The 63,110-nt window shown below is 52.0% G+C and overlaps 2 protein-coding genes and 2 pseudogenes across 6 annotated transcripts; 2 read left to right on the forward strand and 2 right to left on the reverse strand.

Moving 5' to 3' along the window:
• The first annotated feature begins 3,406 nt into the window (after positions 1-3,406).
• Positions 3,407-28,622, forward strand: Dhx34 (DExH-box helicase 34). Its single transcript, XM_032894401.1, has 17 exons — positions 3,407-3,446; positions 6,773-7,711; positions 9,615-9,926; positions 10,686-10,940; positions 11,759-11,861; positions 13,132-13,349; positions 15,395-15,569; positions 19,441-19,634; positions 20,115-20,216; positions 21,664-21,897; positions 22,102-22,275; positions 22,594-22,711; positions 24,062-24,168; positions 25,959-26,243; positions 26,869-27,045; positions 27,188-27,331; positions 28,381-28,622. Exons 2-17 carry the CDS (start codon positions 7,004-7,006, stop codon positions 28,531-28,533), a joined length of 3,459 nt encoding a protein of 1,152 aa, XP_032750292.1. The 5' UTR covers positions 3,407-3,446; positions 6,773-7,003; the 3' UTR covers positions 28,534-28,622.
• On the forward strand, positions 16,042-16,942 carry LOC116894758 (annotated as a pseudogene).
• Positions 28,623-33,241: 4,619 nt separating the features above from the next.
• Positions 33,242-34,125, reverse strand: LOC116894503 (annotated as a pseudogene).
• A 9,381-nt stretch (positions 34,126-43,506) lies between these two features.
• Positions 43,507-54,866, reverse strand: Meis3 (Meis homeobox 3). 5 transcript variants are annotated; one of them, XM_032894403.1, is made up of 14 exons: positions 54,789-54,863; positions 54,406-54,578; positions 52,661-52,842; positions 52,361-52,520; positions 52,217-52,267; positions 51,367-51,417; positions 51,064-51,213; positions 47,604-47,715; positions 47,321-47,469; positions 45,917-45,993; positions 45,690-45,748; positions 45,036-45,119; positions 44,464-44,533; positions 43,507-43,956 (listed from the first exon to the last, which is right to left on the reverse strand). In XM_032894403.1, exons 2-13 carry the CDS (start codon positions 54,415-54,417, stop codon positions 44,484-44,486), a joined length of 1,137 nt encoding a protein of 378 aa, XP_032750294.1. In that variant the 5' UTR covers positions 54,418-54,578; positions 54,789-54,863; the 3' UTR covers positions 43,507-43,956; positions 44,464-44,483. The 5 variants fall into 5 exon arrangements, with proteins under 5 accessions (XP_032750294.1, XP_032750293.1, XP_032750295.1 ...); XM_032894402.1 differs by having other exon boundaries at positions 51,064-51,417; positions 54,789-54,866; XM_032894404.1 differs by lacking the exon at positions 54,789-54,863 and having other exon boundaries at positions 51,064-51,162; positions 54,406-54,638.
• Between the last annotated feature and the right edge of the window lie 8,244 nt (positions 54,867-63,110).

The raw sequence follows: 63,110 nt of genomic DNA on the forward strand, positions 1-63,110 counted from the left end.
ACGTGGAGGAGTGTTTTCCTGAAGCAGACACAAGAGAAAGGATATTCTGCTAGCCCAAGTTCCTGAAAGGACACACAATGAAGGGTTCTTTGTAACGACAAAGGTGTATTGGTCAGCCTTACAGTGTGTAGTTGAACTGCATTTGTCAGGACTCCACAGAGAGAAATACATCAAAAACCTTCTGGTGATGTGCCACGGTTTCTTGCCAATTCTGTGGTCTTGGGCTGATTGGCAGAGTGATGTTAGCTGAGATAGACACAGGTGCTGAGGCAAGATCTATGGAAGACATAATGTTTGAGGAGGATATAAAAAGGATTAGGACAGTGATGGAGGCTGAGCTACCTAGAGGTAGCTGTGCAATGCCTGTTGGTCTCGCTTCTTCGCTGATCATCACTTCTCTGAGAGAGGCACAGTTGAGAACTTCTGGCATCCTTCCGAGTCCCTCCTGCTGACTCATGTAGAGACTGAGGCCTGGCTGTCTCTGCTGATTTGTATTTGCTATCCAGACTCTCTGGTGCATTCAAGAAGTGTTTGTGAGTGGATCAAGCTGCTGCTGCTAACCTGTGAACTGAACTTCGATGTCCAGGCAACACAGATGGGAGTTAATCCAAAAAACTTTTTAAATAGATCCATTCCCAGTCCCCCCCCCATATCCTTTCTTTTCCACTACCTTACATTAAAAATAGGTTTTGAAAAAATTAAAGTAAAAGGATTGGTGTAATTTCAAATGCTGAACTTGGGGGACTCAGGTGTTGGTGGGTTTTTGTGGGAAGCTTGGGGATTGGTGGTTTTTCCTGTTCAGGGGTTGGGGGATTTTTTTCACCCTTGCATAGGGTCCATGGGTTAGGACAGGAAGTCAGTCCCATCCACACGTGGCGTTGGCTGAGGCTCCATCTTGTGGAGCTGTTCAGGGAGGCTGGAGAGGAGATGCTGCCACTGTGGACAGCTCCTGGGGGCTGAGACCAAGACTGTAGACTGAGGCAGGAAAGGTGGGCCGTTGTGAACAGCTCCTGTGATGGCTGCAGGCTGTGGAGATGTCATGGTGCCACCATTTTTTGGACAGCTCCTGCAAGGGCAGGAGGCTGTAGGCTGGGGTGGGAAGGAGTGTCTAGCTGCCACTTTGACAGATTCTGCAGCACGCCACACTTAGGGACTACACTGGGATTAAAGTCATGGGCCACCACTGCCCAATTTTGATCTGGATCTTGAGGTGGGAAAACACACCTTTGATCTGGGTCCCACCTTCTCCTGGAAGCCTATATAATGACATGGAGGAAGGATGCTTTTGTTCTTTGCCTGCTTGCTCTTGCCTTGCTAGCAAGTCCATTCCTTCTCTGGCATTAGAGCTTACTTCTTTGGGGTTCCAGTGTCGGCATTCCAGCATCTACTGAAGATCAGCTGAGACATCCAGCCTTATGGACTGAGCAAGTTCTGGATTCTTGAACTTTCTGTTCATAGCCAGCCATTGTTGGAGTAGCTGAACCCTAGCCTGTAAGTCATTCTAATAATCCCCTTCTATATAATATAGACAAAGGGATTCATTCTATAACTTCTGCTATTCTAGAGAACCCTGACTAATACAATTCCCCATTGTTTGTTTTTCATATGGGCACCAGATCTACAATCATTTCTCTGCTTCAACTTCTCCCATGGCTCCCTTCCACCTCAGCTCCCAGGCCAGAGTCCTTGCCATGGTGTCTACAATCCACCCTCTTTCTCTGTCTCATTGCCAGGCTGCTTCCTCCCCTCTTTCTTCCATGTTCCTTGTTTGCCTAGTTTACATGAGGCCTTGGTACCAATCCTAGGCACCAAATAGCAGGTGTTGATACAAACGTGTAAGACCAGAACTCAGAAGGAGGAGGCAGGAGGGTCAGGAGTTCAAGGCCAGTTTCAGTTACATAGTGAAGGCTAGACTAGGCTACTCGAGCCCCCCCCAAACAAACAAACAAACAAACAAACAAACAACAGAAGTGCATAAACTTTTTTTTCACTGCTTGCTGTGCATATAAGTCCCTCGGTAAATCGTTGGTTTTGATTATATGTCTCCAGATGTCTTTACCCTTAGGGCTGCACTACCCTGTGTGTGGGGGTGCATTCTTGGGGTTTGGGATTCCTTCTCTGCATAGAGAAGACTTTGGTGAACAAAACAAATGAGTTCGCTGCTTCTAGGGATTGCATATCTCACTGGAGGACACAGGGGTAGTCAGATTATACAGGACATGGTGAAGCACACCCGTTATTCCAGCGCTCAGGAGGCTGCAGTGGGAAGAGGAGGAGTCGGAGCACAGGCAAAACAGAAAGTTCGTGTCTGAAATACGTGAATAAGCAATTAAATAAAACATTGAGCAACAATGCCCGCTCTTTGAAGAAACACAGACAGGAATGGAGGGTGTGGAGGGATGCTGCTTTTAGAAGCAACGTCAGAGACGATAGCTTCGGTGCAATAATATTTGAGTGGGGGAAAACGAATGAGCCGCACCGAGGAGCCTGAAGGGGAAGCATTGCCAGAAGAGGAAGCAGAAAACTCAAAAGCTGGCTGCAACCCATCCTGGTTTATATATTTTTATATATACTTTTCAGTGATTTTTTTTTGCAACAAGTTTTCTTAGGTTATGAATGGGGAAACTGAGGCTCACTTCCCCAGTGATTGGCACATCGAGGAGTACTGAGTAGTTCTCTCTGGAGTATTTTCTCACACATTTAGTCAATAATTCAACACTTGAGGCTCAATAGAGGGCTTTAAAGGGACACAAGACCGACCAGTACAGAGCTGGCCCCAGGCTTAAGGCTGCTGGGGTTAGATCTGATTACTTATTAGTGAGTTATAGTGACAGTGATCACATGACTGTTTTATTAATTTAATTAGGTTTTTGAGACGGTCTCAGTATGCAGTCCAGGATGGCCTTGAACTCACAGAGATCCACTTCCCTTTGCCTTCCAAGTGATGGAATTTAAGGCGCACACTACCTCGTCTAGTCACAGGACTGATTTAACCTCTTTTTTTTTTTTTTTTCCCCTTTGGAGCTGAGGACCGAACCCACGGCCTTGCGCTTGCTAGGCAAGCACTCTATCACTGAGCTAAATCCCCAACACGGGACTGATTTAATAGTGTTCGAGTTCCCTTGCTGACCCGAAACTGACTTTCTAGCAATTCTGGATTGTACAAGGCTGTGAAGAGGTCACAGCTAGTGACTGGCATTTACCTGTACCCCTTCTCTGGCCTCGAGAGGGCGTCGAATCACCCAAAACACTGCCTGAAGCAAGGTGCCCATGAGCGTTTTGGGCGATGGGCTTTGGCCCGCCCGTTACTCCCCAGTAGGCTTAATTGTATTTAGAGGTGGTGGCGCCCTAGCGGTCTGAGCATGCACAGTCTGGAGAGTTGTGGGCGGGTGCGCAGGCGCAGACCATTTAGAACCGGAAGTTGAGGCGTCCGCGCTATTTCGGAGGTAAGGGGCGGGGCGTGTGTGCGGGGTGTCTGCGTGGCTGTGGTGTCCGCTGCAGGCACTATTGAGGCTGGTTTCGAGCGAGCCGGGGAGTTAAGAGAATCCTAATATAATGAAGGAACGTGCCAGAACCCAGGGAGCTCTGAGGGTAGTGCGCGATTCTTAGAAGCGGGAGGACCAAGAGGCCCGGAATGAACCGAGTGGCGGCACAGAGGGACCAAGGGTCTGGGAAAGGGAAAGAAAAGGGGACCAGGGTGATGGGGTGCCCCTAAGAGAGGCTCACGAGGGCTCCAGGAACAGATTAGCGAAAGGCCTGGATGGTGGTGAGACCCACAGTTATGGAAAGATGGAGTTTGAAACAACCTTAAAAGTTGGAGGTGATGGGAGAGTTGTGCTGAAAAAGGAAGAAACCCACCCCAAATTTGCATTCTTCGAACTGCATATTTAGCTTAGCAAAATAGAGTGGAGATAGTGTTTACTTAGTGTCATGAGAACGTGAACAAATATGTATACATACGTGATTGAGACTACACAGACAAAAATACCTTGGTGGTAGCTGTAAAGAAAGAGACCACAGGTAGATAAAAGTATTGACTGGAGAATTGTAAACATAAATAGAGGACCAGGAGCTAGGTGGGAAATCTGAGAACTGGGCTGAAGCAGGAGGATTGTGAGTTAAAGGCCAACTACATCGGATGACTCTTGTCTCCAGAAATAAATAAATCTGAGAAAAATAAAAGTTGAAGCAAAATGGCAAAGGCAGAGAAAGTCAAATGGAGGTGTGAGGAAGAGAGGAGAGAGAGGAGACAGAGAGAGAGAGACAGAGACAGAGAGATAGACAGAGACAGACGTGTTGGGAAGATAGCCCAGTAAACCATAGTTGGACATAATGGTGCTTACCTGCAATCCCAGCACTCGGGTGCTGGAGAGTATATGGTGAGTTCAAGGTCATCCTTACCAGTGTGGAGAGTTCAAGGTCAGGCTGAACTACATGAGACCCCCATCTCAAACCTAAGTCAAGTGAAGGAATGCTTGAGGAACCGACTCTTTGGTAGCTGTGGCTGCTGATGTTGGCCTAGCAGCAGTAGGCATTTTGTTGTCTAAAAGGAGCTCTCTCCTTGCTGCCCCTGTCTGTTCCTGAGGATCACTGGCTCTATTTTCTACCAAGGCGTGGTCCTCATTCCCTTCTAGACTAGAGTTCTCTAAGCTCTGTCATCAGCAAGCTTCAGTCTTTACTCACAAGTGTTGTACTCTGCATGGTGTCTGCGGTGTCTGTAGGAATCGCCCCACCACTTCCCAAGGTCTTCCTCACTGGACACTCAAAGGTAGCTCTAACACCATCAGGAGACGGTTCGTGGCCTTTTGTGTTATTATTTCCGCCCCATGTTGGATGCTCTTGTGCCTTTGCTGTTTTCCATGTGTTGGAATCTCTTCTTGTGGGGGATGAAGCACTGAACCTGAGTAGCAGTGGCTGTCTGGCCTCTTTGCCAGTGTTTTTGATATTTGATAATACTGCCCCCATTTTATAGATGAAGAAAGCCATGTCAGGAGATTTATTTGCTCGGGGTAAATGGTCAGATTCTTACCTGATGGCCGGCTTGTCTCCAGGTTCTTTTCCAAGGAAGTGTGTGAGCCCTCTTAAAATCATAACCCCCACTCATTAAATTTGATTTATTTGTGTGTGTGTAGGGCTGGAAAACTTGAGGGAGTCAGCTTTTTTTTCCCATATGGGTTCCAAGACTCAAACTCTGTTTTCCAGGCTTGATGGCAAATGCCTTTATTCACTGAGCCATTGCACTGCTCTGATAAATCCTTTTAAGAAAGAAGAATGAGGGGCTGGAGAGATGACTCAGCAGTTAAGAGCATGGCTACTCTTCCTGAGGCTGGGGGCGGGGGGGGGTTCAATTCCCAGTACCCACCTGGTGGCTCACAACCACCTGTAAGTCCAGTTGCAGGGGGATCTGACACCCTCTTCTGGACTCTGAGGGCATCGGGCATCAATGTTGTATATATACAAAACACATATACAGAATAAGATACATCTTTAAAAAATAAGGAAAAGTGAGGAACTTCCCTCTAGAAAATTGTGCACATAGCTATCTGTGCTTCCTTATGAGTTTTCTTCAGCTGACAGACAAGATTCTGACTTTAAGCAGAATGGCTCAGTGGTGGAGCACGTGTGTATGATGTGCGAGGGGTAGGGAAGTAGAATTCATCCTCTTACATAGCCAAGAAGTGGAGGGTTGACTGGAACTAAGCCTTGAACACTAATGATATTGTCAGGCATCTCCCGTCCCCCTCACAGTGGCCACCCCTGTGTGTTCCCACTGTGCAGGGCTACAGGTACATATCTAGGAAAGATTCATACCCCAGAGCTACTCTGAATGGGTTCAGGTGTAACCCAGCTTGTCTAGTTAGAACAGATAAAAACAGAGGGCTTCTTTCTTCTGATGAAGGTGTAAACTCCAGAGTAGGGACATACCTGGGTCTTGTGTCCACTCCTCAGACTGAAAAGGATAGCATGGCTGACCAGGCCTTTGTTTGCCTAAACTGTGAGAGCCGTGTATATGTGATGAGCTATTCTCTGAAGGAAGATGGAAACTTACCAGGCAAAAGATGGCATATGCCAGGCAGGCACAACCAATTCCTAGCACCATAGATATATTCCATTCAAGTTCCAGGGACTCCAGTGTTGTGAAACCCGATGGACCCCGGATGAAAAGTCTGTACCCTATTTTCGTTGTTTCTACCTTCTTTTTTTTTTTTTTTTTTTAATTTTCTTTTTTTTTTTTCGGAGCTGGGGACCGAACCCAGGGCCTTGCGCTTGCTAGGCAAATGCTCTCTACCACTGAGCTAAATCCCCAACCCTTTTTTTAATTTTTTTTAAGATTTATTTTATTTTATGTATTTAAGTACAGTGTTACTGTCTTCAGACACACGAGAAGAAGACATCTGATCCCATTATAGATGGTTGTGAGCCACCATGTGGTTGCTGGGATTTGAACTCAGGACCTCTGAAAGACCAGTCAGTGCTCTTAACCACTGAGCCATCTCTCCAGCCCTCTGTCTTCCTTCTTCCACGATTCCCCTGTTGATTGTCCATGTGACCGGCATGTAATAGCGTTTGTGGCCTCCTCGTCCTGTGCTTGAAGAATAGCAGACTTTAACTGAGGTTCTAAAAGTGAGTGGATATGGTTGGGGATTTGGCTCAGTGGTAGAGCGCTTGCCTAGCAAGCTCAAGGCCCTGGGTTCGATCCCCAGCTCCGAAAAAAAAAAAAAGAATAGAAAAAAAAAAAAAGTGAGTGGATATCTTCTCTTTTCTTCTCCAGACATTCAGGACCTGGAAGTCCAGAATGAACCCTTGTCCCTTCCAGAGATCGCTGCAGGAGTCATGAAGTGCTTTGGGCGTCCCCACCTACCCACCAGACCCCTGGCTACCCTCCCTGCCATCCACAGTGCCCCTGTACAAGGAAAGGAGAGTTCACTCTTTGAAGAGAAAGCAGTTCTTGGGGGTGGGAGCTAGGTGAGACTACTTTAGTGACGGCACTTTGATAGGAACCATGCCTCCTCCCAGGACAAGGGAGGGGAGGGACCACCGAGACCGAGACCACCATCGAGCTCCCAGGAAGGAAGAGGTCCCGGAGAAATGGGACTGGAATTGTCCAGAGACTCGTTGCCTCTTGGAAGATGTATTCTTCCGCGATGAGGATTATATCCGCCGTGGTTCAGAGGAGTGTCAGAAGTTCTGGGCTTTCTTTGAACGCCTGCAGAAATACCAGCACCTCAAGACCTCCCAGAAGGAGAAGGACCCTGGTCAGCCCAAACATGGCATCGCTGCTTTAGCTGACCTACCTTGCACTTATGACCCACGCTACCGCATCAACCTCTCCATCCTCGGCCCGGACACTCGGGGTCGTCATGGACCCGGCAAGGGGCTGCCCCCCGAAAGAGTGTCTGAATTTCGCCGTGCACTGCTTCACTACCTAGACTTCCAGCAGAAGCAAGCTTTTGGGCGGCTCGCCAAACTTCAGCGTGAACGTGCCGCGCTTCCCATCGCCCAGTACGGGAACCGCATCCTACAGACGCTGAAGGAACACCAGGTGGTGGTGGTGGCCGGGGACACAGGCTGTGGCAAGTCCACTCAGGTGCCCCAGTACTTACTGGCTGCCGGCTTCAGTCACGTGGCATGCACCCAGCCCCGGAGAATCGCCTGCATCTCACTGGCCAAGCGAGTTGGCTTCGAGAGCCTCAGTCAGTATGGCTCCCAGGTGGGCAGCACACCAGGTTCCCAGGTTTTCCACTGTGGAATGATTTGTGGCAGTATGCATAAAAGTTAACACGTAGGCGCTGAACCAGAGATGACTTTTACAGATAAGTTTGTACAGGGTCCAGATGAGAAGAGGCAACTAGCATCAACCAGTATAGCTAACAGCTAGACAGATGAAACATCCGTAATGCTCAGCCATCTCACTTCCTAGCAGCCATTAGAATGTTCTGATTGAAGACAGGTTTTTGTTTGTGTGTGTGTGTGAGTGTGCGTGAGTGCTGGGATTGAACTAGGGTCTCATTCACAATAGACAGTTGCTCTGTCATGGGGCTGCATTCCAAGCCTGTTGCTGTCCTCTAAGCTCTAGAACGCTTGGATCTCATTTTGAGACAGAGTCTCACTGTGTAGACCAGGCTGGCCTTGAACTCACAGATCTGCCTGCCTCTGCCTCCCAAGTGCGGGGATTAAAGACACCTGCAGCCTCTTGATTCTCATCCTGTCTCTACCACTTAAATTTCCTGCCGGTGTTGTGTTTTAATGCAGCTCCCTCAGCCTTTCCTCCCATCCGCCTTCTCCTTGTTCTTCCTGTGGTGAGTGCACTCTGAGTCCTGTTTTGAGAATTTTTGCCTACTTTTGGGCTATTCTTGTTGGGCAGTGGTGGTGGTGCACGCCTTTAATCCTAGCACTAGGGAGGCAGAGGCAGGCGGATATGAGTTTGAGGCCAACCTGGTCTACAGAGCTAGTTCTAGGACAGCCAAGGCTACACAGAGAAACCCTGTCTCAAAAAACAAAAACAACAACAACAAAAAAACAAAACAAAAAAGAGAACTTCTGCTCTGCATTTAAAGCCAGAGTTCATCAAGAAGGTGTGTATGTGGGGCTATGAGTGTATGGTGTGTGTGTGTGTGTATGTGGGGATATGTATGTATGGGGTGTGTGTGTGTGTGTGTGTGTGTGTGTGTGTGTGTGTGTGTGGCTATGAGTGTGTGTGTGTGTGTGTGTGTGTGTGTGTGGATGTGTGTGTGTGTGTGTGTGTGGGGATATGTATGTATGGTGTGTGTGTGTGTGTGTGTGTGTGTGTGGGGCTATGAGTGTATGGTGTGTGTGTGTGTATGTGGGGCTATGAGTGTATGGTGTGTGTGTGTGTATGTGGGGATATGTGTGTGTGGTGTGTGTGTATGTGGGGCTATGAGTGTATTGTTTGTGTGTATGTGTATGGTGTGTGTGTTTGTATGTGGGGATATGTATGTATGGTGTGTGTGTATGTGGGGCTATGAGTGTATGGTGTGTGTGTATGTGGGGGTATGCGTGTATGGGAATATGAGTGTGTGTGGTACAGATGTGTGTGTATGAGGAATGGGTCTGTGTGAGGTGTGGTTATATGCATGTATATGTGGGGGACATGGGCGTGTGTATGGGGAAGATGTGGTAGAAGCGTGAGGTCAGGGTGAAGAAATATTTCTCAGTATTGTTTCATCTGTTACCTGTTAAGTGGTTGTGTTTCCTCATGTGGGGTCAAGATAGGGCAGTGGGGTGAGGGGTGAGGGTATGAGCTGTGCACTATAGCATCCGGGTAGTGTTTCTGGCGCATAATAAAGACTCAAAGGAGAGGGAAATCATAACCGTTAGGATTCCCGTCCATTGCTCTGATATCAGGAACTGCACCAGACATGGCGAGAGCATAACCACAAGTGATCTCATGCATCCAGGGGAGGAAATCCAGTTCCTAGGGGGCCTTGTGTGCCTAGCAGAACCGTGATTCCACACCAATCATGCAGGATTCCAGTCTGACCAGCAGCCATGGCTCTGCCTCAGACCTGCATGTAGGACAGGGAGAAGCTCTGGTGCCTGCGCTGTTTGTCGTGGTCTCTCCTGACCTGACGCTTTCCTTCCTCCCACCCCAGGTTGGCTACCAGATCCGCTTTGAAAGCACTCGGTCAGCAGCCACCAAGATCGTGTTCCTGACGGTGGGGCTGCTCCTTCGCCAGATCCAGTGTGAGCCCAGGCTGCCCCAGTACCAGGTCCTGATTGTGGATGAGGTGCACGAGCGACACCTGCACAATGACTTCCTGTTGGGCGTCCTGCAGCGCCTGCTGCCCCAGCGGCCTGACCTCAAGGTCATCCTCATGTCGGCCACCATCAACATCTCTCTCTTCTCCAGCTACTTCAGCCATTCTCCTGTGGTGCAGGTGCCTGGGAGGCTCTTCCCCATCACGGTGAGCACTGCTGTGGCCTCCTGAGACTCCGTCTCCTACTGTCTCTGTGGCCGACAGCCCCTCTTGTTAAAGCATCTGGTCCTTCGTCATTCCAGCCCATTAGGGTCTGCCAAGGGAGAGGCATATTTTTCTTTTAGCAAGTGTAGCTCTTCAGAGAGAAAGACCGCTCTGTTCTACGCAGTCTCCAGGGCTTCAGGCTTCTCCTCCTCACAGCTCTACCATCTTGTGGGGGAGGGCTCTCACAGGGATCCGGCTTGAGGTTTTGGGCTGGATGATTTGCCGTCATAGAACCTTTAATTGCATCTCTCATTCTTCATGTCAGATGTGTCCTCCTCCCCCGTCCCCACGTTGCCGTTGTGTAATGACGCTCTGTCCTTGTTGCTATAGTCAAGCGCCCAGGCAGGACTTCAGTGTTCTGGTGGTCTGCGGGTTTGCATGCCCATGTGGATGCTTCCTAAGAAGTACTGGGCGGGGCCCTCTCTGGCTCAGCTCTTCTTGCCCGGGGTACCGTTCCCTGAGAGCATATGTACTGTTAGTTAACACATCTTTGTAGTCAGATCCTGGATTTAAAAACCTCTAGCACTGCCAGCACCCAGAAGCCTTTGCATCACCTCACTGCTTTTTGTTTCCACTATCTCCTCTAAAAGTTACCCACCTTGAGTGTGCCGCCTACCAACCAGCCCCCCCCCGTACCCCCACGAGCCCGTAGCCCCTGCTGCTCCAGTGACGGCGTGCTGCTGCTACACTCTGCTCTCTCAGGTGGTGTACCAGCCGCAGGAGGCAGAGCAGTCAGCATCCAAGTCAGAGAAGCTGGACCCACGGCCTTTCCTGAGGGTGCTGGAGGCCATCGACAATAAGTATCCCCCCGAGGAGCGGGGGGACCTCCTCGTCTTCCTCAGTGGCATGGCAGAGATCAGCACGGTGCTGGACGCTGCCCAGGCTTATGCCACCCTCACCCAGCGCTGGGTGGTGCTGCCGCTGCACAGCGCCCTCTCTGTGGCCGACCAGGACAAGGTACTGAGTGCAGCCTGCAAAGCAGGGTGGGCCCGAGTCTCTAGGCCAAAGCAAGTGTAGCTACATTGGTTGTATCCCGCAGTCCCAGGTCGTGGGCTTCTATGGGGTTAAGGTGGCCATCAAATGGCTAAGTAGCCTGTAAACCCAGGGTACATGGTCCTGGGATCTCAGCCAGAAGTCGGCAGGTTTTCTCTGAAAGGCCAGAGGGAGATGCTTTCAGGTTTGTAGGCCATAGGCACTCTCACTGAATTCCAGTGAAATTTCATTTGCAGGGACATGTGGCAGGCTGTATGTCATCACAGCTGTTGCTCTGGGCTATTATGCTTAGCCGTTTCCAAGCACCAAGTCGGGCGCCTTGGTGACAATGTGAAGGAGTCAGGAGACAGTCAGGGGGACTGACAAGTGGGTGGGGCTTTGTCCTGAGCACACAGTGGGGCCACAGGAAAGCTCTGAGCAGGGAGGGGAGCATGTGGGGATGGGTTGGAGTGCGTTCATGTTCCACTGGAACCAGGAGGCCATAGGACAGCTCTGCAGGTGGAGGGTAGAGACAGAGAGAGGGCCTGGACTAGGGAAGGAGCCAGGGCTTAGGGGCGGTGAACATCAAGGGATGCTTTAAGAAACGTTCAGGGGCGAGGAGCTGAGGGAGGAGGCCTGGGTTGGCTCAGGCCATGTGTAGACGGTGAGGCAGGTACCCAGGAGGGTGCGGAGGCTGCATTAGGCCATGGGCGAAGCATGCCTGGAACACCCAGGAGGCTATGAAACAAACAGGTCAGTGAGGGCTGAGTTAGCTCCTGACGTGACCTCCTCCCTTGCCCCAGGTGTTCGATGTGGCTCCAGCTGGCGTACGGAAGTGCATCCTGTCCACCAACATTGCAGAGACCTCAGTCACCATCGATGGCATCCGCTTTGTGGTGGATTCTGGTAAGGATGGCACTCAGTGCCCACACCTCCCACCATGAGGATCCAGGAGAAACATAGGCGTAGATAGCCATGTGGCCATGGAGTCCTAGACCCCTGCAGGGAGGATCTAGGTACTGAGCTGTGGAACCCAAGCAGCACCTCAGCATCCCCCAGACATTCCAAGGGCTTACATCTGCCCCAGGGCCTTCGCACTTACTGTTCTCCTGCTGAGCTCTGTTCTTTTATAGACAGCCTTTCTCAGGGCCCACACAAGTGTTCACATCTGATAATCACCCCTGCTTCCACAGTCTGGCAGGGGCAGCATTGTACTTTAAAACCGTGGCTCTGTTTATTTTCTGTGTTCCCAACTGTAAGATTCACCGGTATGTTAGCCTAGCATAGTGCCGGAGCTGCCCAGAGCGGGTCTGGTCATAGACACTTTTGTAGGATGGAAATGGTGACAACACCGTCCTCGGGTTGCAAGGAGGAGTGGACTGGTTCTTGCGGGCGTGTGGGCACCTGGTACAGTGCGAATGCCCAAGAGCCTTAGGTCTTGGTGGCATGGCAGGTAAAACATCCCATAATATCATGTATCACAGAGACATTGTTTGGGTGCTGTTAGAGTACGGCATGCTCTTCACGTTGAGGCAGTAGAGCGTGGCAAAATAGTGGATGCTGTGCGGCTGTGTACTTGGTCCTGGGAGACCCGCACCTTTGCTTGTGGCTGTCTTCCCAGCACCAGTGACCATGCCTGTGCTGTGCATAGTGGCTGCTTACTTAATCAGGGCGTGTGGGTTGACTGCTCCATCCGAAGGAGCAAAGATCAGAAAGGAAAAAAAAAAAGGAAAAAAGGCCTCCCACTTAACAGACCTGGCCCTATCACTTCTGCAGAGATGTGCCTGGGTCATGGCTTCTGTCCCTGGGGACCTGGGACTTTGGGCCTGTGGTACGAAGTGTGGGTGTGTGATGGCAAGACAGTTCACTCAGGGCCAGGAAGCAAAAGGGGGTGGAGCCAGAGCAGGGTGAAGCCCTACTGTCCCCTTCATATCACAGTGACGGGAACCCCTCCCACTGGTCCCACCTCTGAAAGGTTGGGGTGCAGCATATGCTGGACACACTTTATCCGTTCTCTGGAAGTCAGCAGAACGTTGGGGGAGGCCTAGAATATTCTCTCAGGAGTTGTGGTGCAGAGTGGCACGTGTGGGGTTGAGCGGGTGTCCAGCAGGTCTTTGTGCTGCTGCGCATGCTCGGTGCCTTCCTCAGCACCCGCTCCCACCCTCTCTCCACCCAGGGAAGGTGAAGGAGATGAGTTACGACCCGCAGGCCAAACTGCAGCGGCTGCAGGAATTCTGGATCAGCCAGGCCAGCGCTGAGCAGCGCAAGGGCCGAGCGGGCCGCACGGGCCCCGGTGTCTGCTACCGCCTCTATGCCGAATCCGACTATGATGCCTTTGCTCCGTACCCAGTCCCGGAAATTCGTAGGGTGGCCCTGGATGCATTGGTGCTTCAGGTGAGGCCCGCCTTGCTGCGGGAGAGCAGTGCAGAGGGGTTTTGACCCAGCCAGGGCTGTCCACACTCGGGTTGGAGAACTGTCCCTCAGATCCAAAGGCACAGTCAGGGACTTGGCTTCTGGAAGCAGAGCTTTTGACACGGGATTTCTTAAGATATTTAAACCATGACCTTTGTCTCACAGTGCAGCATTTGGTTTAAATTCCGTGACAGAGATCCTCATGGGATGGCCAACAGAGCTCTCGCTCTCACTCTGAGTAGATCTCTGTGTATACCTGTCCGGTCTAGAATTTGCTCTATAGCCCAGGCTTGCCTTTTTCTGGGTGAGGGTGGTTTGAGGCAAGGTTTCTGTATTCTGCAGCCCCGGCTGTTCTAGAACTCACAGAGATCTGCCTCCCTCTGCCTCCTGAATGCTGGGATTCAAGGAGTGTGGGACCACACCCAGGCTCCTCTAGGCTGGCCTCTGACGCAAAGCTGTCCTCCTGCCTTTGTCTCCCGATTGCTGGGATGAGGCATGCATTGCTTCTCCTCTCAAGACCTTTCATGGGAGAAGAATCCGGAGTGAGAAGAGCCAGGCGTGGAACCCTGACACAAGTCCCAGCAGTTCTCAGTTGGCTGCCCCATCACCTTTCGGAAGGCCAGGACTGCGTGAGCCTCTGCCATCCAAGCACAGATGAGACTGGGTGGCGAGGATGTAGAGTTAGTGTCAGGACTGAGGCTGAAGCTTAGCTGGAGAGCCTTGCGTGAGTACAGCGCTTAGCTCCCTCCTCAACACTGCAAACTCACTGCAAGCTCCAGAGTGAGCTGAGGTCAGGCTGAGCCGTCTGATAGTGGAAGAGTGGAGAGTTGGCAGTGTGGCTCAGGCATAGGACCCTGGGCTCACTGATCAAAGACTGGAAGAAAAAGAAGAGGACACAAGGGAGGCACTCACCCGTGTGTGCCAGTCCAGGAGTGTCTGGGACAGATCCTCTGACCTGCTGGTTAACTCTCCATCTGCCAGTTAAAATGACAGCAGCCTACCAGGCGTCATGGTCCATGCCTGGGATCCCAGCACCCAGGAGGCTGAGTCAGGAGGATGTGGAGTTTGAGGCCAGTCTGAGCTATACAGAGAGCCTGTCACTAGATCTCAAAATCCAAGTGCAGAAACAGTGGCTTGAGCAGTGTAAAAAATCTAAAGCAGTACACACACTTCGCTTTTGCTTTCTTTTTTAATCTTTTTCCCAACTTTTCAGTGTGCGTGTGCGTGTGTGGTGTGTGTAGTGTGTGTGTGTGTGTGTGTGTGTGTGTGTGTGTGTGTGTGTGTGTGTGCTGAGGCAGGATCTCACCTATAGCACAGGCTGGCCTTGAACTCAGAATTCTCCTGCCTTGGCCTCTTGAGTATTGGGATAAGATGCTTTACCCATGGGATGTCCTTTTCAGCAGCATCAGGGAACACAGGGAACAGGGAGGAAGGTGAGATGGCAGGTGCGAGGTGGACGGCCAGACCTCCAAGCCCCACCCAGGTGGTCCAGGCAGACTGTCTGGACTCTCTTGTCACCGGAGAGGTATTTGTTCCGGATGCTGAGATGAGCCTGGTGATAGGGGTGTCTCGGTACAGTCTCCTAGGACTGGCTCAGCTCTTGGGCCCCTAGATGGATGGGGAGTCTTTAGTCTACAAGTAAGAAAGGCACAGACGTGTGTCACAGGCTTGCTGCTGTCCCCCCAGAGGTGGCATGCCTGACTGAGGAGCAATGTAAGGACTTTTGTGCTGTGGTGGACTGGTCCAGGTAATACAGCCTTGGTAGCCTGGCTTCCCCCACCCAGAGAGGGTGTCAAGGGCATTCCAGCTCCGGTGTGCCTCGGATTAGCCCAGTGCACTCACCCTGGAAGCTCACCCGTAGCCAGTTGCTCTAATGGGTTGAGGAATTGCAGTTCACCCAAGTAGACTTTTGAGGGAGACAGACCTCAACATCGCAGGCATTTTGGAGTCTGGTGATTCTGACGCCCTGTAGTCTGTGAACCACAGTGGCCCACGTGCTCCCTGAGGATATTTGCCTGTCGTTTCAGATGAAGAGTATGAGTGTGGGGGACCCACGCACCTTCCCCTTCATCGAGCCCCCTCCAGCTGCCAGCGTGGAGACTGCTATCCTCTATCTTCAAGACCAGGGGGCCCTGGACAGCTCAGAGGCCCTCACCCCCATCGGGTCCCTGCTGGCTCAGCTGCCTGTAGACGTTGTGATTGGTAAGGATCCCGTCCAGCAGAGCTCACAGATCTGCATGTTCTTAGTGACCCGTAGGCCAGTCTGGACTTTCCCAGGACATTCCCAGACCAGGACAGTGAGCGGTGTGCACAGGGGTATGATGGCTTCGGTGTGACGGGGTCGCAGGGAGATGGATAGGACAGGTATAGGGAAGGCCAGGCCCCATCATCACCTCTTGGGAAGCTGACAGCTGTGGGGAGACTGGAGATGTGAAGATGAGGTGAGAGCAGTGTGGGCAGAACGGGCAGTGCATTCCCACGTTAAGCCAGATGTATCGTGCGTCACTTTAGACTCAGCAAAGGGACAGGAGAGTCCAAAGGGAGCTGGGAGAGCCTGTTTTTGACAATTCATTTTGCCTAAACAAACACACCCAAAACATTTTCAAACGTGCAGTTGGTGTAAAACTGCCACGGTATTTGTGTTGTTTCTTCACGTAAGTCTCGGAAGTCCAGTATGCGTTTTGTATTCCAGCACACGTTTGGATCAGCCTCATCCAAGTGCTCAGTGGCTGCCATATTGGACCGGTGTGTCAGAAAGGCATGCCAGGCTGAGGGACTAGCCAGTGCAGAGGCCTGTGGTGGGGCCCTCCAGTGTGATTGCGGAAGTCTGTATGGCTGGCAGAGGAAGAGGGCAGATGAGGTCAGGGGAGGAGGGCACCTTAGAAGGGTAAGTAAGGAAAGATAAGCTGACTTCTGTTTCCAGGTCTTGCTTCTGGAGGTCACTTTCTGAGGCGGCCTTCATGCTTGTGTGGTCTGTGTGACTTCCACCAGCGCGTATCTCGGCCAGGGTCAGAAGGTGCAGGAAGCGATGGTGCAGCCCATCCACCTCCTGTTCAGATACTTGTCTGAGCAGGTGACCGTGCGGACAGAGGGTTGTGTCACTGGCTTTGATGAGTACACGAACCTCGTATTAGGTGATGCAGAAGAAATTCATTCTAGAACAGTCAAGGAAACAACTGGGTCGGATCACGCTAAAAGGAGATAATACTACTCCGCTCCAAAGTGTTTCCAGCTAATGCTGGTCAGGCGCGGGAGAAGCCGAGAAGGCAGTTACACGTTTTTAAAGGTCTTATCTGCTGGGAGCTTCATCTGTTCATCTTGTTTTAGTGGCCCATTATCACTAGGTGACAATAAATGCTGTGAGACTGAAAAAATAGAAAAGAGAGAAGAGAAACAGGAAACAGACGCTCAGGCAGGTCAGCGTGCAGAGCCGGCGTGTGCCCGTGCTGGCCCGTCCTCGTGTGTGCTCGAGAACGGAGTACGTCCGCTCTGCAGCTCCCTTCTCTCCATTCCCCTCCCAGCCATCCCTGCCTAGTAGTCTAAAGCACCCATTGATGTATGCAGCCAAGAAGCCAGAAACACAGAAAGCCCCGACATTGCGGTAGCGGGGTCCCCTAGCCTTTGCACGTATCATTCCACCAGACCAAAGCGTCTCAGCCTTCCTAGCGCTGCAGCCCTTTAATGCAGCTCCTCAGGCTGGCGTGGATACAGTCCCCAGAATGACATCATGTTCACCATGTTCACTGCTGCTTCAGGGCTGTAATTCTGCTACTGTTACGAATCATAATGGAAATATTTTACATGTAGGATATCTGATTCACAACCCCTGCGAAAGGGTTGTTCAGCCCCCAGTGGGGTCGTGTCTCACAGGTTGAGAGCTGCTGAACTAGAGGCCCCTGGCGGGTGTGACACAGTAAGCTGCTCCTTCTAATGGTGTTAGCCCCTAGCCTCATCATTAGTGGCCATGAGCCAGGAGTGTGAGAAGCCAGTGGGACAGAGAAGAGCCAACCCCACTCTCAAGGAGCTCGCACATGCACGGGGGGAGGGCAGGTCTACTCCTGGGGGACACAGCACACCGCCCGTGAGGGCACCAGGCAGCAATGGGGCTAAACTGGCACTCGAGCAGAGGCCTGATGGCAGGCAGGGACAGTGCTGCCGCTGGCTTGGGGTCAGTGAGAGCTTTGGGTGAAAGACTGGAGTGTTTAAGGAGAACTCTGCTCTGTGTGTGTGTGTGTGTGTGTGTGTGTGTGTGTCTGGTGAGTCAGGAGATGGACCAGGTCTGGGGCCCAGTAAAGCCTATGTCACCTCTAACTCTGCACCGTTGAAGTTCAGTGTCCTGGAGCGGATGGGGTGAGCCTGTCTACCCATTACCAAGAAGGGGCATTTGCCCCGAGGGAGTGGCCTACCAACTCCGTCCTGCCCGTGACACTCTCGTAGGCGGGTTATCAACTCCATTGCAGGTGCTAACACTGGGAGCGGGCACGCCTGAGGGAAAGATGAGGGTGCCTGATTGAACAAGATCTGATAGGCCTTTGACCAGCCCGACCCCAGAGGAAGGTCAGCAGGTGACCTTTCCACAGCTCAGACACACCCACTTCTCTGTACATCCTTGTCCCTGCCTGCTCTGCCTGCTGGCCCTGGGTTGTCATCGGATGTGTCAAGCAGGCTGTGTCTTCCTCTTGCTCATTCTGAGTCATTCCTGTACCTCAGTTCTCCTGACTCACAGCGTTCTGCTTCCACCACTGCCCACATTTTATGCTCCTCAGCAGGGCCACCCACGCACCGCTGCCCAACTCTGTGGCCGAGGTGACCTCTCATGTCCCCAGCAGAGCAGCCCGAAGAGGCTGGGTGCCGTGGCCTCTGGGACCCTCAGTGGCTAAGCAGATGGCTGGTTTTGCCTGTTTAGAGGGAGCTCAGGCTAAAGTGAAGGAACCAGAGCTGAGGGATGAAGAGCATTCCTGGGGGCTCTTGCTGTGCTGTGCCAGGGGAGCGTCAGGCTCTCACCCATTTCCTCTGCTCCTGGTGAGGACACGGCCTCTGATCCTCAGGATAGACGAGGAAGCAAGCTCAGCTAGGGAACTGCACGTGCTCCAGGGCGTGGAGCAGGCACCGTCAGGGGAGCCGTAGAGCTTGTTGGCATCACGCTCCACGTCATCTGGGGTGGGCACGAGTCTGTGACCCACTTGTCTCCCGGGGAAGCGAGCACGTGCAGTGGCAGAGCAGAGGGCACTCGGCACAGAGGACCCCCGATAGACTGGCTCTGAGTGTCTCGCAGTGAGACACAGATGGTCTCGGGACAGTCCTGGGAAGCCCACTGCTGTGTCTCAGAGACACAGAATAGGAGAGTGATAGGGACAGGCGGATCTTGGCGTGCTGGGGCCTCACGCAGCCTCACTGCAGCCTGGCTTCAGTGCCTCTCACACTGGGGGGCAGGGCAGTGAGGATGCATAGGCATGTGACAGGAGCAGGCAGACAGGGCCTGAGCTCCCGGAAAGTCCACGCGGGGTCTCTAGAGCAGGGGATTCCCAGCTCCTCACTGATGGACATGGGTTTCTACAGTGCGGTTTCTAAACAGTCTATCCATGACCCGAGACCTTCCCTGTCCTGCTTCACCTTCCTTTCAGCTACCCCCCACCCCCATTTTTCTACTCTTGCCTCCTTCTTCCTCCTCCTCTTCTTTTTCCTCCTCCTCAGCACAGTCAGCACGGGGACAGACCAGGGCAGGCTGTGTGCAGGTCTCACTAGGGGAGGAGAGCTGTGGCCACGGTGAGCCAAGGAAATCAAGCCAGGAAGAGCTGGTGGAAGTCAGGGGTAGCTCAAAGCACTAAAAAGGCCCCTGTGAGCTGAAGGATGTAGGGACTTCGGCGGTGCCCTCTAGTGGACAGATGGGGAAACGGAGGCTCTTTCCCAAGGTTCTGTGACCACAAATCTCAGCTCTTGGGTTTGCACTGGCCCATTTGGTTCCCAAGGCTCTCTGTGAGCAATGGAGAAGGAGGTGAGATCAGGGCCTTTGAATCCCCCAGAGCAGAGAGCTGAGTTTCCCGAGGCTTAGCTCTGCCCCTGCTGCCCACAGGGAAGATGCTGATCCTGGGCTCCATGTTCAGCCTGGCAGAGCCTGTGCTCACCATTGCTGCTGCCCTCAGCGTCCAGTCACCATTCACCCGCAGTGCCCAGAGCAACCTGGACTGTGCCACTGCCCGGAGGCCGCTGGAAAGCGACCAGGGTGACCCCTTCACGCTCTTCAATGTCTTCAATGCCTGGGTGCAGGTGAGGCCGGGCTGGGTGCCTCTTTCGTTCAACCTGACTGGGGGACCTTACAGCTGCCCCGCTTCATGTTTCTGACTCTGAATCGATCCAAAGAATCCCTGTCCCTGCCATTCATGCTCTGGGGCCAGGGGTGGGGGTGAGGGTGTGGCAGCCAGCATCCAGCTCAGGATCCACAGGGAGCCCAACAGAACCCAGTGCTGTCTAGAGAAAAGCCAACCTTCTTGGGGGACACTGTGTACCCAGTCCACCACTCCTGAGCCCTCATCAGTGGCAGTTCAGGGTGAGGACCCAAGACACCCAACCCAGCGTGCTATCAAGATGCTCCTGTCGGGGTACAGAACTGGGGCGGAGTCCTGGAAAGAGGCTAGGAGGGTCCCTTGGGGCGGCCCCCAGCCCGCCCCTGCTTCAGAGCATCCCGCACTGGGGCTTGCTCTCACAGCGAGCCAGGTTCAATCACTCAGGTGTCTGCCCCTCAACCAGGTGAAGTCTGAGCGGAGTGGAAACTCTCGCAAGTGGTGCCGCCGCCGGGGTGTGGAGGAGCACCGGCTGTATGAGATGGCCAACCTATGGCGACAGTTCAAGGTGGGGACCAGACCCTTCCGGGTGACCAGGGCCTCACCACATCACCGTCCCACAAGGGGAGCAGGACTGGGGCAGCGCGTGGACCTTGAGGAGGGTTCCTGGGAAAGGCACATGGGTCATTGGCTGTATGGTGTCCTGAGGGAGAAGCCCACCTTGGCCCCAGGGTGTTGACCTGCCACTCAGGCTGAGTGCTGGGGTGGGGGTGGGGGAGCATTCAGGGTGACAGGACAGCCACTGTGTCTGCAGCCCAACATCGAGTGGCATTTCCTGGCTCTGCCATGTTCTCTGTGGTTCCCCCGAGGCCCTACCCTCCACCGTAACCCTTGGGCCTTAACTTCCCCTGGAAGATGAGTCATGTCACTCTTCAGTCTCAATGACAAGTACACATAGCTCCAGATGCCACCTTATGTTCATGTGGCAGGCTGTGTGGGCAGTGTGTCACTGTGGTCACCGGAGGTGAGTGAGGACAGATGGGCTCTCCATTGTTGTGTGGCTTCTGTTCTGTGCATCGCTCCCTCACTACCAGAAGCTCAGGGACATCGAGTTTGCAGTGGTCTGTAGCATGGAGGCAGTAGGAGTCCCTGGGGTAGCAGTCCATGGCCTCCACAGCAGGTGGGCCACTTGGGGCTTAGAAACCTTTCTGGTGTCTCAGTGTTGGGCTCAGTCATTCCCCGTCCTTGTCTGCAGCTTCTAGAGCTTTGGTTCTACCCTTGTTGGTCTTAAACCCAGGGCCTCGTTGATGCTAGGTAAGTGCTTTATCACTGAGTAGAAACTCCCAGACCCTCTTTTCTTTGTAGGGTCTTATTATTTATTTTATTTATATGGGCACACCGTCGCTGTCTTCAGACACAGAATAGGGCATCGGATCCCTTTACAGATGGTTGTGAGCCACCATGTGGTTGCTGGGATTTGAACTCAGGACCTCTGGAAGAGCAGTCAGTGTTCTTAACCACTGAGCCATCTCTCCAGCTATAGGGTCTTACTATGTAGGCCAGCCTAGCCCCAAACCCATGATTTTCCTGCCTCAGCCTCTTCAGTGCTGGAGTAACAGGTATGCATGGCCAGACCTGGTTTGAGATTTGGCATTCCTGACAGGTTCCCAGGCACAGCCCAGCTTTGAGAGGAATCTTCTCAGGCCAGAGGACCTGTGCCCCATGCTAGTCCTCCAGTGAGCCTGCAGGCAGCTCTGGGAACCGCTGCCATGACCTCTGTGAGCCATCTGTGCCTGACCAGCTATTCCAGGGCTAAGGTGTAAGAGCTGTTCCCAGGGCACAGAACTCAAGGCTGGGGCAGAGGACTGGATGGAGCCCCGGCCTTGGGAGGTGTGGGGATTCCCTCACTGCACACTGAGGAGAACATACCAGGCAGCCATCACACACCAGCCTCTAGCCTGTGTCAGCCCAGAGCCCACTAACTGCCCGCTCACCTGTGCCCTTCTTGTTCACAGGAGCTGTTGGAGGATCACGGGCTGCTGAGGGGGGCCCAGGTAGTGGCCCCAAGGGACAGCTACAGTCGGCTGCAGCAGCGGCGAGAGCGCCAGACCCTGCACCAGCTGAAGAGGCAGCATGAGGAGGGTGGGGGACGCAGGCGCAAGGTACTGAGGCTGCAGGAAGACGGCTGCTCCAGCGACGAGGACCATGAGGGCTCTGCCTCCCAGCGGGCTGACAGCGTTGACATCCAGGTGGGACAGCCAGGTCCTGGTCGGGGGCATGAAGGGGCATGGAACACAGGAGACACAGACACCCAAGGGATTGAAGAGCTTCATTTGCCTCGCCCTCTGTCTGAATGATGTCCGCAGCCCCTCCCTACCTGCGCATCTTAACATAGCACCTTAAGAGCAGGGGTGGGCCTCACTCAGAGCCACCACCTATTCTTGCCTTTACAGGATGTGAAATTCAAGCTTCGCCACAACCTGGAGCAGCTCCAGGCAGCTGCCAGCTCAGCCCAGGACCTGACCCGAGACCAGCTGGCCCTGCTCAAGCTGGTGCTTGGGCGGGGCCTGTACCCACAGCTGGCTGTGCCCGATGCATTCAACAGTGGCCGCAAGGACTCGGACCAGGTAGGGTTCCTTCTCTCTTACGTGTTTCCTGAGTACCCACTGTGTTCCGGGAATTTAGTGTGACAGAGAGACCCTTGGCTTTGTCCTTTGGCCACTCTGTACACTAGTCAGAGGGGACAGGGCTGGAGGAGGACAAGGCAGAGGGTCAGACCCGGCTTGGGCAGGAGTCCAGAGGACTTACTTTGTGGATGAGGAGGCACCTGAGTGCAGTCATGGAGAAGGAACTTGTCCCAGGGGAGGAGAAAGGGGAACTGGGTATTTATTTCTGTGGGGCAGGTTGGAGGCCTCTGTTCCAGCACTTGCCTTTGGCCTCTACAGATTTTCCACACGCAGGCCAAGCAGGGCACCGTGCTGCACCCCACCTGTGTCTTTGCCAACAGCCCTGAGGTACTGCACACACAGGGGCCGGAGGCCTCAGGCCGAGAAGGGAGCCAAGGTACAGTGAGCCTGGCGGCACGTGAGGGATGGCGGCACCTCCAGCTCAGGCCCCTCACTCGGGCACTCCCTGGGCTGGGTGCCTTCCCATCTCCTGTTTATGCTGTGTTGTGGGAGGGAAGCTCCAGGGGAAGCCAGCGGGCTGAGGACAGTACCCTGTGCTGAACGTCCCCAGCCACTGCGGCCCTGCAGCTTGCACTATGCTGGTCAGGCTGTGAGAGCTGAGGCCCTGCAGCTTGCACTATGCTGGTCAGGCTGTGAGAGCTGAGGCCCTGCAGCTTGCACTATGCTGGTCAGGCTGTGAGAGCTGAGGCCCTGCAGCTTGCACTATGCTGGTCAGGCTGTGAGAGCGAGCCTCAGCTTGGTCCTGAGGAGGGAGGTGCCGTGTGTCCCCCGACCCTAGGCTTTCATGCAGACATACAGCAACAGGCAGGGCCTCGGGCCCCTGCAGACCAACAGTGAGAGCCAGCTCAGCCTCCTTGGCTGTGGAGAAGGGGAGATGGTCACAGAAAAAGACATCAAGGCTTCAGATTGGCAGGGTGGAGGGAAGAATGAACATCGTTAGCCACTGTCACCGTGACCCTAGCGTTTCCTTCCACCCTACCTCCTCCCTCTTCGTGGTCATTCTTTGTGGTGCTGTGTTAAATCCACAAACTCAAGTGAGCAAGACAAGTGCCCTACCCGGCTACATCCTCAGCCTCTCCTTTTCTCCACTCTGAGAATCCCCAACCATGCGAGGTAGCGATGAGCCGTGAGTGCCCTCGAGCAGCCTCGACAGCGGTCACTGTCCCCAGCCTTGTTGTGTCTGTCCCCTTACTCGCTACCTGGAAGGTCGGGGTCATTTTTCCCTTCTCGGTGTTTGCTGGAGCATTGTGTTTTCAGAAGTAACACTTCTACATGTATGTACTCTGTGCGTGTTGGAGGGTGCACATGTCACCGCGCATGCGTTGCAGGCAGAGGTCAGCCTGAGGGAGTCAGCGCTCCTTCTACCATGTGGGTCCCGGGGAATTGAACTCAAGCTGTCAGACTTGGCAGCAAGCGCCTTTACCAGCTGAGCCATGTCACCAGCCCTTGCCGGAGCATTTTAAAGCACACGCCAGACTTCACGTCATTTAATAATAACAAGGGCTGTATGGGTCAGGATAGCGCCCATGACCCACCCCATCAAGGTGGACAGCCGTCCCTTAGTGTCAGCCACTACAGGCTGCGACAGTGTTTGTAATAACCCAAAGCTGTCTATCGCCAAGGGCGTGTGGTCTGCGTGCTGTGTGACCACGGGCCCTGAGTGCTGGACGGTGGCCATGGGTGAGGGGGAGTCAGGGGAGCCTGAGATGCCTCTTTTGCTTTTCAGACGGCAAGGACCAAATGAGCTGCAAGCACCAGCTGCTGGCCTTCGTCTCCCTGCTGGAGACCAACAAGCCATACCTGGTGAACTGCGTCCGCATCCCCGCCCTCCAGGTAGGCCTCTGCCTTGACTGGGATTGGACAGTTGCCTGGAGGAGCCGCCCTCTGCCCCCACTGGCTTCTGGCATGGTCTGCAGCAGCTGTGGGTGGCTCTCCTTTGTGGCTATGCTCAGTTACTTGCTGAGTGTCTGCTGTCACCAAGCACTGTCCCCAGCACCCAGAGGCATACTGAGGAGTCACATCCTCTCCTGCCCCTCTGAACTCACAGTTGGGGGAAAGCCTATGTCATGTCTTCCAGGGAAACCGGAAGCACATGTGAACATCTGTCATCCCAGTAGGTGGTTCATGAGTTCGAAGCCAGCCTGGGCTATTTGAAATTGTGTTAAAAAAAATGACCAGGAAAATTAGGGCAAGTGGGGGCACTGAGTGGTACGACACCGCTGATGGGATGTGCTGACTGGCTGCAGTCCTGAAGGTATCAGGAATATCCTTAGCTGAGGGCCAGCATGTGCCAAGGCCCCAAGGCAGGGGTGCGCTGCTGCGTATGGCTGGAGGCTGGGACCAGCTTTGATGTGGTGGTTGTGGGAAGCCGAGCCTTGGCCAGGAAGAGGCTAAGGAAAGTGCCAGGCCTACCCACAGTTACCTCCATGGGCTAGGTGTTCTGCTCTACCCACAGGAAGCTGAGGTCGCGTCACCTCCTGGGCCACACAGGGAGAGGTAGACCACAGCTCTAGAGTCCCGTGCTGCCCCAACGGATCCTCCCATCAGTCAGATGTCTGTGCTACTCAGACCCCTCTGGCTTTGTTCCCGGGGACGGGCAAGCGCCTGTGTAGGGGCCTCAGACCTCCACTGAGGCCTTCCCCCTGTGCCAGCCACCATGTCTGTGAGGCTGGGGATCTGTGTCAGCCTGATGGGGCTCACGCGCAATGGGAAGCAATACATACACGGCTCCCGCTTACTACAGAGGAAGGGACGGTGTGGGACACCGGGGAGGTGATGGGAAGGAGACATGCGCCATTTGGGGTGATGCTGGATCCCCCCCCCCCACTTCTCGCTCCTCCTTGCTAGTGATGAGGAATCTCAAATGGACACCACCAGTCTCCAGCCGTCACCCATAGCCAGCCCTACTCTTCTTGTGGGATTGGCTCTGCCATGGTGTCCGGACCCCATGTGCCTCTCTACCTGGAGGTCTTTCCCGCCTCTGTCTTCCTGCCTCAGCCTCCAAGGCCTGGGATTAAAACATGTATCACCAGTTAACTACTTCCTTTGGTCATGCTCCCTTTTTGTGACCCCCTAAGGTGCCTTGACTCTCAGGTTTGTAGGGCATTCCACTCTTTAATTTTGTCCTCGTCTCTCTAATGTTGGCTGGTGGCAGGACTGGCTTTGTGCTGACCACTGTGTCTCCAGCATGTCCCTGGAGCATGGCGGAGGAGGCCTGCAGCATTGTGGGGCGGGTATATTGAGTAGACAGATGGAGGATGTGTGGACAGGGAACAGGGAGGTGGGAGGATAGGCAGGCAGGGGGACAGGTGGGGGTTGGGCATGAAGCTGGATGGACGGGGAAGGGAAGGACAGATGAGGGTAGATGGGTGGACAGCTGGGTGGATGGGAAGGTGAAAGACAGATGGAGGCAGACAGTAGGTTGCGTGGATGGACGGGTGGATGGGTAGATAGATGGGATAGATTAGTGGGAGAGGGACATGGGTATAGTAATGACAATAGTAGGTGGGCGGATGAGATGAACAGGTGAACGCGTAGATGGATGGGTGGATGAGGGGTAGGTAGGGACACAGCCAGGTGGCTTCCGAGGTGGCATCCTGAGCTGCACAGCTCTTCTTTTGCAGTCCCTCCTGCTGTTCAGCCGCTCCATCGACACCAACGGCGACTGCTCCCGCCTGGTGGCTGACGGTTGGCTGGAGCTGCAGCTCGCAGATAGTGAGAGTGCTGTCCGGCTCCTGGCAACCTCCCTACGGCTCCGTGCCCACTGGGAAAGTGCCCTGGACCGGCAGCTGGCCCAGCAGGCCCAGCGACGGAAGCTGGAGCAGGAGGAGGACCCGGAGTCTCCAGCAGTCAGCCCCCAGGAGGTGGCTGCTCTCAGCAGGGAGCTGCTGCAGTTCATGGCGGCCAAGGTACCGTGTGGCCAGAAGGGGGCGTCACTTAGTGGGGGCTCGTTTAAGGGCTTTTTGATTCAGAGAGGTTCAGTGGTACCTGGGGTCACATGGCTGACAAGGGGAAGCACTGGTGTTTGCCCCAGAGGCCATGCTGCTAGACACCACTGTGTGCCACTCACTGAGCAGATGATAGGTGCCTTCTGCATGCATGGTGTGAGCTAAGGATGTGTGGAGTGAGGGCCCAAGGGTCTCCTGTGAGGACGGCGAGGAAGATGTGGGCAGAGTGGGCTGAAACCACTCTCATGGGTGGGAACAGCTTCTGATTCTGAGCCATGGGAGTCCAGGGAGAGTGAGTGCAGGTTGACTTCAGTGAGGAGGCGAGGACAGACCTAAGTAGGTGGAGAAAGGGGATCAGGCCTGAGGCATCTTGCAGGAAGGGCAAGGCGGCTAAGGGCTGGCTGTGGTCTCATCAGCTGGAGGCAGAGAGGGTGAGACTGGGGAGGGTGGCTGGAGGAGCCACCGGGCCCACAAAGGTCTGAGAGCAAGTGGGGAGTGGCTTAGGCAGAGTCCAAGGGAGGGCTTTAGGCAGCGCTGGCTCCTGGGGGTGCCCACTGCAGCTCTGTTTCACTTTCCCTTTCTGCAGGTCCCCTACCGCCTCCGAAGGCTCACTGGTCTGGAAGCCCAGAACCTCTATGTGGGACCTCAGACCATCACGACCGCCCCTAGTCTCCCCGGTCTCTTTGGAAATTCTACCTTGTCCCCACACCCCACCAAGGGGGGCTACGCTGTCTCTGATTATCTCACCTACAACTGCCTCACGGTGAGCGAGGTCACTTGCTGCTCTGGCGTGGGTAGTTGGAAGCTCCAGGCCCAGCTGGCAGCCACGGCCACACTTAATGCCCCAAGGGCTGGGAGGGTCCAGCCACTGAGGCAGGGGTCCCGACAGCTTTCCTCTGTTGTAGAGTGACACTGACCTGTACAGTGACTGTCTGCGCTCCTTCTGGACTTGCCCACACTGTGGCCTGCACATGCCCTTTACTCCCCTGGAGCGCATTGCTCATGAGAACACCTGCCCTGAGGCGCCGAGCGATGGTCCAGGCAAGTCTGTGTGTGTGTGTGTGTGTGTGTGTGTGTGTGTGTATGAGTGTGTGTGTGTGTGTGTGTCTCTGTGTGTGTGTGTATGTGTGTGTGAGTCTTATGTGCGTGTGTGTCTCTGTGTATGTGTGAGTCTGTGAGCGTGTGTCTCTGTGTGTGTGTGTGTGTGCGAGACTTATGTATGTGTGTGTGTCTGTGTGTGTGTGTGAGTCTTATGTACATGTGTGTCTCTGTATATGTGTGAGTCTGTGAGCGTGTGTCTGTATGTGTGCGTGTGTGTGTGTGAGTGTGTGTGTGTGTGAGTCTTATGTACATGTGTGTCTCTGTGTATGTGTGAGTCTGTGAGCGTGTGTGTGCGTGTGTGTGTGTGTGTTTGTGTGAGTCTGGTGTATGTGTGTCTTTTTATGTATGTGTGTGTCTGTATATGTGTGTGTGTCAGTCTGTATATGTGTCTGTGTGTTTCTGTGTGTGTGTATGTGAGTCTGTGTATGTGTATGTCTCTGTGTATGTGTGTCTTTGTGTGTCTGTATATGTGTGTCTGTATATGTGTCTGTGTGTGTGTGTGCGTTTGTATATGTGTGTGTTTGTGTCTCTGTGTTTGTGTCTTTGTGTTTTTATGTGTAGGTGTCTGTGTGTGTGTCTGTGTATGTTTTGTGTGTCTGCATATGTATGTGTCTGTGCTTCTGTATGTGTTTGTGTGTGTCTATATGTGTGTGTTGTATGCCAAGAGTGATATCTTTAACCACTGTCCATCACACACTGCTTCCTGGGTCTGACTTGCTGGATTCTGGGGACCAGCAGCCACCCGGGCCCTGGCTGGGACCACACCCAATCCTTGAAGCCCAGTCGGTCAGGGAAGGAGGACCTCGCAGGCCAGTTCTTGTCCTGTTTTCTCTTCAGTGGAGATCGCATTTTCCTTGCCCACAGCCACTTCTGTCTTAGTGCTCTGTCTCATCTGCTATCGTGCCACAGTGCCACTCCACAGCGGAGACTGTGTCTGTGGGCCCCCAGTGCTGGGGCCAGCCCGGCTTACGGGCACAGGGCCGGATGGGAACCAGAGCCATCCCTTTCCTCTCCAGGGTCTGAGGAGGCTGCTCCTGTAGCAGCGCAGAAGACATCGGCCCTGCAGAGGCCCTACCACTGTCAGGTGTGCGGGCAGCACTTCCTCTTCACTCCCACGGAGGTGCTAAGACACCGAAGGCAGCATGTGTGAGCCGGCACCTCATGGCCAGGGCCCCCCTGAGCACCCCAAGTGGGGTCAGTCGTGTGTCCAGGCAAATAAAGTCAGACTTTGCTTCAGAACCTGTGCCTCCCTCAGTGGGAAGAAACACAGCCTGTCTTCATCAGGGCAAGCTTTTCTTTAAATTATTTTATGTATTTACATTTCAAATGTTATCCCCCTTCACAAGCCTCCCACCCGATACCCCTCCCTTTCGCCTCTAAGGGGGTGCTCCCCACCCGCCCACCCACTCCCACTCACCCTCTCCCTCTAGCATCCCCCTGCTCTGGGCCGTCAAGCCTCCACAGGGCAAGCTTTTGTCTCTTTCATGTGTTTGCAGCCCTGAGGGACCCTGGTAGGGGTCACGTTGAGGCTGCTGGTGAGTCTGTGGGATCCCAGAGCCTAGCCACTCTCCCGAGGCCCCGCAGTCTGTTGCCCCAGGTTTGCCCTTCCACTTGGATCTCTGAGAGTTGGAAGTATAGATGGGGTGAGGTAATGTTCTTGTGGGACCATGGCTACCCTTGGACATCCGCCCAGCCATGCCTGCTGCTGGACTCCTAGTCACACCCACTCCTTGGTGTCTTTCGGCTCCTCCCCCTCACCAGCACAGGTGGTGCACACCACCCTGTCCTGCCCTGCATCCCTCTTCATCCCCTAGGCAGCTCCTCCAGGCCCTGCTTCAGCCACACCAGTTCCACTTGGCCCAGCCTCTCCTGACACCTGCAGCCTCCGGAGTCTGAGGTGGAACCCAGCTGCAGTGTTACTAATGCATTGCTGTGACCTCAGTCCCCAACAGAGCAGCGTAAAGCATGGCGATTTCTATCCCTGGTCTTCACTGCAGACTAGGAAGCAAGAGAGTGGACAGAGGTGAGGGACTAACTTTCAAAGGGCTACACCCAGGAACTTCCATCAGCCGGGTCCTACCTCTTAAAGCTTCCATAGCCTCCCACGACAACACCATCAGGGGCTGGGGGAGGCCTCAAGTGGCAAAGTGCCTGCTGCTCGGGCCAGGAGGACCTGAATCTGGATCTCGGAATCCACATTTAAAAAAAAAATTTAAAAAAAAAGCTGAGCATAACAGCATGAGTCTAAATCCAATGCTGGTGCTAGGGCTGGAGGCCCAGCCGGCCTAGCCAAAGACCTTGTCACAGAAAAGATGGAGACTGATCAAGGAAGATACCTGGTCAGCCTCTGAGCTAAGACACTCAAATACGCATGCACACATGCACAAGCACACACATGTGCACCACACACATGCACGCACATGTGCACAACACACATGCACACACATGCGCACCACACACATGCACACACATGTACACCACACACAAGCACACACATGTGCACCACACAATGCACACACATGTACACCACACACATGCACACACATGTACACCACACACATGCACACACATGTACACCACACACAAGCACACACATGTGCACCACACACATGCACACACATGTACACCACACACATGCACACACATGTACACCACACGCGTGAACACGCACACACATGCATACATGCATATATATGCACATACATGCACGTACACAAATAGTATAGTCAGCTGTGAAGAAGTGGATGATGTAAGTGGAATGCTGAATCTGAAAGAGCAGTAAAGGCGGGAGGCCCAAGGACGGAAGCAGCCATCATTTCCGGCCCCGCAGTGTCAAGTTCAGGGGCTGCGTCCTATTACAGACACAGTCAACTCAGTTCAGTGGGGCAGTTTCTTGAGAGAAACTCTCTGCATTGGTTGCTTGTCTCATCTGTCTGAAAGAAACATGGCAGGGTGGGTTCACCGTCTTAGGGTTCAGAGGGTGTAGCCCATGGTGGGGAGCGTGGTAGCAGGAGCCACTGGACGCACTGGGAGTGTGGAGGCAACTGGTTACCCATCAGGGGACTCAGGAAGCAAAGCTTGGGCTGGCAATGGAGCAGGCCTGAGGCCTTTACAGCCCGGTGCCCAAGAGGGTCCATGGCCTCTCAAACCAGTATCACCACCAGGGCCAGTTGGAGACACACGTTCAACAGGAAGTAGACTGAAGAGCTCTGTGCATGAACTTTTGTTTTAGAGACTGGATATTTGTAGATACACAAGAAACATTCTTGTGAGAGGCTCCTCATAAAAATACAGAGAACCATTTATCAGTTATAACTATGTAAATAGAAAGGTTTCAGGACAGGCCTATATGAAACATTTCCTTAGAGATTCCTGAACATATTAACAGTCAAAAGTTTCTGCCTATATCTGAAAAATAAAACCATTGGTTTTACTATCCCCTTTTGTCAGGAAATTATTTATATTGCTAAAAAGGGCTCTGATAGTGTTGTGTAAACGTTATGGACAGACATTTAATTTTCTATCATATACCTGCTGATTTCCTAGGTAAAGGGCTCTCTATCATTCTCTATTCCATGGGCCACCCAAAATACAAAGTCTCGCACATGGAAGACTGGGAGCTAGGGAAGAAAGCATCGTTAAGATGGGACTGCAGAAGAAAGGGCTGAAAGGAAGGACATCTAGGTGTGTACATAGGCTCCCTCCCGTTATTCCTGAGTCTTACCTAAAACCTCATTCACTTTCCAGCCCTGCCTCATCTGTGGATGGGAGGCAAGGCACAGGTTATGCCAGGAGTAGTTTAGCTTAAAGAGGGACAGCCTGAGTAAACTCGGGAGGCGGATAAAGCTGCTGTGGAAACTACTTGGGTGGAGCATATAGGGTGGACTCGGGCCTAGAATTCCTGCATTTACACTAAACACCTCTGTGTCACTCGAGATTCCAAGTGCAGTTGGCACCCATCTCAGTGACACACAATGCTTGTGACAGGGGCAGGAATAGACTTTGTTTTAACAGACTCTCTCACTCTGTAGCTCAAGCTGGTCTTGACCTCATGGTAATCCTCCTGCCTCATGAACTCCCATGTTTGGCCAGTTATTGGACTCCCAAATGACCCTTTGTCAAACTGTCTTTCCTAATCATATAGCTACATGTGTCCTTTTATATTCCCACAAATGAAAACTGCTGTCTTCATAAGAGACCATAAGCTATGTGATAATGCAGAAACAGTTGAGAATCCTTGTCTTCATGAAGTCAGACATTACATTTTTGGGGAAAAGGAAATACAATGCTACATTTCTAGATAAATCTTTCCATCCTTTGGAAAATTAGCATTTAGTTTAATTTTTAAAAATATAATATGCATGATGCTTTGTCTGCATGTACGCCTATGTATAACTTGAGTGCAGTGCCCACAGAGGTCAGAAGAGGGAGTTGAATATTTTGGAGCAGGAGTTTCAGATGGCTGTGCACGGCCGTGTGTGTGCTGGAAATTGAATCTAGATTTACAGAAAGGACAGCCAGTGCTCTTAAATGCTGAGCCAGCTCTCAGGGTGTGAAAGCTGTTACTATCACGACACAGGATTTTGCTATGCTGCTCAGGCTGACAGGAACGCCTGTGCCCCTTCCCTCTCTGGTGTGAGGTAGAGCAATAGGGCACGCACCGCTGCAGGCAGTTTCAGAGTTGTTTTTAAGTGAGTAAAGATCTGAAAACTTTGATTTCTTTTTTTCTAGACAGGGTTTCTCTGTGTAACCCTGGAAGTTAGCTCTGTAAGACAGGCTGTCCTTGAACTCAGAGATCCTCCTGCCTCTGCCTCCAAAGTGCTGGAATTAAAGGCATGCTCTGCCACTACCACCCAGCTTTGGTCAATTTTTTTGTGTGTGTGCTTTTACATTACAAATTTAAAGGATATTTTTGTACTGCTAGGGATTGACAGAACCTAGAGTCTCATGTATTCGTGGCATATGCTCTCTACTACTGAACTACGTTCCCAGCCCATAAAATTACTTATAGAAGGTATAGAAAACTGTGTAGACAGATTAATATTAATATTATATTAAGCTACACAATTTTATTCCTAGAAGAGTATACATCTTGGATACTGTTGCCAAATGAATATTTGAGTATCTCTTGCCGTCACAGAATAAAAACTGGAAAGCTCTGAGGATGAAGCACAGGCAATATAATAATTACATTGATGCTTTAATATGTCATGTAGAGTATTTTAAGTATTGCTATTTAAAACTGAGTTATCTAACATTTATATAAATATCTGCTGTTTCAAAATATTTGAGTGCTGATGTTGAGTTAGGTAACTGACTACTCTGCTAATTTAGACCACATTAAGATTAGTGATACAGGGGCCGGAGAGATGGCTCAGAGGTTAAGAGCACTGAGTGCTCTTCCACAAGTCCTGAGTTCAATTCCCAGCAACCACATGGTGGCTCACAACCATCTGTAATGGGATCCAATGCCCTCTTCTGGTGTCTGAAGACAGTGACCGTGTACCCACATACATGAAATAAATAAATCTTAAAAAACAAAAACAAAAACAAAAAAACTGCCTAGAAGACTTTGCAGACACTCAAAAAAAAAAAAAAAAGATTAGTGATACAGCTATTTAATATATATGGGTTAACTTGTATTTGAAAGTAGGTATTTTTCTGAATAACCTGTTGAGAAAAGTGTACTGACTCTGGGTTACAGCCATGTCACTCTCTTAGCTTGTGATGTTTGAACCCCCTCATAAGGGATTAAAAAGCCCTCAAACCACAACTTTGGTCATACTGACATCTGTCTCCCACTTGAGCATGTCTACTTCCAACCATCATTTCTCTCAGTCTCTCAAAAATAAAAACTATCAGAGTTTTCTAAAAGGTTTGGCAGTTTTTTGGAGTCTCTGAATGATTACAGCATTCTGCAAATCTGCTTCTTGCAATGTGAGCGTCTCATCCAGAAATCTGAGGAAAGGAAGAGCTGTTGCCAGGGCAAAGAGAGGGCTTCTCTGAGTTCCTTGGTATTTTTCAGTGGAGTCTTTGTAAGTACACTGTAGCTGTCTTCAGACACACCAGAAGAGGGCATCAGATCTCTTTACAGATGGTTATGAGCCACCATGTGCTTGCTGGGAATTGAACTCAGGACCTCTGGAAGAGCAGTCAGTGCTCTTAACCTTTGAGCCATCTCTAAATCTTTGCACAGTCCTTTCCCCGTTGGCTAACCGGATCTGGATCCTGGCGATGGCTCCAAGTCATTCAGTGAAACAGCAGACAAAGCGCTTTTATTGTCAACTTCGATGCTCTTTGCTTTAGAAACAATTCTTGGTGTAGCACTTCCTAGTCTGTGGCCCTGTCCTGAGAAGGGCTGGAACACAGGCTTTGTAGACATACATACTTCATTTTTTCTTTTATCCTAACTTTAACATCCACCTCATCTTTATCAAAAAACTCCCTGTAATTCTGAAGGTAATTCCTCCTTTTTGATGGAGTTCAGAAACTGCTGACTTGCACCATCAGAGTAACTTCTAAAATCATCATTTTTCCACAACGTTATATTTACGTCTACCTGTTTCTTCTGTTCAGTGGGGGACAAGCATTTGGCACCAGCCTTCTCTGCTTCCTCAAAAAGGCTGTCAACAAAATATTCACAGTCCTTTTGTGGATTTTCGTTGAGGGGTTGATTGTCAGGAGGTCCTGTTTCACAAACCCATTCTTCTTTTGTACTGTCAAGATCATCTACTTCTTTCATTCTCTTTGTGCTACTCAGGGCACGGCCCCGCGGCCTAGTCCTCAGTCCCGTGGCGCAAGCGCTGTCGCTGGCTTAAGCCCCTCAGCCCAGGAGCGCCAGGAAACCCTCTCCGGACCAGCTGACCCGCCTCCCTCAGGCCGCCTGGTGCGCGCCGGGAAGGCTCCTCACTATGCATGAACTTAAGTGTACTGTTGGAGATAGAACGGTGCTGACTGTGTGTCACCCTCAAGCCCAGCACGCAGGAGGCACAAGGAGGAGGGCGAGGAGTTCAACGTTTTCTTCAAGGCCAGTCTGGGCTACATGACACTGACTCAAAATACACTTCTCCTGGCCAAAATGGCCTACCGTTTGAAAGCCTTAGCCTCAGACGATGAGCACGGAGAAGCTGCCCCCTCTCTGTTTTGTGTCTTCCCACCTCCATGCTGGGATCAAACTTGGCTTTGTGCATGACAGGTTAGTGGGCGCACCTAGCTCTCAGCAAACAGCAGCTTCAGTGATCGCCAGAGAAAAATGAACAGCTACAAAGATGCCAGCCACATCCTGAGATGTCAGGGAGAAATGCCATAAGGTCCCAAGTCTGATCTTGGTCGAGCTCCAGATATATAATCCCTAAGGTTTCCCAGTTGCTAAACCCTATTGAGTATGACGGCCACCCCTCTAACGGAGGCACTCCGAGCAGAGGCAGAAGAACCCCAAGTTCAAGGCCAGCCTCAGGTGCAAACTAAGTTCTTGTCTCAAAAAGCCAAGAGCTGGGAGCATGGCTCAGTAGTAGACAGGAGGTTTAGAATCCCCCAGTGAGGGTTTGGGGGCGTGGCTCAGTGGTAGAGCCCCTGCCTAGAATGCCCCAGTGAGGGGCTGGGGGCGTAGCTCAGTGGTAGAGCCCCTGCCTAGCCCCAGTGAGGGGCTGGGGGGTGTGGCTCAGTGGTAGAGCCCCTGCCTAGAATCCCCCAGTGAGGGACTGGGGGCGTGGCTCAGTTGTGCAGTATTTCTTAGAATGTACAAAGCCCTGGAGTTCATCCTCAGCACCACAAGAAAAAAAATAAAATGGATTCATTGTCCTCTCATGGATGAGGTCTACAGTTAAGAACCGTGATCATGAATGAGTATGCAGGGTTCAGAGCAGGCGAGGCAGCCCATTTTGTGTAGTGGTTTCTTTCTATTCTGCTCCTTTTCGCTAAGAGGAAACAGCGAAGGCTTCTGGGAGTCACTCAGATCAGCCAAGCCTCCTGGTATTGGTTCAGACCAACTGGAAAGGACACTCTCCTACCCATTGAGATGCCTGCAAGCTATGTAGTGTGTTTCGGGTTCCCAGAGCTATCGCCCATGCCTGGTGAGTTTGGTGATACTGCTGTCTTTGAGTCATTTCTGCTCCTGTCAGTTACCCCTCACCTATACTCCTGTAAGTAACCACAATAAAACTCATTGATTCACTGAAGTGGACTTTGAGGATATCCGCCCTTGGGTCTGTTGTGGGCTCCCAGCTGGAGTGAGTAATGGTATGTTGTATCTCCCCAGGAAAAGTCTGTCACACAATGTCCACAGAGAGAGGAAGTGGGTTCTTAGCTGCCAGGCTAAGAGGGGAGGAGTAACTTATGTAAGGAGGCCCCCCATGTTTAGAATATTCTAAAAGCTGCTGCCTCAAGATGGGCTTGTAAAGTCTGTAACGCCAGCACTTGGGAGATGGAGAAGGGAGAATGTGAAGTTCAAGATCAGCATGGTGGGGGACAGGAGGGGAGCAGGAGAAGTGGTTCAGCAGTTAAGAGCACTGTCTGCTCTTCCAGAGGTCCTGAGTTCAAATCCCAGCATCCACATGGTGGCCCACAACCATCTGTAATGGGATCTGATGCCCTCTTCTGGTGTGTCTGAAGACAGCGACACTGTACTCATATACATAAATAAATAATTCTTAGAAGAAAAAAAGACCAGCCTGGGCAATTTACTGAGACCGTGTTTCAAAGCAAAAGCAAGCAAGGAAGCAAGCAAACAAAACCCCAGAAAATAGTATAATACCAAAACCTGATTGTGCGAGCCACACCCATGCTCACGCAAGCAACACTAATTATGCCCAGTGGCTCACCAGACAAACAAGCAAATGATATCAAAACGGAAAAATCTGCAAGTGACTTAGGAACAAGAAGGGGTCCAGCCAGGAGTGAGAGAGGGAGGAGAGAGGACAAAAAACATCCAGGTGCATTATATACATGCATAAAATTGTCAGTAAAAACAAACACTAAAACTTGTTAGTGATGGCGGCTGGAGAGATGGCTCCGTAGCTAAGAGCACTGGCTGCTCTTCCAGAGAGCTGGGTTCAAATCCCAGCAACCACATGGCCGCTCACAGCTCTCTGTAACTGCAGTGCTAGGGGCTTTGATGCTCATATACGGACAGACAGGCAAAACAACGCACGGAGATAACATGAATACACTGAAAAATGATCAATCAATGATGTGCAGCTGAAAGGATATGCGATTGTGTCCCAGAAGCTGACATTCGACAATGTCTGTGAGGGCTCTGTTTGTAAAAGGTGCTTGCTGTCAAGCCTGACGGCTTGAGTTTGGTCTCCAGGACTCTTTTAGGAGAAGGAGAGAACCCACACCCTCCTAGGGCTTGTCCTCTGTCACAGGAACGTGCCACACAGGCTCCTTCTCTCAACAACTAAAGAAATAAATATAAAATAAAAGCTGGGTGTGGTGGCATATGGCTTTAATCCCAGCACTAGGGATGCAGAGACAGGTGGACCTCTGTGAGTTTGAGGCTAGGCTGCTCTACATAGTTTCAGGGCAGTCAGAGCGATATAGTTAGACTCAAAAAAAAAAAAAAAAAAAAAAAGTGGGAGCGGAGGGTGGGGGTATTAAAACTTCATGGCTCTCTAGCGCCCCATAGTGGTATTCAGACGCACTGCTGCTCAATGGTCCCTGTGATGATGGCCTTCAACTCCAGCCACACTTCCCCCTCCTCTGGCAAATTGAACCTGACTCCGAGCCTGCCATTGGCCATTGCTCTGGCTGTGAAGGATGAGTTCTGGGATATACGAGACACTCTGGACTTCAGTGATTAGAGACTACTAGTGCCGCACATCCCAGGCTCACAGACACAGGCTTATGAAGGGTCGGAAGGCGTCACCTGAGCCTTTGCAACCGTACCCTGCCAGGGAGCTCGGTGTGGATGAGACCCAGAGATAGTCATGGATGGGTCTGGAGGCCTACAGAGCTCCTGTCAAGTACTGCAAAGTAAGCTCTGAGGATGACCTGATTCTCCCAACCCCCTGCTTTGCTCCCAGTGACACTTCTGGTCTCCTTGGGCTGGGATTATCGGTCCCCCAAACTTGATTATTTTCTTTTACCCAGTGCATAGTAGTCAAGAGATGAAGTCCCTTTGGGGGATATGAGAGAAAAATCAACAATATCTATTGCTAGCATTTATTGTTATTTCAATGAGTCTAAGGCCTCACTTAATGCTAAGCAGGGAAATGTACCATGAGCCACGCCCCCAGCCCCTCACTGGGGGATTCTAGGCAGGGGCTCTACCACTGAGTCACGCCCCCAAACCCTCACTGGGGGATTCTAGGCAGGGGCTCTACCACTGAGTCACGCCCCCAAACCCTCACTGGGGGATTCTAGGCAGGGGCTCTACCACTGAGCCACGCCCCCAAACCCTCACTGGGGGATTCTAGGCAGGAGCTCTACCACTGAGCCACGCCCCCAGCCCCTCACTGGGGGATTCTAGGCAGGGGCTCTACCACTGAGCCACGCCCCCAGCCCCTCACTGGGGGATTCTAGGCAGGGGCTCTACCACTGAGCCACGTCCCCAGCCCCTCACTGGGGGATTCTAGGCGGGGGCTCTATTAAAGAGCCATCATGCCCTAGCCTCTTTTTATTTTGTTTGGGTTTTTTTGATTCATTTTATTATATATATATGTTTTGCCTGCATGCATGTGCATCATGTACATGTCTTTGGATCCGCTGGTGCTAGAGTTAAGGATGATTGTCAGTTACATGTGGGTGCTAGGAATCAAAGCCAGTTCCTCTGCAAGAGAGGAAACAAGTGCTCATAACTGCTGATCCAGCCCTCCAGCCCTGTTTTTTTTTTTAAATGTATTTATCATGTGTGTAAGGCACATGCATGCCGTGGTATACATCTGGAGAGTTCCGAGGACAACTTGTGGGTCCAGAGATCGAACTCAAGCCTTCAGGCTTGAAAACGCACCCTTCAGTAGCTAATCTATCTCATAGCTGCTCTCATTTTGAAATGGGCCTTCCTAATTTGCACAGGATGATCACGGTTTCGAGATTCTCCTGCCTCAGCCTTCCTACTACTCAGGCTTGCAGGTAGCCCTCCATGCCTGGCACCTTCTCTTCCTCCATACCCTGCTTCCTGCAAAGGCCTCTGGGACTTGGCAGTGGCTCTATCTTGTGATTGGCTGAGGGGCTTATGTCTCTGCCTAGGAATCAAGTTAGAATTTCCTTTGCTTGACCTGAAATTCTTTCTGTACACCCTCTGGCCTCACTTACTGATAGCGATGTACTGAGGAGAGTGTTTGTAGATGTCATAAAGTATCCTACACAGATTCAGATGGACTCAGGTTCTTTGGGTAACATTATGGTCATGTGACCTGTTGTTGCCTAATCTGTTAAGCCGCAGTCCAGGGCTACGAGACCGAGTGTTCCTGTTTGTCTGTTTGGCTTCTAGAAACCATGAATAACCAGCCAACGTCATCATCCTGCTCTTCGGACTCTCCACTGGCTGCTTTGCCTAATGAGTCCCTGTTAGTGAGAGCACCTGGCTTGCCTTTGACCCTGAAGTGTTTGAACCCTAGCCCCTGGGGCTCACAAGGGGAGCCCCGCTAGATTAGGGTTTTTAAGGGGCAGCAGTTCCCCTTAAATCTTGACTTCTGAAGAAAGTGCTCATTGGGCACAGTGGCACATGCATACCTGTACTCTCATCGCTCAGGAGGTGGTGGTGTTCGAGGCCAATATGGACTGTATGAAATCCTCCCACAAAATAAATGAATAAATGACCAGAAAGCTGAATGGAAGCCAAGGGTGGAAGCACTAAGGACCTGGAGGTGGAGCATGAGATGTTCGTGATTATTCTACCTGGGGTTTGAGGCTAACTTGGGTTACACGATACCCTGAGTTAAAGAAAAGAGAGGGAGGGGGTTGGAGATACAACTCAGTGTTTCAGGAGGACTTACTCCCCTCGCAGGGGACACAGGTTGGGCTCCTAGGATCTACATGGTGTTTACATCCTCCTGTAACTCCAGTTCCAGGGGATCCAGTGCCCTCTTCTGCTGACAACGGGCTTCTTCATGCAAGTGGTGCACATACGTATATTCAGGCACACACATAAAACAATCTCCCCTGCAAAAAAGAAGAAGGAGGAGGAGAGGAGGAGGAGGAGGAGGGGAAGGAAGAGGAAGATGGAGAGGAAGAAGAAGAAAAGGGGGAACATTCAGTGACAGATTGTACACATGGTCCCAGTGGGTTACAGCTCTACTTCTACAGCAGACCCAGAATCAGTTCCCAGCACCCACATGGTGCCTCACAGCTGCATGTAACTTCAGATCCAGGGAACGTACAACCCCCTTTATCCTCAGTAGTCACTGGACACACGTGGTGTGCAGACATACAAGCAGGCAAAGCAATCAGTTACGTTAAATGAACAACTGGTGAGCACAGGCTGGAAGTGGGTGCGAGCCGTAAGCTCAGGCCCGCCCTTGGTGACCAGTGAGGCTTTGCATGCCACAGGTGTCAACGTCCCACTAAAATCTGTATCTGTGGAGGACTCACCACATCCAACCCACACCAAGCCAGCAGGGCAATGCCACACAGCCACATGCAGCAAGACTCACTTGGTAGACACAGAAGGCGGCTGTTCATCCCACCCCAGCTCCACTCACAGGGATGCAGTTCCTGACACCCAGGACGTGGCCCTCAAGGACATGGACCCCTCTTTCCAACCATTGCAGTATGTCATTGGGATGTACAGAGTCTCCTGTGTCCACACAGTAACTCACACCGAGGCAGCAGGATCCACAACCTGGGACACAGGTATTGTGTCTGACATCCTGGTTTGGGTGACAGCTGACTCCCACGGCTGAGAACCAGGTCTGACCTCACCACCCTCACTTTGGTTCCACTACCTCCCCCTTTCTGGGCACAGCCACTCATACCCTAGGGTGTGCTGCCTTCTTCCCCTAGGAAGAGGTATTTTAGTTGCAATTAACCTTCCATCCAGTCTCCCTCCTCTTGGGTGGCCCATCAGACTCTACTGATTAGGGAGAATTAAGTGGGAGTCATTTCTGGTCTCTGAGAACATGGGGTAGCCAGAGTCTACCCAGAATTCCACAGTCCCCTGGCCTGCTGCTGAGACCCTTGCCCTGTGCCATGCCGGGGCAGTGAATCTGCAGCCACCTTTCCTGTGGCAGGACTCAGACTTCTTAGTATCCTCCCATCCCCTGGACTCAATGGTGAATGGTATGGAGGGTCGGTTCGGTGGTCCTTACAGCTCCTGGTCCTTCCTCTATCCCACTGCAGACTCCTGGGGATTCCTGAGAGAAATAAACTCAGCTCATCCTAGTCACAAAACCCATATCACACCTGGGAAATACATCACGTTAGCTAATTGCAAAACGTTTATTTTTGTTAATTTTTCTTATGTGCATATGTGCATACCTGTGAGTGAACGCCATGTGTGTGCAGTGCCTGTGGGGCTGGAGACACTGTGGAGTCTCCTGGAGCTGGAGTTACTGGCGGCTGTGAGGCACCTGTGTCCAGCACTGCCTTAGAGATTCCTGTTTTGGTCTTGCTTTGTAACCCCGGCTGACTCAGCTCACAATCCTCCTTCCCCTGCTCCAGAGTGGTGATGTTGCAGGCAGATCTTGATCTGTAGCCCGGACTAGCTCAGAGCTCATAATCCTCCTTTCTACGCCCTCAGAGAGATGGTGTTGCAGGCATGTCCCACCACACCTGGCTTCTATGTTAGCTTTTTAAAATATTAAGGATTTTGGTGGGGGTTGGGGATTTAGCTTAGTGGTAGAGCGCTTGCCTAGCAATCGGTCCTCAGCTCCGGGGGAAAAAATTTAGTGGTATTTTTTTTTTAAAATTTTTATTTGGTTATTTTGGATGCATGGGTGCTTTTCTGCGTGTGTGTATGGACACCACACATATGCAGTACCCATGTATGCACACATGTGCAGCACCCTCAGAAAAGGGTGCTTGATCTCCTGGAGCTGGAGTTACAGATTGTGGTGAGCCACGATGTAGGTCCTGAGGATGAACTTGGTGCTCTGCAAGGACAGCCAGGGCTCTAAGCTGCTGAGCCATCAGTCAAACTCCTGTTTTATTTTAAAAACGGTGGTGTGTGTGTGTGTGTGTGTGTGTGTGTGTGTGTGTGTGTGTGTGTGTGTTCTCACAGACTCAAGTTCCACACTACAAGTGTAGAGGTCTGAAGATAGCTTGTGGGAGTAGATTCTCTTTTTCCATCACACAGGTTTCAGGGAACAAACTCAGGTTGTCAAATTGGGTGGCAAGTGCCTTCACCCGCTGAGCTATCTCAATGGCTCCTTAATCTCTCTCTTCTCTATCTCTGTCTGTCTCTCTGTCTCTGTCTGTCTCTGTCTCTGTCTGTCTCTGTCTGTCTCTGTCTCTGTGTGTGTGTGTGTGTGTGTGTGTGTGTGTGTGCGTACACGCATGTGTGCCACACTGAGTTGTGGGGGTCAAAGGACAGCCTCTCATTGGGAAATTGTAGGCAGAAGCTTTACCACTGAGCCACGCCCCCAGCCCCTCACTGGGGATTCTAGGCAGGGCTCTACCACTGAGCCACGCCCCCAGCCCCTCACTGGGGGATTCTAGGCAGGGCTCTACCACTGAGCCACGCCCCCAGCCCCTCACTGGAGGATTCTAGGCAGGGCTCTACCACTGAGCCACGCCCCCAGCCCCTCACTGGAGGATTCTAGGCAGGGCTCTACCACTGAGCCACGCCCCCAGCCCCTCACTGGGGGATTCTGGGCACCAGCTCTTCTGTCGATCCATGTCTCTGCATCAACACTTCCTGATCATTTAGTAGCTCGGGGTAGCTGCTGTGGACAGGATGCTGTCATTCCATGACACACTGGGAGTCATCTGCAGTTACTGATATCATACGGAGCATTCACAAGCTCTGTGCACCCACTGTGCCATTATCTGTTAGCAGCTCGATCGTGTAGAGGTTGGTGTCCACAGGACATCTGGAACAGACCATCCACAAAGCTGGATGGAACTGGTTGGTCTCTGTAAGCGGGTACTCAGATCCGAGCTCCCTGAAAGCAAGCAGCTTTGCGGTGTCTTGGGGCAAGTATCAGACTGGCCCTTGAGTTTGTTGGCCTCAGTGCTGGCTTTCTATCTGCCATGTCAATTACGGCTACAGCTACCCTGGGTATGAGCAGCCACTGGAACTGGCTACCCACACAGAAACTCAACCTCTTTTTAAGGTTTTTATGCTGTGTTTTTGAGAACATCTTTTGGTATTTACTTCACAGGGAGAGCTCATACCGTGCCATGGTATGTATGTGGAAGTTAGGGAACAGCTTATGAAAGTCGACTTTCTCCTTCCCCCATGTGGGTCCTGAGTATTGAACTTGTGTTCTTTAGGCTTGGTGGGGGTGGCTTTAACCTGCTGAGTTATCTCAACAGCTCTGGTTTTTTATTCTGTGTTCTTTGTAGGAATTCATTGTGTGTGTGGGTGTGCGCATGTGTGCATGCGTACGTGTCTGTGTGTGCATGCGTACGTGTGTGTGTGTGTATGTGTGTGTGTGTGTGTCTGTAGGTCAGAAGGCAACTTGGAAGAGTCTGTCCCTTCCTCCCTCTAGGTGATTCTTGGGGGTCAAACTCAAGTTATCAGTTTTGGCTGCAACTACCTTACTCACTGAACTATTTTCCTAATCCCCATAACCACTTTTTTTTTTTTCTATTCTTTTTTTCGGAGCTGGAGACTGAACCCAGGGCCTTGTGCTTGCTAGGCAAGCGCTCTACCACTGAGCCAAATCCCCAACCCCCACTTTTAAAGTCCTGTGCCTAGTATAGGATGCCAAGTACAAGCATGATGACCTCAGTGATAGTACCCATTCTGAGCCACAGAATTGGGGGGCAGCTTGTTACACAGCAACAGCTAACAGGTACACATGGTATTTCAGAGCAGGAATCAGGAGAAAGATGGCCAGTGACTGTTAGCATTTGTGGTTCTTCAGTTTCAAATTACCAAAGACTTAAAATCTCAGAAGACAAATGAGAATCTTTTTTTTTTTTTTTTTTTTCGGAGCTGGGGACGGAACCCAGGGCCTTGCACTTCCTAGGTAAGCGCTCTACCACTGAGCTAAATCCCCAGCCCCGACAAATGAGAATCTTGATTTGCACTTTTAAGACTTTATCATTAAAAAAAAGGAAAGGTAGAAGAATGTCAGAGAAGGGAGGTGGGAGAGGCAGAGAGCAGGAAGATGGAGGATTCTCCCAAACATTGGATCCAGCTGACCCTCCTTCCTTGACCATCCTTGCCCAACCCCAGTCTCTTCTCTGTCCTGGATTGGGGCCCCAGCCACCATCTTCTTCAGACCTTGGCCCAGTTCTCAGCTCAGGTCCTGGGCAAAGGGGAGGGCAGAAGAAGGGTGCAGGACCTTGAGGCTTTGTCTTTGCCCTTGAGAGACCCTCAAGTGGGCTCTTGGTCCTCAAGCCTCTGGGGGCCCCAGGGAGGTAGGCGTTGAATGGGGTGGGAGCTTTGGAGGTGAAGTCCTGAAGCCCAGGGACCATCAGGGACCAATTAGGTGCAAGGCTGGTGGTCACAGTCAGAGGCTGGGGCCTGTGGGAAGGAAGGTAGAAGTCAGAAGGTACTGCATTGGTCCCTACAATGGATGAGTGAATAGATGGGTTAGACAGATGTTGAGTCAGCAGATAGATGAATGGATGGAATGATGGATGGGTGGATGGACAAGTGGGTGAATGGTCAGATAATGGATGAGTGGGTGCAGGACTGTCTGGCTGTGTAGACAGGTAAGATGGGTGAGTGATGGATGAGTGGGTGGATGGATGGATGGATGGATGATGGATGGATGGAGAGGTGGGTGAATGGGTGAATGATCAATGAGTGGATAGATGGATGAATGAGTAGACAGGTGAATGGGTGGATGGATGGGTAAATGTGTAGATATGTTGGTGGGTGGGTAGATAAAGGGATGGGTGAAGTGTCTTTCCATCACACTTGGAAAATCCTTATTTCAGGAACCCATATTAGCATTGCTCTAGTTGGGTTCACTGCTGGAGTTTAATGAAGTTTGAGCCTGCGGATCTCTAGACTTCAAACACTCACCCTCCTTTTGACCCCAACCTCTATAGGTAATGCCATTCTCCTTCTAAGTTCAGATTCATCCCCATTGATCCTGGAAGCAAGAGAAGGTCAGTGAGCCTTCCTACCCACAGATACCCTAGTACCCCCTCACCCCTTCTGTTACCCAGGGTCCTACACCAGAATCAAATGAGTCAAGTGTTTTAGGTAGGTTCTAAGACAAGCTGTGGTGGCACATGCCTTTAATACCTATACTTGGGAGACAGAGACAGGCAGATTCCTATAGTTCTAGGACAGCCTGGTCTACAGAGTGAGTTCTAGGACAGCCAGGGCTACACAGAGAAACCCTGTCTTTAAAAAGAAGGAGGAGGAGTTTGAGGTGGAGTATGAGAAGGAGGAAGAGGAAGAAAATCTGGCCTTTTAAGAAACATTGGTCTCTAATTTGGCTGAGCCTGGAAGAACTAGAGCAAGCCAGTGGTATCATCCTCTGCTGTGTGGAGGTCAGTCATGTCTCATTTGTGAACTGAGAGTAGAAGGTATGTGGTTAGAGGTGGAGCTTGGTATAGGAAGTGCCTCAGCAGAGACAGGGAACTTACCTGGCGTCCTGACTGTCACATGTGGTTGAGTCTCTGTGTAGCCTGCCATGGACTGGCCCTCAGGGTTGAAAGATGCACCCTGCCCTAGGAAAGGGGATGGGTGTATGGTGAGCCCCAGGAGGCCTACAAGGGTGTCGGTGTGCAGACAGAATGTCAGACACCTGTGGAGGGAGCTGAGACTGAGGCTTAGGTCTGGAAGCACCTCAGAATGGGTTGGGATACAGGCAGAGGCCCAGAAGTCCCTTAGGGAGAGTTGGAGTAAGATAGACTCCCTAGGAATCACAAGAATAGGGTTGGAGCCAGACGAGACGACACACACCTTTAACCCCAGCACTTGAGAGGCAGAGGCAGACAAGGGAAGCCTGGTCTACAGAGGGAGTTCCAGGCTAGCTAGCGCTACGTCATGAGACTCAGTGTTAAGAATAAAATTAAAATTTGTCAATACTTAATTTAGAAATGATGATATTTGGGGTGTGGACAGAGCCCTGGGAACCCATGGAAGGGATTTGGGGTTCAGGTAGGGCCACAGAAGCTTCAAGAAGGGATCAGGGGCACAAGATGAGCCTCAGGAAGCCTCAAAAGATGTGGTGTAGACTCAGTCACAGGAGGCCTGGTCCTACCTGAGACTGGAGGAACTTTCTGTCCCTTTTGTACCTGTACGATTAGACTGGTCAATCATGGGCTGCACTATCCGTCTCCGGGCATTAATAAACCTGGGAAGTGATGGGGAAAATTAAAAAAAAGACAGCGTGAGGAAGTATTCAAGGGGTCAGAGAACCGCAAGAAGGAGGGTCGGCAGAAGGAATCCAGATCTGGGCTGCCAAGACCAAGGAGTGGGAGATGTTTCAGCACCGTGGACAGCACCCAGCCCAGTCACTCACCAGTTGTTCACCTGCAGAATGGTGAGCCCGGTGTCCTGGGCCAGCTGTTTCTTTTGCTCTTCTGAGGGGTACGGGTGCTGCAGCCACCAACAAGAGTCATTCTGCCTGCCCCGCTGGTGACTGCTCCCTAAGGTCTAGCCTGGTATAACTGGTCCCTAAGGCAGGAGGAAGGAGGGAGAGCCACTCTCCCTCCCTGACCAAAGAGGCCGAGCCCAACAAAGCCTTAGGAACTTACTTCCCACCCCGACCTCTCACAGCAACCAGAGGCAAATCAGGCAAGAGGGGACTCACATGAAGGGGCAAGCCCCACCCACCTCGTTCTACTTAATCCTTTTACACCTACTTCTACTTCCACTCTATACTGCTCAGCTGTACCTCCTACCCTTAGGTTTCTTCCTGTAGCAATGACTGGCCTCAAACTTGCTATTTAGCTGAGGGCAGCATTGCCTCCCATGTGCTGGGGTTACAGGTGTGCCCCACAAACCACACCCTGTTTATGCAGCACTGGGTGGAATCCAAGACGTCCTTACCCTAGGACAGCAATGCATCAAACGTAACTACAGATCAAGCCTCCTCTTTGAAGTAATATTTATATTCTCATTCTCCTCCCCACCATGTGTGCACGCGTGCACATGCACAAGCCTGCAGTGGAGGCCAGAGGACAACTTGTGGAAGTCAGTCCTCTCCTTCCACCAAATGGGTACAAGGACCAAACTTAGGCTTTGCAGTAAACAATCTTGACCTGCAGAGCCATCTCAGTAGCCCTAGTCTTGCATGTGCATACATGCGTGTGTGTGTGCATGTCTGTGTGTGTGTGTGTGTGTGTGTGCCTGTGTGTGTGTGTGTATGTGTGTGTGTGTGTGCAATAGAGAGGCTTCCCATGTAGCCCAGGTTGTCTTCAAACTGAGAATTCTCCTGCCTCAGCCTCCTGAGTGCTGGGATTGCAAGCATGGGCTGTCATTTCCAGCTCTAAGTTTCCATTTTTCTCTGTCCTTTTTCCTCTGTTCTTAGTTTATCCCCATCTCTACCTTCCTCCTACAAGGCCCTCCTCAACTCTGCTTTTAGCCTCTCCATGTCTCCTTATTAGTCTCCCTCCACAAGGCAGTGTGGTACAGGCGTTAAGGCTAGATTGCCTGCGTTTGAACCTGTGTCTGACTGGGTGACCTGTAGTAAATCCTTAGCCTCTCTGGGCCTTGTTTTCATAATGCATTTAGTAATAGAACACCCTCTACATGGTATTCTGGGATGGGTGGTGGTGGATGATTGATGGGTAGGTGAGTAGATGGCTGGAGCAGGGGCTGCTGGGAGGACCCATCTCTGGGTAGCTCTTGGTTGGAGCTTGGCCTCTGGAGCAGTGACCTCCCTCTCTCCGTGTCCATTTCCACCCAGTCTGAAGACTCTCACCGAGAGATGCTGGAACAACCAGGCCCTCATGATGTTGGTGGCCACTTTGGGGAAGATCCCCCTCTTCTTGTTCCGTCTGCGCTCCAGGTCCAGGTCCTCATCCTCTCCTGCGGAGCTGGGAGAGGCCACGCTTGTGTCCAGCCCATCTCCTGGGGAAGGAGACATGCCCGATTGGACTGCAAGACACCAGACTGCGGCTGTGTCCCTGGGAGTCCCACCGGAAGACTAGCCTTAACCCTCAGAGCAACACCCATGTTTCCTCTGTCCCTCCTAAGTTTCTCACCTTGGTCACTTGAGTTGTCCCCACTCTGGGAGGCCAGGCCTCCACTGGATGGACCTGGGGTCCCCAAATGTACAGACCCACTGTCCTCATGGTCTCTGATCCATGTAGTATTCTAGGAAACAAGAATGGGACATCAGGGGGAAAGCTTAGGGAACCCAAGCTCTGTAGGTAAAACCTGTTTCTGCTCTTCTGGCTGTGTGATCTTAGGTGAGTGACTTTGCCTCTTTGTGCCATTTTCAGCTGGTAAGTGGAAGGCAATGGCAGCTCCCCCTTGGTGTGAGAGAATGCAATGAGCTCACCTATGTGCAGGAGTATAGTGATTGGCAGGTAAGCGGGATCTAGTAGTCTATAGGACACCCTTGTCTGACACCCTCAGGACCAGAGATAACCTCAGACTTCACACCTCACTCTGAAAACCAGGGTTGGTGGTGATCAATAATCCCAGCGTTCAGAAGGCTGAGGTAGCATTGCCATGAGTTCCAAGGAACTCTGGATCACAGAGTAGGACCGATCTTTGAAAGCAATGAACTACACAAAAAAGCAAACAAAACCAATCTCGTTTTAAGCTGGGATACTGGGGCAATGGGTTTCCTCTCACCCCCAGCAGGAGCCTGGGCTCATCTCAGCACCAAACCCATTAACGTGCCCTGGCAAACCACATGAATATTAACTAAGTGGGAAAAATACAGGCTATAAATAGCCTCTCATTAGTTCAGGTTGGATTTTTTTTTCCAATGAATTTACACCGAACTTATGGAAAAAAATTGTCTCCATATGTGTTGTCTTTTATTCAGTACTGGGAACAGAACCTAAGGTATCCTTCATGCTAGGCAAGGGCTCAACCAGGGAACCACGCCCCCAGCCCTCACTGGGGGATTCTAGGCAGGGCTCTACCACTGAGCCACGCCCCCAGCCCCTCACTGGGGATTCTAGGCAAGGGCTCTACCACTGAGCCATGCCCCCAGCCACTTACTGGGGGATTTTAGGCAGGGGCTCTACCACTGAGCCACGCCCCCAGCCCCTCCCTGGGAGATTCTAGGCAGGGGCTCTACCACTGAGCTACGCCCCCAGCCCCTCACTGAGGGATTCTAGGCAGGGGCTCTACCACTGAGCCACGCCCCCAGCCCCTCACTGGGGATTCTAGGCAGGGGCTCTACCACTGAGCCACGCCCCAGCCCCTCACTGGGGATTCTAGGCAGGGGCTCTGCCACTGAGCCACGCCCCCAGCCCCTCACTGGGGGATTCTAGGCAGGGGCTCTACCACTGAGCCACGCCCCCAGCCCCTCACTGGGGGATTCTAGGCAAGGGCTCTACCACTGAGCCATGCCCCCAGCCCCTTACTGGGGGATTTTAGGCAGGGGCTCTACCACTGAGCCACGCCCCCAGCCCCTCCCTGGGAGATTCTAGGCAGGGGCTCACCACTGAGCCCCCAGCCCCTCACTGGGGATTCTGGGCAGGGGCTCTACCACTGAGCCACGCCCCAGCCTAGGCCTCACCACTGACCCACGCCCCCAGCCCCTCACTGAGGGATTCTAGGCAGGGGCTCTACCACTGAGCCACGCCCCCAGCCCCTCACTGGGGGATTCTAGGCAGGGGCTCTACCACTAAGCCACGCCCCCAGCTCCTCACTGGGGGATTCTAGGCAGGGCTCTACCACTGAGCCATGCCCCCAGCCCCTCCCTGGGGGATTCTAGGCAGGGGCTCTACCACTGAGTCACATCTTCAGTTTTCAGAATTTCATATAAGGGGGTTCAGATGCTATTTTTGTTTGTAGGCTTTTTTTTTTCTGAGATGTGGGTCAGTCTGTAGCCCAGTCTGGTTTGAAAACATACTGTGTAATTCAAGATGGCCTCAAGCTCACAGTGACCCTCCTGCCTTTGCCTTCAGAATTCTGAAATTCCAGGCCTACCTATACTACCATGCCAGACTGTTCCCTGACTTTTATGTATTGTATAACTGAATATGACCTTTCTGAGTGTGAGTACTGCTCCCCTAGACTGCCTAGATGGCAGCATTGTCCACAGAGAGGGTATGTGTGACTCTATGGGGACGTGTGTGTGTGTGTGTGTGTGTGTGTGTGTGTGTGTGTCCTCCAGGTAACTGTCCTTTGAGGATAGCAGAGAGTGTGTGAAGTCTGAACAGGGACCTTCCTGGGAATGATACCCAATCTTTTCATGTAAAGTTCTCCTGAGACTCTGATGAGTTTGGAGACAAAGGGTGTGTGTGTGCGCATGCGTGTGTGTGTGTCTGTGCCAGAGTCATATCTGGTGCCTTGCTCAAATTTTCTCCACCATATGTACTGAGGCAGGGTCTCTCGCTAAATCCAGAGCTCACTAATACAGATAGTTTAGCTAGCTGACTTGTCCCATGTACCCGTCGCTGCCTTGTAAGTGCTGGGATTAGAGTTAGGCTATCAGACTCACCCAGCATCTACATGGCTGCTCTGGATCCAAATTCCAGTTCCTAGGCTGGCACAGTGAGTACTTTTCTCACTAAACTATCTCTCCAACCCCAACCGAGGGTTTGTGAGGCCCTCCTGTGTGATAGTGTGTGGATGTACCTCAGGAGTCTTGCAGTGTGCCTGTCTCTGACTCTGGGCTGTGTCATTGCTGGATCTGTTGACAGCATCTAGGTGTGGCCCTCAGATGGCCTTTTCCAATTGAGGTGACTTGGGATCAACACAGCTGCTATGCATGTAACTGTTGCCTATTGTTCTGAGCTGATTCCAGTTTATTTATCTTTGTTTATAAATTTACATAGATGAATATGAGGCTACATGGCTGCTGGGAAACAAGGGCTTTTGGGTCAGTCTCTGTGCAAGTGTGACCATATCTGAGTTTGTTCAGCAGTATCTAGAGCTCTTTGATTCCATCAGAGAGAGCTGTGAGGCAATGTGTATATGCTATGATTATACTTGGCAGTATAACCAGTGCAGTGCAGGAGTGACTGTATGGTCTGTGCTATTATATTGTGATCTTGGTTTGTTTGAGGATGTGCAACAGCTCTATGGTCTGTGCTATTGTCTCATGACTGTGGTTTGCTTCAGGACTTTGGGTGGCTGTAGGGTCTGTGCTACTGTCTCATGGTTGTGGCTTGTTTGAGGTTGTGCAACAGCTCTATAGTCTGTGCTATTGTCTCATGACTGTGGGTTATTTCAGGACCTTGGGTGGCTGTAGGGTCTATGCTACTGTCTTATGGTTGAGGTTTGTTTCAGGAGGTGGTACTCATTATGGTCTGTTGAGTAGGACTATCTATACCTGAAGTATGACTTAAGCTGGTTGTTTGTGTATATGTGTCTATGCCAGCTGTATCTGTGGGTTGTTGTGACAGAGGAATGTAAGTGTAAGGTCCACTTCATGGTTGACATTTCTGAGGTGTTCAGATGTGAAACATAGCTTCCTGCTGTGTTCATGCCTAGCTGTCATTGCCAGGAAGTGCCTAGTGGCCTGTTGATGCCCACCTGGTCTGGGAGGCTGGGGCAGGAGGCTGCGTAGTCCTCAAGGTCCTCCCTGCAACCACCATCCCGATCCTCGATCACCAGGTCTATGGGCATCTTCCCCTTGAGGCAGGTGATGTAGCGGTGACAGAAGTTGTCGCACAGGTCGTGGACCTGGGAGGGCAGCGGGGTACTGGGGGGGCCACCCGGGGGAGCCAGGGCTGGGGTGGACAGGGTGAGGGAGTATTCTGCTTCCACTCCAATGGGGAGTAGGGAGAGAGGAGTTAGAGGGAGGGGGTGGGGCAGGTGCAAGTGAGACACCCTCACCTTCTCCAGCTCCAGCAGGTGGAACCGGAGTACCTGGATGGCCTGGACCATCTGCAAACAGAGAGGAGGAAGAAAGGAGAGCAGCTAGGTGTGGAGGTGCACACATGGAATCCCAGCCACTTGGAGGGGGCTAAGGCAGGAGGATTGCCCACAAGGACCAGTCTGGGCTACATAATGGGTTCCTGGACAATAGGGTGAGACACTGTTGTTGTTGTTGTTGTTGTTGTTGTTGTTATTGTTAATAATAATAATAATAATAATAATAATAATAAAAGATAGAGAAATATCCTTGAGACGTACAGCAAAAAAAATTACAGGGACAGAACAGAGAAACCAACTGGGCCAAAGGAGAAACAGAGTCAGGCTTAGTAAGTCAGCATTAGGAAGAATTTGATGGATGACTGAGGTAGAAAGAGAAGCGACAGGGAAAGAGTCCATCACAAGGGGAAGCTGAGAGGTGCTAAGGCAGGGCACAGCCTGCCTTCTGCTTTTGTTCCCACCTCCACCTTGTGAACTACATTTCCCAGAGAGCTTTGCCAAAGGATGAGGTCCAAAGGAAGTGCTGGTGTGCACAGAAAGGATATTTCTCACTAGTTTTCTTTTTCCCTTTCGCCCCTGCACTATTTAGGGCAGTGACGTCACTTGGCTACCTGGTTCATGATGTTAGAAAGGCAGAGCTGGGATTCAGTCTCTGACCACCTGGAGTTCTCAAATGCTCAACACTCTTGTGGTTTGTAAATGTGGACTAGTGGTTTCCTGTCTTCACCCCTCAGCCAACCCCAGGAACACAGGTGAAGGGGAAGGACAAGGGCTGGCTGCGGAGGGAACACGGGGAGGGCCTGGGCCTCACCAGGTTGTCCAGCTCCGGGTTGGAAGAGAACAGCGGCCTCTCGGAGCGGATCTGGGAGGGAGAAGAGAGGCCAGGCAAGGTGGTCCCGCCTCCCGCCCACCCTGCCTGCTGCCTCCCTTGGTACTTCGTTCTGGGGCTGCCCACCTGCTTAGCAAAGGCAGCAATATCCTCATTGAAGGAGTCAGAGGAGCAGACGTCACCACCTGGGGGTGAACCCAGCCCAGCCGAGGCCCCATCACGGGGCGAGCATGTAGCCAGCTCACACTTCTCAAAGACCAGGGCCAAGAGCGGGAAGAGGGGGTGTCTGTGGGGACAGGAAAGTGGGTATTCATCCATGAGGGGAAATATGGAGTGCTCAGAGACAGACACAAGGAGAGAAACAGACCCTGAGAGACACAAAGGGGACACTCTGGGGAACCCTTGCCTGTCCCTAGACTCACTCACCCATAGATGTCATCCTTCTCTCTCTTCAAGCTATCGCTGTCCAAGCCTGGACCTTGGGGTTGGGGCGGCCGGTGTGGGCCATAGGGCCCAGGAGCTCGAGGTACTGAAGGTGCTGCCTCTGGAAAACTGGCCAGGGCTGCCGTGTGCTCGGTAATGCCCGGGTAGTGGCTCGGCTCCTCATACTACAAGAGAAGGGACAAGGCGCAGGGAGATTAGTGTCCTCAGGGCTCAGCCTCCTTACCCAAGGTTACACAACATGTACTCTAGTCTCCAAGGATCCTGGCCTTCACAGTATCACACACGATCGTCCAAGCAGGTATGAGATTACTGCTCAGAAGACTGGCTCAGGTCAGGGGACATCTAGGAAGGAGTTGGGTGGCTTAATAACCCAGGGAGAGAAGCATAGAGACAGGTTTTGGGGAGCGAGCCAGGGAGGGCAGGGTCTGACAGGAGGCACAACCCGGAAAATCAAAAAATTTTACCTGCCTATGCACAGCTTTTTTCTGCTTATTTTAAAAATGTATGTTTTATTTGTATAGTATTGGGTTCCAGGGCCTGATGCATCCTATGCAGGGTCTCTACCACTGAGCCACGCCCCCAGCCCCTCACTGGGGGATTCTAGGTAGATGCTCTCCCAGCTTTGTTTGGTTTTGAGATAGAATCTTACTGTGCAACCCATGGTGGCCTGGAACTCAGAGCAATCCTCCTGCTTTGACCCCTGGAGTGCTGAGATTATCAACTTATCACATCCAACATGTAAATCCACCATACCCATATCCACACACAGTTGGGCACACCGCCGACATACACAGGCATGTGATACACATGCACATATATGCTATAGGGTATGGTCTCCAGAGCATGCAGGCTTAGAACACCATACCCCCAACTGCAAGCGACAACTTACAACCCTACACACACACACACACACACACACACACACACACACACACACACACACACGGGAGAGAGACAGAGACAGAGACAGAGACAGAGACAGAGAGAGCGCGCACTTAACATCAAGTAGGAATTGAATGAATGAGGAAATCAAATACATTTTGCACAGTTCAACAACAGTCAATAAATACATTTGGGGGAGGGTAACCCCATTCGACTTTGCAAACAGACCCAACCAGAAACAAGAGTATAGGAGCCAGATTTCTGGGTCCTCCTGTTATAGAATCTCCATGGGGCAGCAGGACCTTTGATCTCCAGGTAGAAGACTGTCCTTAGCAGTGGGGAGACTGGGGCTCCAAGAGGTAAAGGGCTCACTGGTATGAGGCAGAGGGTCCTGTGTGCTCTGGCCAACCTGGGAGCATTGGGCCACCTGTGTGGCTGTCACTCCTCTTCTGCTCCGCAGGCTAACTTCTCTAAGCATCCTGAAGTGAATTCACCTGCTCCCTGCTGCTCATCATGAACCCAGAAGATGGGATCTTTACTTCCTGCCAGGTCCATCTCCAACCCTCCCTACTCTCGGGGCTCCCATCTCTCCTCTGCTCTCCCTTGTCTGGCAGCCTGGTGAGATGTCCCACCCCTAACCCCAGGGTGGGTCTCAGACAACAGAAGCCTGGGGAAAGGCAGACAGGAAGAGGGATGGGGAAGACCCAAGAGACAGAGGGAGTAGGGGAGCGGGGGAGTGAGGGGGAGAGAGAGCAATAGAGGGAGGGGCAGCAGGGACTCTAAGGGGCAAAAAGGAACATTCAGAGGTAGAAAGGGGCTCGGGGCGGGACAGCGCAGCCACCTACCCTCCGGGCCATGAGCCGGCGCCGCGCGTCCTGGGCTCGGGAGGTCACGGCCTGGGGCTCATCGCGGCCGGAGGTCCCCGAGGTCCCCGCCGGGTGCCGGGGTCTCCGAGTGGCCAAGACCCGCGGATCGCGGCCGAGGGTGGCGGCGGCTCCTGGGCTCACACGGGCCCGGCCTGTGTCACATCCGGAAGTTCACGCGGAGACGCTTAACCCGCTGTCTGCCGGAGCGGGGCCTCCTCCCGAGCGTCCCCTCTCCTGTCTTGTCCCTCCCCTCTCCTCTGAGTCCCCTCCTCCCTCTCCTTCCCTGCCTCCCCTTCTTCCCCCAGTGCTGTCCCCTCCCTTCTCCTCTCCTCCTCTTGGTCTCCAGGTCTGCCTCCACCCACTTTGGCCTTTGTATGTCAGATTCGCGGGGTCTGTGTCTGGAGCTTCCCGCGGTCCCCACCCTCTCTCTTGGTCCTCTCTGCTTCTCCTTGCTCTCTCCCTGCCTGGCCACCAGGGGTCTGCAATAGCCTTTTGCCCCTCCTTCTCTCTTGTCATTCTACTGTCTCTGTCCTGTCTAACTACGAGACAGGATTAGAGCAAACCAGGCTCAGGAAAGAATCAAACTTATATTTTAGTTTGTCTTCTTGCTCTGGTTCTGTCCCTTGGGGGACAAGGGTGCTGTCGGCCCGAGGCTTCAGTGTGTGTCTGAGGGCCCGGAAGTGGCAAAGTATTGGGTTGCCTGAGCATCCCTTAGGGATGTGCGCACCTCTGTCCTCCTGAGCCCTTTTTTAAGGAAGGCCCTTAACCTGAATGGACTCTCCTCAGCGGCTCCCAGGGGAGCAGCTTGGGACCTCCAAGCCTTGCGGGGTAAATCATGGGTCTAGCCACTGAGGGCTGCAGACAAGGTGCCAGCCAAGCCCCAAGCCAAGCTTTGGAGTGGAATTCCAGCGGCAAAAAAGTAATTGTGCCAGGGGTGTGTGGCACTCAGGGAGGCTGAGGCAGGAGGATTATGAGTTGGATGCAAGCCTGCTTATATGGTAAGATTCTGTTTCCAAAAACCAGATATATGGGTTGGGGGAGGAAGAGGAAGAAAGGGAAACTGAGAAAGAGACAAAGAAGGGAATAGAATCCCAGAGAGAGAGAGAGAGAGAGAGAGAGAGAGAGAGAGAGAGAGAGAGAGAGAGAGAGAGAGAGAGAGCGGGAGAGGGAGACCAGCGAGCAGAGGCAGCCAGAGCTCACTCGTTCACTGTTGGTGGTGTGAGCCCCGCTGGGCTAGCTGGAGGTACATTTTATGACTCCCATAAACAGTGCCTGCACTCCTTCATCTTCTCTGCTGGAAATAAAACAAAAGCCAGGGCAGAGGTGACAGGTGGGGAGGGCCTGAAGCATGATATTCTGCACGGGAGGCTATGGAGGGAGGACAGCAGGGACAGGACCCTGGTTCTTCTCAGCTCCTGAAGGGTCTCCTCTTATTGTCCCTGAGTCTGCCCCTCTCTCTTGACTCCGTTCTGTTACCTGGGGACACCCTCAGATCCTGATGAATGGAGTCCAGACTTTCTTCCAACATGCCTTTCACTCTCTGCATCAAGCCAGGGCTGCAGATTTCAGAGGACCTTGCCTGAGTGTGGACTTATCACATGGAATGGGGTCCCCCCTCAGGTCCCTCCAGTTTGGCCCACTGAGGAGCTGGGGGGGTTGGAGTTGGCCACACATACCTGCCCCCAATATAGGGACTGTGAGGTAGAAAATTAATTTAAACTAACTTTCAATTAAACGAGTAAAGAACCCCTGTCTGCTCTCCCCTCCCTGAATACCTGCAATGGAGATTTATGGAGGGGGACCCAGCAGTCTGGGGCCACAGCCTTGATCTGTGCCTTGGGGGAGTCAGCTTTGTCCTCATGGGACCAGATTTTTGGGCAGGGGGATGACAGAGTCTCATGTGACCCAGGCTAACAAACTCTCTATGTGGTAAAGGATGACCTTGATGCATGATCCTCCTGCCTCAGCCTCCCATGTGCTAGGATGACCAGCATCCATTGCTGTGCCTGACTGAGAAGCTGAATCTGAACCAGGGGGCCACCTCACTCAGTCTATGGTGAAAGGAGGGAAAGGGGTGGACAGAGAAGAGCACGGTGGTGTGTGTGTCTGTGCGCATGTGCATGTGTGTGCATGCGTGTGTCTGTGTGCGTGCGTGTGTGTGTGTGCGTGCGTGTGTGTCTGTGTGTGTGTGTGCGTGTGTCAGAAATAAGAGGGTGTGTGTGCCCGCAGAGAGCTGGCTGCTGTTACTCTGAGTAAGAACACTTTAACGGCTCCCAGCAAGAAGCTGGGGCTAGGGCTCGTGGGCATAAATCTTTTTAATTAATGAAAGGGACTTGGGGGGTGGGAGATGGAGAGTGTCTGTGAGAAATTGACGGGAGAGGTGGTGGCTGCAGGAGGGAGGCTGGCAGAGCTCACACGCCCCAGTCTCTCTCTCTCTCTCTCTCTCTCTCTCTCTCTCTCTCTCTCTCTCTCTCTCACACACACACACACACACACACACACACACTGTATGTGTGCACAATCTTTGGCCTGTTTTCCCCTGAGCTCTCGCCAACTTGATATGGCTGCTTCCCATGATGCTGGGACCCTTTCTCTGGGACAGGAGTGGGTGTGGCAGCCAGAGCTTATTGGCTGGTGTCCCCTCTGGGAGGGTGGTGTTTGGGCCACTTGGCATGCACCTGGATGGAGCTGGGGAACTGTGCTGGGCTCTGCTTGGGATTGCTCCTGTGTGACCCCCCTTAACCCAGGGGAGGGCTCCAGACTATATCCAGCACCAGCCCTCACTGAGAGCATGGGGCTTCCCAAGTCTTCCCAGCTCAGCCTCCGGGCAGGATTCTCCCACCTGGCCTCAAACCATGGGGACTGAGACTATGTAGTGACCATTCCTGCAAGGTTCTCAAGGGATCCCAGCTGCCCTCTTTGTCTCTGTCTCTTATCTCCCTCTTTCTCCCTCCTTTTTCTCTCTCTCCAACTGTCAGTCTGTCTCTGTCTGTCTGTCTGTCTGTCTGTCTCCCTCTCCCTCTCCCTCTCCCTCTCCCTCCCCCCCCCTCTCTCTCTCTGTGTGTGTGTGTGTGTGTGTGCGTGAGCGTCTCCCTCTGTTGCTCGATCTCTCAGACCTGCCATCTGCCTCTCTGAATCTCTCTACACACCAGGTTCTCCCTGCCTAGCCTGGTTGCAGCAGAAGGAACCATTTGTCTAAGGAGCCCTCCTCACTGCAGGCCTGGCCATCCATCACAGCAGTGGTGACTGGGGCAGCTCGTTTGTCACCTGCAGCCTGCTGCCCTCCCCTCCCGCCCCACCAAGCAATCATTCCATTAGCCATGGCTGTGCAGTCCCAGGGAGCACTGCCTGACCCCGGGAGAGTGGGGGCAGGAGGCTGCCACTGTCTGCCCCAGGCACTCACCACCCACCCCCATCCTTTTCTCTCCAACTATTTTTCCCTGGCCCTTTCTGTCCCTTCTCAGTCTCCTCCCTCTGCCAGATGTGACCTCTCTCCCTTGGTCTCATGGCTGAGTGTCTCCTCCCTTCTCTTCCCCCCTCCTCGTCCCTCTCCCCCTCTCTCCTCCTCTGCTGACTTTCCTTTCTCTTCCTCACTCTTCCTCCTCCTCCTCCACCTCCTCCTCCTCCTCTTCCTCCTCCTCTTCTTCCTCCTCCTCCTCTTTCTCTGTGCCCCATGACCCCACCTCCCGGCCCTGTCTTGGTCTGCAGCCCTGTCCCATCTCATCCTCTCTTCTCTGAGTCTCCTCAGTCTGCCTCCAGAGGTCCGTCCTCTTCCGACTCCCCTTTCATTTCTGTCTGTTAGCCTTCATTTTTCCTCCCCTTTCCCAGAGAGCACAGAGGGAAGAGAGCAGGGAAGGAGATGAGAGGGAGATGGGGCCAGGGCAGTGCATTCAGCACCTTGGGGGATGATCTGAGGAGTGAAGCACCCGAAGCTGGAAACAACCCTTCTCCTGTTCCTCCTACCTTCCCAGAAGTCCTCCCTAGACTCTGATCTCAATCCTCATAAGATCAGGGAAGCTCCTTGGAGAGACTGGAAGCTGTGGGCTGGGGGTTGGCCATGAGTGTGTCCAACCCTCTGAGGGTAGTGACTCATTGTTCCAATAATCATACTAATACTGGAAGGATGGGGAAGTTCTTTCAGCTCCAAGGCAGTCATGACAGAGGCCCTTTATGAACCCCATGGACTTCAGGGCAACTGTCAGGAAGCATCACCCCATCACTGCCCCCAGATAGGTGTCATGTAACACTTCAATGTCCCCATCCTCCATTGAGGAACTTGGAAAACCTTCTGTACACTCCCCAAGGCGGGGTCCAGCTCATCCACATGAACTTTCACACTTCCTTTCCCTTCTTTAATGTTTCTTCCAGGTCCCGTCTGTCTCCATCCTTGCCTCAGCCTGGCTTGCGGGGAACTCAGTTCATGCAAGTGAGCAGGTACAACTGAGGACACAGAAGAGACAGGAGAAAAGACACCCGTCCTGCAACGGCTCATTGTAGATACTTACTCAGCAAGGTCTGGGTACCGAGACGGTGGCTAAACACCAGCCTCCACGATGTTGGGAAAGATACTCTTAGAGTGAGGTGTATGTTGAAGCCGGCTGACCAGTCAAAAAAGATTGGCTGTATAGGCTGCATCCAAGAAGTTGAAGGACTGGGGTTGGGGATTTAGCTCAGTGGTAGAGCACTTGCCTAGCAAGTGCAAGGCCCTGGGTTTGGTCCCCAGCTCAAAAAAAAAAAAAAAAAAAAAAAATTGAAGGACTGATGGTAAAGAGACTGAAAGTGTAGGAGTTCAGATCCCCAGCACCCTGGTATTTTATTTATCAGGTACATTGTCACAGCAATATAAAAGTAACTAATACAAGGGAACTGGAGAGATGGCCCAGGGGTTAAAAGCACTGACTGCTCTTCCAGAGGTCCTGAGTTCAATTCCCAGCAACCACATGGTGGCTCACAACCATCTGTAATGGGATCTGATGCCCTCTTTTGGTGAGCATGAAGATAGTATATTCATACACATAAAATAAATAAATATTTTGTAAAAACTAGCTAATAGGGAAGGCTGGTACCAGAGAATACTGTGAGCAAACCTGAGCAGGTGGTTCCTAAGCCTTCGGAAGAGGATCATGGGATACGTTGGAGACAGGCTGGAGGAGCCCTGGGTGGAAGCTTGGAGGACCAGAATGCCAGTACAAATGCAGACTTCAAAAGGGAACAGGGCTCTGTCGGGAACTGGGCTGGGGCCCATTTGTGTTCCACTCTGAGGAAGAGCTTGGGCCACGTTCTATCCATGTCTTGAGACTCTGTGGGAGGCTCTGGTGGTTAATTTTTAATTATCATTCGTCACAACTGAGGATCACTCCTGAACACCCAAGGGATGACTGGAAGACAGAGTGGAAAGACTGTAGGAGCTAGAGGTGGTGCGTGACCTCAACAAAACAGTGTCTTCCAGACACAACAGCAAAGCTGCATGTGCGAACTCAGAGATTGTGACAGCACACACAACACACACAAGATCTAGCCGAACAAAATCCCAGCATGGAGAGAGGAGGTAGGTATGACATCCCACCCCTAGCTAAGCAGGTACTGGCCATCAATGGCTTCTGTTGGAAGGAGGGAGAGAGGGAGGGAGGGAGGAAGGGAGAGAGGGAGAGAGGGAGAGAGGGAGACAGGGAGACAGGGAGAGAGGGAGAGATAGAGTAGAGACAGAGGAGAAAAAAGAGACAGGGAGAGATCAAGGGAGAAGAGAGGAGAGAGAGGAAGCAAGGGGGATAGAGAGAGGGGAGAGGGGGGAGAGGAGAGAGAAGGAGAGGTAGAGGAGAGACAGAGAAGAGAGGAAAGAGAGACAGAGGGGGAGAGATAAAGTTAGAGATAAGGGAAAAGAGAGAGGGAGAAGAGAGAAGAGAGCGAGAGGGAGGAGAAGAGAGGAGAGAGAATGAGAGAGATGGAGACAGAGAAAGGAGAGAGAGACAGAGACAGAGAGAAACAGAGGGGGAGTGATAGAGATGTGTGTGTGTGTGTGTGTGTGTGAGAGAGAGAGAGAGAGAGAGAGAGAGAGAGAGAGAGAGAGAGAGAGAGAGAGAGAGAGAGAGTTCTTTAATAACAGGATCCCCTAGAGGCCATCTGTGCTCCAGTAGACAGGAAGCATGAAGTAAATTCAATGGGGGGTGAAGAAAAAAAACCCACATGAACTTGGGAGGGAGGAATGGCTGGAGGGGTAGAAGAGAAAACAGGAGGAGTGGGAGGTGGCCTTGATTTTTTTCTTTTTAAAAATAAGAGCCTCAGGATGGAGAATTGAATCAGTAGTTAAGATTGTTGTTCTTAACTTGCCGCTCTTGTAGAGGACCCGAGTTTGATTCCCAGCACCTAGATGGTGGTTCAAACCTTTCATAATCCCAGTTCCAGGGGATCCAATGTGTTCTGACTTTCAAGGGCATCAGCACACACATGGTGTACAAACATACATGCAGGCAAACATACATATACAACAGTAGAATTTTTTAAAAATTCTAAACTCTTTTTTTTTCTAGGCAGAATTTCTCTGTGTAGCTTTGGGCTGTATGAACTAGCTCCCGTAGACCAGGCTGGCCTCGAACTCATGGAGATCTGCCTGTCTCTCTGTCTCAACTGCTGAGTGGTCCTGGGCTGTATAAGGAAGCAACACTCTTGTCTGGTGTCCTCTAGGTCACAGCACTGGGGCCAGCCACCGTCTCTTACACTTTGAAAAAAGATTTATCAGGCAGGGCTACAAAGAGAAACCCCATCTCAACGGAGAAGGAGGAAGAGGAGGGGATGGTGGTGGTAATGAGGAGGAAGAGGAGGAGGAAGGGGAGGAAGAGGAGGAGGCGTTAAGCAAACCAAGCCAGCCAGCCATGGGAACAAGCCTCATAGGAAGCATTGCTTCTTTATAGCCTTTGCTTCAGTCCCTGCCTCCGTGTTCCTGTCCTGACTTCCCTCAGTCACGGCGTGTGACCATTAGGACACGCAAGTCACACTTTCCTCTTGCACATTGATTCTGGTCATAGCGTTTAGTACAGTAGAAAGCAAACTGGAACAAAAGTGACAGACTATTCAACTGAGCAGAAGAAATTCCAAGAGGGCATAGCATTTGGGCTACGCCATGGTTCTTATGCCTTTAGACAGACTCTCATGGGGTTCATAAAGCAGAAGGACTTGGCAAGTGTGCAGTCTGGGCAGAAAAGGAGCTGTGAGCTGGGTGTCATCATGCACTCCTTTGATGTCAACACAGCGGCAGGCACGGGTAGGCTGATCTCTGTGAGTTTGCGGCCAGGCATGCTGGTCAGACATGATGGGAACCTGGGGTTCAGACACCCTGACTCAGCCTGAACCTGTTGGGTGCTCTGTTTCAGGGCTTTTCTATTCGCCCTGGATAGATGGCACTGCTGGCCCAAAGGGAGGATTCCATTGACATGCAGCTTGGAAATAAGTTTCGGGGGTTACTTCCAGGAATGTGACTGACTCAGACAACTGCCTCATCCAACAGCTCACTCCAGAATGCACTCATAAAACTGCACCCCTGGCGCCTCAGTTAGGACTTCATTGCTGTGAAGAGACACCATGACCAAAGCAAATCTTATAAAGAACGACATTTAATTGGAACTGGCTTACAGTTTCAGAGGTTCAGTCCATTATCATCACACCAGGAAGCATACAGGTGGCCATCGTGCTGGAGAAGCCAAGAGTTCAACATCTTGATCCAAAGGCAGCAGGAAGGAGACTGCGTCACACTGGCTAGACTTGAGCATATGTATGAGACCTGCATAGTGACACACTTCCTCTAACAGGGCCACACCTCCTAATAGTGCCACTCCTCAGGGGCCAAGCATTCCAACACACTAGTCTATAGGGGCCAATCCTATTTAAACCACCCCCAACCCGCCTTCCCTATGCATCACGCAGGCAGAGCCACATGAAGAATCTATCTCTCCTCATCGGTTGTCCACTGCTCGTGTACCCTAGGTTTTTACACAAGCTTAGATTTTTCACAACCTACTTTAATAATGGTTCTTAAATACTTTAATCTCCCTTCTAGGCCACCACCCACCAGAGGAAGTGGAAAAGAAAGGTTAATAAGAAACAGAGGTCATGGACCTGTTTAGAAATAGCTCTTTGGGGGGCGATCCCAATCTTCACTGTTAGCAGTCCAGCCCTCTAGCAAAACACCAACACGAATCAGCGGTGGCACTCCAGTCCATCCAGCAATCCTCACTCAAGAATCTGCAGCAGCGGTTTGATCCAGAAGAAACCCAGAGGCTCTGCCAATGGGCCTGAGTCTGCAGCGGCATCAAGGAGCTCCCAGAATATTACAAGAAGTTCTTTGGCAAGTAACTCTCTACCAAGCCATGACAAGCGAAGGCCAGCAACACAGTGTAAGGCGAACCAGTGCCAGAGCCTCTTCCCACTGTCTGTGGGGCCATGTTTATATTCTTTCTAAACATCAGGCATCCTGTCATGAGTCCACTTCAGTAGAACATCCTTTCACACATGTCTGCCCCAGCTGAACGTCATATGACACAACTGTTTCCAAAGAAACCAGAAATTTCAATTTCACTCTACAGGGAGGAGTCTGCCTTGTGAGCTTTCTGATTCATGTGTCTCATGAGTTCCTTAAAAAAAAAAAAAAAAAAGAAAAAAAAAAGATTTGGGCTAGAGAGATGGCTCAGCGG

Source organism: Rattus rattus, chromosome 2 (assembly GCF_011064425.1).
Source record: "Rattus rattus isolate New Zealand chromosome 2, Rrattus_CSIRO_v1, whole genome shotgun sequence".
NCBI classification, from domain to species: Eukaryota; Metazoa; Chordata; class Mammalia; order Rodentia; family Muridae; genus Rattus; species Rattus rattus.

Excerpts from the sequence above, each read along its gene's own strand:
- Dhx34 (XM_032894401.1), top strand. The coding sequence starts at position 7,004 with ATGCCTCCTCCCAGGACAAGGGAGGGGAGGGACCACCGAGACCGAGAC. Across the intron at positions 7,712-9,614 it reads TCAGTCAGTATGGCTCCCAG|GTTGGCTACCAGATCCGCTT; the intron begins GTGGGCAGCACA and ends CTCCCACCCCAG. Across the intron at positions 27,332-28,380 it reads GCGATGGTCCAGGCAAGTCT|CCATCCCTTTCCTCTCCAGG; the intron begins GTGTGTGTGTGT and ends TGGGAACCAGAG.
- Meis3 (XM_032894402.1), bottom strand. Across the intron at positions 47,716-51,063 it reads GCCCCAGCCTCCCAGACCAG|AATACTACATGGATCAGAGA; the intron begins GTGGGCATCAAC and ends CTTGTTTCCTAG. Across the intron at positions 44,534-45,035 it reads TGTGACAGTCAGGACGCCAG|GATCAATGGGGATGAATCTG; the intron begins GTAAGTTCCCTG and ends TCTTGCTTCCAG.